Source organism: Dendrobium catenatum, unplaced genomic scaffold, assembly GCF_001605985.2.
Source record: "Dendrobium catenatum unplaced genomic scaffold, ASM160598v2 fragScaff_scaffold_1090, whole genome shotgun sequence".
NCBI classification, from domain to species: domain Eukaryota; kingdom Viridiplantae; phylum Streptophyta; class Magnoliopsida; order Asparagales; family Orchidaceae; genus Dendrobium; species Dendrobium catenatum.
The window spans coordinates 1,335,996-1,386,879 of record NW_021319552.1 but is presented as its reverse complement, the minus strand read 5'-3'; the positions used below and the strand labels follow the sequence as shown (position 1 = coordinate 1,386,879).

The following is a 50,884-nucleotide window of genomic DNA, read 5'->3' as shown; positions in this document are numbered from 1 at the left end:
ATTTTCTTTATTTTTTTTGGGTTTATGGCGCCTCCCCGTTTTAGGGATCCTAATTGTTTGGTTGGATCCTCCACTCTTTCGTTTAAGGATGCTCTTTCGGGTTCTTCGCCTTCTTCCATTATCTTTCTCGAACTTAAGGTTTCTTCGCATAGAGGTTTGCCTGCTATGTGGATTTCGGAGGCAGAAATCCAATCGATGGCTGCTTCGTTTGAATTTGCTAGGGTTGGAAAATTCCCTGGCCGAAGGCCATCCCTTGATGACATTAGGAATTTATTTTTCAAGCTTTTAAACAACTCTACTCTTTATCCGGCTAGGGTCAACTTTCGATTAGACTATCCGTTCAAGAAAAGAAGAAATAGGTAAGCTAAATGGCGATGTTTCTATCACGGTTCTTAACCAGTGTAATATGTTGATTAAGCTCTTTAACGATTTAGATTATTGTAGGGTCTTTGCTCATAGGTTGTATTTTGTGAGTAATTGTTATATGAAATTGATTAAATGGTCACCTATCTTGGATATTGAGATTGCCCCATGTATTCTTCATGGCTTAGGCTCGATTTTTGGCAAACCCTTAAAAACTGACAATGCTACCTCCACTGGTACACGTCCGTCTGTTGCGCGCTTTTTGGTTGAACTGGATGTGTCCAAATAGTACCCGGACCAAATTTAGATAGGCCTGGATAGCATTGATGGGGAGGCAGGTGAGGAGGTGTTGCTAGTTGACGTGTCTATTTTGGTTATCTTGAATGCTAATTTGCTTTCCCATTTAGTTAGGTGGCAATGTGATTGGTTGCATTATAACATGACGATTTCTAGTGGGGAGGATGATACCAATATCGAAACGGGCTCGCTTGATAAGTTTATTTCGCAATGTAAACGAAAATCCAAGAAGAGATGATTTTCTTCTTGTGTTCTTTTTCTGGTTTTCGTTGTTGTGTTTGATTCAGAATGGACGATGAGGAAGTAGTTCTACTGCAAGCGCTGTTGATGGCCAGAGTTAGTTGGCAACCTAGGTGGCTCGTTTTGCTGATTTGGCTGCTTTTCGTTTTGGAATTTGTTGTCCCCCTAGATAGTCCCACCCTGGCAACCCGGTGTTAGTTTGAGTCCGCACATTTATGATGTTCCTCATCCATTTATCAATTTAACTTGCTTCTTTTCTCTTACTTTATAATTTATTGATGTGGCCCAGGAGTGGTCTTTTATTGTGTTTTTTCTCTTTAATAGAATTTTATTTGTTTAAAAAAAATGATAGTCTATTTGGCAACTTTTTTTTTCTTTTTTTTTTTAATATGAATACAATATAGTTGAGTAGCATTTAAATATTTAAAATTTAAAAATAAATCAAATTATATTAAAAAATATTCAAATAAAATTTAGATGTTTTTATTATTTTCAAATATGAACTACAAATCACTTGAACTTATGCACCACATTACTCAGACGGCCCAACTTATCTTGCCACTACTTTCTTCCAAAAAATAAAATATGTAAGATATTCAATAAAAATAAACTATATTTAAGATAACATATTCATAAAGTTTTTTTTATAAATTATATATCCTAATTTTTAGTCTTTTAAAGTTTATCATGCATTGAACTTATGCACCACATTACTCAGACGGCCCAACTTATCTTGCCACTACTTTCTTCCAAAAAACAAAATATGTAAGATATTCAATAAAAATAAAAATAAACTATATTTAAGATAACATATTCATAAAGTTTTTTTATAAATTATATATCCTAATTTTTAGTCTTTTAAAGTTTATCAAGTAATTTGTTTGCCAATATTGATTATTTGTGTATAATTCATATCCAACTATAACTTATAAAAAATTTATTCTCCCTTAAATTTCTTCAATATACAAAAATAATCACTTTACCTTTTCAACATTTGTCCAAATGTTTGCGCATTCGTCCAAATATAAAACAGCATTTTTAGAACTCAAGCTTATCATTACATCATTGCGCATGCATGGTCCTCTACTAGACAGAAATTATTGTGTACGATGCGCGTACACACTGCTTATTTTGTTGCGTATTTTTTGAGACATAATTTTTTCGTGACAAATAATTAGCAAATAAATAATACTCAAAAAATACGAAAAAATACGTAGAAAACATAATGTATCAAAAAATATGCAGTGAAATAAGAAGTAAATACACAGCATCCGAACACAATTCTATGTTCGGATTGCGTACACAATACACACCCCTACTAGACAGCTTTTATTTTTGCATCACATGGTCCATAATAATATTGTAAGCTCGATCCTTAAATGGGATAAAGAGAATGCATGCAAGTTATAATGTTAATCATCCCATTAATATGTCAGAATGTAAATACGCCCCCACATTCTCATTTTTTCTTGAAGAGTGAAACCCTGCTTTGAAAAATTGAAATAAATTTGAACTCACTCGTAGAAGTAAAATTCAACCACTTTCAAACGGTAACAGGAAAAAGCCCTAAGAACGAATTACTTGATATTTGCTATAACTGCATTCATGTCCTGACTATCTGACCATTTTACCGTTACAACAGATAAAGGGAGCAAACAAATAAATCAAAGACTGAAATTATCAGACAACCATTTAGTGAAAGCAACAAGGCTATCTGAAATTACAATAATATTCACAACCCAAAATACATAAGGAAAAAAAAAATCATGATACTGATGAAATTACAGAGGCCTAGAAACCTATACAACCAAACAACAAAGTTATTATCAGATAAGGTCACACAAAAAGTTAGAATCTTTAGCTTCACTCCTATAATACTAGTATGCCATTAGTCAAAATGTCAGGTGCAGACCCATCTTCTCCCTTGATGTTTTCCTTACCAATCTCAATCTAAAGCAGAGATAATGGCATGTCTCGATCTAAAACCTAAGCAGGTAGGTAGTAGGAAAGGAATCATTGAAAAGAAGAGGACCTCGAGAAAATATTCCTCGTGGCATATCACATACTCTCATTGAAGGTTGCGCATCAATCCACTTCGAGGTACATTTCTGCAGGAATACACAGAAATACACCATCAAGTATATAAATAAATAAATGAAATGAAAGCAACAGTAGTACACCAAACTGTCAACATAAATACGAAATAAAAAGGATGGTTCTTCAATTCTGCTAAACAACCGGTGGTGGCGGGCGACCGCAAGCGGCAAGCGACAGGCGGTGGCAGCAGGCAATAGCGAATGGTGATGACAAGTGACTGCAAGCGCAAGCGGCAACCAAGGCAACAATGGTATACAAATTATAGCTTATTTTGCGTTACTATATAATTAAATGTTCTTCCATGCAAGTATAAGTATACTGCGAATGTGAAATAGGTGTCATGTGGACTTCAAATTAGTTGATATGATAATGGCACGGACAATTCCTAAAAGGCCTCATGCAAGGCCTTTTAATAGTTTAAAAGAAAAAATATAGGACCACATAAAATCATACAACGCATAGAAATAAATATTTATAAATTAGAAATTCTAAAAAGTATTGGTAAAAGTTCACTCTTCATTGATTTTATTTCAATATTTAATCATTAATTTTTTATATTCTTCTCTCTTTCAATCTCCCCGAGAGTTCATGCTCAACGCACTAACAAACAAATCTATTAATCTTGTTCCTAAAGTCATTCTAAAGGATTTGATTGTATACGGTATTGTCGATATCAATGGAATTTTATGCATTGTAGTGACAAAACTAGTTGTGATAATTCATGGATTACCTTATAAGAAATACATCAATTATGCATCTATCGACATTATAAATATCCAATGCCATTTTTTCCCCTAAACTGAACAAATTTGCTGAAAATTTAAAAAATGTGTGTTCTTAAAAAAATGCAAGACATGAGTGTTGAGCCAAGCATAATGACTGATATATCATAAAAAAACTATCTGGATCAAGCACGAATCTCAAGGAAAAAAAATCAACCTGGAAACTTCAAAAATTAAATTGGAACCATATGAACTCCGATTTCAACAAACTTACAGTCAAACTGAACGTCTCGGAAATACGAACCCAATGACACCAAATTCAACTCAATCCAAGCCCAACTGAATAAGGTTTGGTTTTGATACTTGTAAAAACTCAATCGACATATTGTAAGGTATTATCCGCATTGGCCCAACTCAAACCATTCTAAACAAAATTCTGCAATTTTATCCTTTAAGGGTGTAACTTCCCAAGGGATCACCCACTTTAATAATGCTCTAGCATGAGTACACTTCAAATTTCCCAACAAAACTTCAATTATACTGCTAAAATGTAAATCATATTTTGAGTTTAAACTTTTACTTAAATAACCCTATAACCTTTCATCCCTTTTAGATGTAGGATATATAGTTCATTTTCCAATCTTCCATCTTAGCAGCCTATTATGAGTCGCTCCTTATCTGAGCCTTTGCCCTAACAATCATTCCCCATATTCATTGGACCAACCTAATCGGATTTCGGAGATGACGACCACATCACTTATGCTGTGAACTATTGTTCCAAAGAAAATACTTTTTAAGGTAATAGAAGATCATAAAACAACACAAAAAATAATAATAATAAAATAATAAAAATAAATAAAAAAACAACACATTACAAATATAGATATAGATTAATACATGATCTTCAAAGAGAAATAACACAAAATAAATGGCACTCACTCAAGCAAGCTTTTCAACTTACATTAGATTTTGTATAACTACAAAATTTTCTCATGCTTAAGAGCGTTACATCATATAGTGGAAATACATTTTGTCACCAAAGCATTCAAACTAAATTTGTTGCACCCAATGCATCTAAATGGAGTGAAAACATTGTTAACAATAATTCTAGAGGAAAATATGCTACTACTACATCTGCTCTTCAATTCTGCTAAAGCTTATTATAAATAAGATCAAACAGGCCAATTTACGAGCACATGCCCTAAAGAAAATATTTGCAGATTAATGTTAAAGAGGAAGATGATGACAACAAAAACAACAACAACAAGCCTTTATACCACTATGTGGGGTCGGCTACATGAATCATTTTTCTTCATTGTGTCCTGTTAAAGGTCAAATTCTCATCTAAATCTAATAAATAAAGGTCATTCTTAATATTTTCTAACCATGTCTTTTTAGGTCTACCTCAACCTTTCTTAACAAAAGTCAAATCTAATACATCTACTTTCCTAACATCTAAGGGACTCTATCTAATCTTATCTTCCACTAGTGCTACTCCAACCTTTACACGTATATGCTCATTTTGTATCTTGTCTTTAAGAGCAAACCCACTCATCCACCTGAGCATCCTCATCTCTGCAACACTTAACTTAATATTATGCTTCTCTTTTAATAGCCAACATTCTACACCATAAAACATTGCAGGTCTCACTACCATCTTATAGAATTTTCCCTTGAGTTTGAGAGGGATTTTTCTATCACATAACAAGCCTGATGCATTCCTCCATTTCAACCATCCAACCTGAATTCTACTAATAATATCCCCATCTATTTCACCATCACTCTGAACGATGGACCCAAGATATCTAAAATGTGTACTCTTATTAATAACTTGATCGCCCAAAGTCACAATCCCCCCCCACTAGATCTATTATTACTAAAATTACACTTCATATATTCAGTTTTAGATCTACTCAAATGTTTGAATATATGCATTACATGCTTTCTAATTCTTGACTTAAAAGGAAACTATCTTTTTTTTTTTTTTTGTAATGTAATGCAATCATAATTTTAGCAAGTCATATAGGTATATGGGATGCAATAAATGAATGATATAAACTAGAATAATGAACTCTAAAGTGAAGCGTTGCATGCATCGTAAGCCCAAGCTTAAAGGGCCATAAGCCGAGTCCATAAATTCAACTGGGTTGTATAAGAAAGATAGCTCAGCTTTCCTTTCATTTTTTAGTGTGCATTAGAAATGCATGCTTTTCTTTTACATTTCTTCCATTGCTTTGCTTGGGGTGGCATGGAGATTAGTCATTATATGTGTTAAGATATTAGGAAGTTAATTTTTTACTATTAAAAATATAAGCAGTCCTAAAATCAACTAGAGTAAAATATTTTTTCAGATAAACTTGTATAGTTTATCCAAAAAAAGGCTAACTTTATCAAAATAAAAATGAAATGCAAAAAGTTATTTTGGATCTTAGTAAGAGATTTAATATTTTAACTAATTGTTTATCCATAACAGCGCTTATAAATCAGCATCAAACCCATATCTTTAATTTATGAATATCATATGCATAGTAATGTGAGTCGCATTTCTAAATAAAAGCTTTCACATTAATGACTAGATAATGAAAAATTATATAATGAGTTCACATGTGTATACCCTCATGATCAAAAATCTTAACCCAAGTGGTTAAGCTAAACGTCATCTTTCTTAAAATTAAAAATAGCCTAATCCATCTTACATATGCATTGAAATTAAAATTATATAGTTTTAAAACATTTAGGTGGATTTAGTTGGATTTCGTTGGCCATTCATTCCCGACAATATTATAAGACCAAAGGTTAGATTGACTTAACCTCAAGTGAGATTCCAATTGAGTTACAACCCATTAATGGTTCTCACATTAGTTCTATGGTATGAGATTAATGTTCTTCTCAATTACATCATAAGCTCTTACTTCTTAGGCATTTTCTTAATTGTGCATTATTAGAATATAAGCCCTAAATTTGTAAATGAAATAACCAACTCTAAAATAATTTTATTTTAAACTATAAAGCACAGCATAAGATAGTATTGTATAAATTCGAGTTTCTAATGATCAAATACTCCTATTCTTTTTTCCTTTAGCTTGTACTCATCAATTCTAAGTTTATCTAGTCACCTTTAAAATTCTAAAGATCAAAACTTTGAAATTAAAAACATTGAATTTAAATTAGCCAATATAAATGTAAACTACTATTTTAATAAAAAAAAATTCTCAAGAGGAACTTACCTTGGGATGTAATTAATCATAGGAGCTTACCATTATGAGTCTGCATTCCAGAATAAAATAAACCCATTCAATAAAATATAATGTAGGGAAAATTTTTGGGAGTCTACGGTGAAATATTATTTTTTCTTTAAGATACAAATATTATTTTTCTAAGTCGTGCTCAATTAAAAAATATTTCAAATTAGTTGACGATAGAAAAATTCACAATCAATAATGCAAAGGAACATGCTATATTATGATATCAAAGAAAAATGTCTCCATCCCTTTGTCCTACCCTAGCTCTGTGTAATGTGCTTCAGAGTGGAAATTATAAATCCGGGTGTGACACCCTAATTGTGTCTAGCAAGAAGATGAGAAGTCAATTCTCCAACCAACTTACCAAATCATTGATCATTATGGGAGTCCCCATGGAAAACTTACAACTTTAGATCAGTTCCCACAAACTAAATGGAAAGAACTTCTTTCAATGATCATACTCTGTTCAAATTATGATTCAGGGAAGCGGAAAGATCAGATACATAAAATGGTCAACCATTACTTTCCATCATAAGAAATAATAATGCATTAAAATATTTTGGTGAATCAATTCCATAGAAGAATAAACAGGATCCTTGTCATTAGTCTAAAACACCACACAAGCTATCTAGAAAAGTCAATAAAGAGCACTCATTTCTTGAAAATTTTGCTCAACTATGTGAGTTACGAAATCAAGCTCATGACCTAAAGCAAGGAAGTATGAATGTTGCAAAATACTTCACTATCCTCACAAAAATTTGAGAAAAATAAAATAATAAATTAAATGATTGATGAGGGGAGTGCAATTAAACGAACTTGTAAATAAAACAATAACATATAATTTCCTTGCATATATCAATAAAAGTCTAAATAAAGTACATTGATGAATCAAACAAATTTATTCACTTCCAAAAATTTAAAAAAGCACATGTCGTAATTCAAAGGGAAAATGGAAAATGGAGAATAAGGTTCAGAGATGCCAAAAACAATCTCATAACCAAAGAATGTACTCTTGCCATCAAAAATCTGAAGCAAAAGCCAATACATGACCCAAGGCTTAGAAAGAGAGGTAATCTTTGGTGCAATGTTTGTAAAAATACTAAATATATAACAGGAAATTATTTAAAACTTCATGACCAACCAATAAATCGGAACAATCATGAAAATCGCCATAAAGACATTCATAGTTATCAAAATAGAAGCAATGGATTATAAAAAGAAAGAAATAAAAACATTGGCAACATTTCCTTGAACAAGAAGCATTTAGATCTTCCATGCAAATTATTCACCTCTATAAAAGATGCCAGCTCCTCCCTTTTATCGCAAAAAAAATTTTTTTTTCTCTTATTTATAACTATAATAAGAGAGGCAACCTTACTAGATTATAGACTCGAGAGCAAGAGGTTGCATGACAAATTGTCCTCACCTATTCTCTTATACTCCATCGACTGGAAACCTCAAAGTCAAGCTTATTTATGGATCTCTATGTCATACGGTACGACAGAGACAATTAGAACTAACTAAGCTTTATCTTAATTTTATCTAGCATGTTCTAAACCTCTATGGTCAGTAAGCAAAATCGCAACTGTAAAATCATATTCTTATAAAAATCTAATGCTGTTCAAGTTCAGAAATCGAGGAAGATGATTGGCAATGTTTGTGAGGTTCGAAGTCTATGATGCTTTGATGAAAATTCCAAAGAAAGTAATTCTGCATTTGCCATAAATAAAGGCTTTTCTAGTGATGTAGGCAAGAAAATTTGCCTACAAATATAAAATTTGCAAGTCTTCCAAAATTGACCTATTTCAAATCAAATATACCGAAAAAACGACTAATAGAATGACTTAACGACAAAACTACAAATTATAGATGATATAATAACAAAGACACATTAAAAGACACTTAAACACCTAATACATTGATAATAAGATAAGTTGAATTTTAATATGTATTTTGTCTATTTTTGAGTATTTTTGTGTATTTTCTATATCCTAGGAAGTGTTTCTTTTGCTTGAAAAAATTAGGAGTTTTTTCTTATTTTTGCATGCATCAATTTGATATCAGAGCAAGGTTGGCAAGTGAGTCTTGGTGAGTCATAATAGTTGCTGTGAGAGCCTAGGATTGTATCTTCCTAGGTTGTTTGTCTTCTTTTTTAAGTGTTTAGAAAAATGGAAAAAGACAAAAAAATTGGGTTCCTCCTGAGGACAATCTTCCAACATCAAAATGGGTTCCTCCTCATGCATATTTTTCAGATCCTCTACAGATCGAGCTTCTCAAGATTCAAAATCAGCTTCGTTCAAGTGCCAATCAAAAGATTGCAAAAGTTACATAAAAAACCTAGGAAGGCTTGAGAATAAGAACACACCAAATATCACACTTAAACAAAACAGAACATGACATTACAAACTTATGAAATAAAATTCTAAACTTGCATTTCTTGGTTGCTTGAGAAGAAGGATACATATGGCGTCAAACTTGCGGAGAGAAGAAAGAGGTTAAAAGCCGAGATAAAGAGAGGACAAGCTCGCAAGCTTTCCTAGAAGGAGGAAGCACGGAATAAGCTCGCAAGCTTTTCCAAAGAAGTAAGAAAAATCCTCAGGTTTTTAGATCCAAAAATCAGCCATAACACACTCTCTAAAAACTCTCATGACACCAAGACTCACTTGACAACCCGCTCTAATATCAAATTGATGCAAGAAAAAATTAGAAAAAATTCTAATTTTTTCAAGCAAAAGAAACATTTCCTAGGCTATAAGAAAATACTCAAAATACTCAAACATAAATAAATACAACATTTAAGCAAAATACAACTTTTATAAGATAAGGCGATCTTTACAAACTTATAAAATAAAAATAACTTACAACTTTCGACAAACATGAAACACTTAAAGGAGCTCTTCTTTGCTTGAGACGAAAGATACAGATGACGTCGAACTTGCGGAGAGAAGAAAGAGGTTAGAAGACGAGACGAAAGAGAGAACAAGCTCGCAAGCTTTTCCAACAAAACCTGCAGATTTTCTTCCAAAAATCACTCACATAACCTCTCTCTGATACCAAATTTTGCTTGCAAAAATTAGAATTTTTTTCTAATTTTTATTGCATCAACTAGAGTCTCATAAAAGGGGATCAAGTTGTATCATCATATTATAAGTTCAGTTATCCTAATTTATCTCAGCATAAAACTAGTTTATTTTTTATTTAGAGACAAAAGTTGGAGAGAATTGGTCGGTACTTCATGCCCAAATTTATAAAATTCTAGGAGAGCTTTTAATAGGAAATATAAGGAAAAATAATTACAATAGCCTATTGATTGATGAGTTGGCAGAAAAATAATTATAATAGTAGATGGATTGATATTGTAGGGAGTAGGAACCTCACAAATCAATAAGGTAGCAACAAAAGAGGTAGAGTAAAGAGAAGAAATCTTGGAAAGTGTGAATCCAAGCTAATGAAGCTTATGCGTGCATTTCACACTCTCCATCAAGCAAATGAATGGATGCCATCCATGCCTAGCTTGCCTAATAATTTTTAAAAATAATAACACTTAGAATCCCTAAATAAATATAACCATAAGTTGTTCATCATAGGATGCTAAGTACAAGTACAACCTATTGTAGAAGCTTTTTCATGAGCTCCTATCAAGATTTTTTTTTCTTTTGTAATGAGCTAATTTTTTTCTTACCTTCAAGAACAAGAGTACCAATCATGACCACTTTAAATCTTTTCATTCAAGCTAAAATTGAACAGATATTTTAAAACTCTTACGATTGCATCCCTCAATTATAAGAGAACTCAGGATCAAGGGTACATGGGTGTTATTATTATTATAATTATATAATGATAAGTAAAATGCAATTATATTCATAAGGTAAAAAAAAAAAGAGAAAGAAATGCAGAATGCAATGATGAAAGTTGTAACAATGGTAACAATTTGAGGCAAATGCAGTGATGAAAGCTACAATTGTGAAAAATGGGGATAAATAAAGAGTGCAGCAATGAAGGTCATAGGATTGTGATAATACAATAATAAAGATTATTGAAATGCAAGGAAGAAAAGACCCAGGGATCTGATAACATGAAAATAATTGAGAAATTTTGTTCAATATTCATTCCAAAATCTGTGTCGTATATGTACAATCCTATTAGAGCTTCAAATAAAAATTTAAAAACATACAAAATCGGAGAATAATAATTATAACAATACATGAACTAATGAGCCGGCAAAATAATGATAATAATTATGATAGACCACGAACTAATGATATGCAATAGGAAACCCAGGGATCAATGAGATATCAGCAAAAGAGGAAGGTAAGAGGGCAAAAGTATTGGTGAGTGTAGATCCCATCTATCAAAAATTATGCAAGCTTTTCACAATTGGTAATAAAGGCATTTTACAATATAAATCTGTCAGCATGCCAAACACCTAAGAACTATCTTAAACTTAAGCCATATAAGGCCACCAAACCTTTTTCATTTGTGCATAATAACATCTAGGTTCATCCATATCTCAAAATCTTAACACTAATGAGGATTCATCACTTATATATATGATCAAACTAGCAATGTGTTGTTACACTTGTTAAAAGATAAATCTGATGCAAAATAAACTCGAAAAAACTTTCACAACATGTTTAAAGCTCAATATTGATGCAATAAAATAGATAGCAAAATACATACAAACTAGGTTTTCCTTTTAAAATACCACAAACTGACAAAAAAATAACATTTAAACATAAAACAACTTAACTTTTATATTATAAAGACAACACATACAAACTTATAACATAAAACACCTAAAAATGCTTTTATATCATTTGAGAATAAAGATGCATATGAGGTGGACACTTGCGGAGAGAAGAATGAGATAAGAAGCCCGAGATGAAATCGAAGAAGAAGGAGAAGAGAAAAGGAACAAGCTCGCAAGCTTTTCCAAGAAGAAACCCGTAGGTTTTTTTGCTCCAAAAATTATCACATAATCTCTCTTTTTTCTACACTAAAAACAACCCAATATATAAGTGAAAAGAGGCAGCCAAATAGCCCCAAACACCTCCAAACGAACCAATCAGGAAAGGGGAAACAAAAGGCCAGCAGGCGGCTCCATGAGCAGCTCCCGAAGGGGCCTCACGGGGACAGGAAAAGGCAACCACGGGGTACAGGACAAGCCAGCCACGGGACAGGAGCCAGCGGAGAAACCGAAAGGCCAACAGAGAGGGGGAAAGAACTAGGTCCACACCTCATAATGAGCTAAAAAGGAGGTGAACTATAAGTAATAATGAGTTGATAAAGCAGCAACAACTCAACATAGCAGCTCCGAACAAAACAGCAAAAACCGAGAAGCCAAGCCAAAACCGAGAAGCCAAGCCCAAACCGAGAAGCCAACATCAGCTCAAATTCTTCGCCAGTTGAAAGTGCTAATCTCCTGATGAGGATGCTTGAGTACGTTCCTGATGAGACAAAGGCGCCATATTCAAATATTGAATCAAAGCCGCATATTTCTTCATGATCATTTCTCTTTCTAGCTTGAATTGGGTCGGGAGATTTTGCTTTTTCTTTCCGTATTTTTCCGTACATAAGTGCATCTGATATTTAATTTGATACAACTCGTTCTGTAGGGAATTAGTAGAATTTCCTTATGTCAGAATCCATCGGCTCATACAAATATTTTAGTTGAGAACTTTTGGTTTACTATCTCCAACCTTGGGCTCAATTACACCATGTTTTTTCACTTTTTTTTAAATACTTTAAAAAAGGCACAAACAACCTAGGAATATACTAACCTAGGCTCTGATACCAAATTGATGCAATCAAAAAGATCGCAAAATACATACATACTAGGTCTTCCTTTTAAAATGCCACAAACAGACAAAAAAAACAACATTTAAACATAAAACAACTTAACTTTTATATTATAAAGACGACGCATACAAACTTATAACATAAAACACTTAAAAATCCTTTTATATCGCTTGAGAAGAAAGATACATATGAGATGGACACTTGCGGATAGAAGAATGAGATAAAAAGCCCGAGACGAAATCGAAGAAGAAGGAGAAGAGAAATGAAACAAGCTCGCAAGCTTTTCCAAGAAGAAACCAGCTGGTTTTTTGGCTCCAAAAATTATCACAAAATCTCTCTTTTTTCTACACTAAAAACAACCCAATATATAGGTGAAAAGATGCAGCCAAACAGCTCCAAACACCTCCAACCGAACCAATCAAGAAAGGGAAAACAGAAGGCCAGCAGGCGGCTCTAGGAGCAACACCCGAAGGGGGCCTCACAAGGACATGAAAAGGCAGCCACTGGATACAGGAAAAGCCAGCCACAGGACAGAAGCCAACGGAGGAACCGAAAGGCCAATAGAGAGGGGGAAAGAACCAGGTCCACACCTCATAATGAGCTAAAAAAGAGGTGAAATACAAGTAATAATGAGCTGATAAAGAAGCAGCAACTCAACATAGCAGCTCCCAACAAAACAACAAAAACCGAATAACCAAACCCAAACCGAGAAGCTAACATCAGCCCAAAAAACAAGGAACATCTAGGAGCAATCAAGAAAGGGAAAACAGAAGGCCAGCAGGCGGCTCTAGGAGCAACACCCGAAGGGGGCCTCACAAGGACATGAAAAGGCAGCCACTGGATACAGGAAAAGCCAGCCACAGGACAGAAGCCAACGGAGGAACCGAAAGGCCAATAGAGAGGGGGAAAGAACCAGGTCCACACCTCATAATGAGCTAAAAAAGAGGTGAAATACAAGTAATAATGAGCTGATAAAGAAGCAGCAACTCAACATAGCAGCTCCCCCCCCCCCCCCCTCTTTGCCTACATCAAATATTCTACTGAAATGTAAAAACTCCTCTAAAATAGAGATAATAATTATTTTGACATCTTGAAAAGTTGCTTGAACCAAAACAATATTATCCATCAAAACTCTTGTCCCATCACTCAACAAAATGTATAGTCGAGCAAAAACAAATATCCATCTCTTAACGGTGACAAGATCTATTATGTTCACCGCTAACACAACTAAATATAAATGAGGTGATGCCATCATTGCAAGCTACCTTATAAATTAGCTTCCTACAACTACCAAAACAAGAACAATATTATCAAAAAAAGCTCTTTCCCCAACACTTCCCAAGAAAATGGTACAATTGAGTAAAAAAATAGACATATCTTAAAATTAGCAGGATATATTATGTTCACCGCTAATGCACCTAAATATAATTAAGGTGATGACATCCTCATTGCAAGATACCTTATAAATTAGCTTCCTACCAATATCCTTCAATACAAAACTTTGATTGATGTGTTTTTCAACTCATTTTCTAATACTCATGCCGTTTGCAATCTTCTACTTAAAATTTTTGGATGCACTGCATTTGTCCACAATCAATAACATAAAAAAATTAAGCTTGATCTCAAAACCTTCAAGTGTATTTTTTTTTTAACACTGAGCAAAACAAAATTCAGTATAAGTATTAACTCCATTGATAAAAGAGATTTTTTTTAATATCCATGGATGCTATCTTCATTAAGAACAAACCTTTCTTTTAGAAAAGAGAGATACAAGAATAAGAAAATTTTAATATTGTTTCTTCTAAAATGCTCCAACCCACTAATAAAACCTTCATAGACCCCATGACATTAAGGATATCAAATATCCTATTTGTTCGACCCAACAATGTCCCGCTTGACTACATGTTCACTTTTGAAAGAAGAATCTACAAAAACGTAAAATCTTTATAACTCCTAAAAAATGTCAAAAATCCTACCAAAACTTGATAAATTACAAACTCCACCTTCTTTTGACAGTATTCCGCATTTTCTATCAACCATAGAAAGTATAAGACCATCTATCCTCCTTAAAAAAAAAGGTCTCTACCCTTTTAGATATTGAAATGCAGAAGAAGGTAGCAGCAGTCACTCAAAATACAAAATGGATAGAAGCAATTGAAGAGGACATGAAAGGGCTAGAATAAAAATGAAACACAAGAAGTTACTCAAAGACCAGGGATGCCTTTCATATGAGATGTAAACAAATCTTCATTGTGAATATATCTACGGGATCCATTAGGAAATATAAAGCATGACTAGTTGTAAAACAATTCACCCAAACTTATGAGATCGACTATTCTAAAACATTCAATCCTATGGCTAAACTTAACACTATTTGGATAAATTCTTTAAATAGCAGTCAACTTTGTCTGACAACTTAACCAGCTGGGTGTTTAAAATCCATTCTTGAATAATGAATTAAATAAGGAAGTCTACATGAATTCTCCTCTAAGGATTAGTGGCTCTGAAGACACTTAATTTACAAATTGAAAAAAAAAAATCTTTTTATAGGCTTAAAGAAATCACCTCAAGCATGGTTCAAAAAGTTCACAAAAGTTTATTCACAGGGTTCAAATAGGTTCACTCTAATCAAACCTTGTTTTCAAACACAAGAATGATAAGTCAACCATTCTAATTGTACATGTTGATAATATGATTGTTATAGGAGATAATGTGTTTTAGATAAGTATATTAAGTAAAAAACTGTTAAACCCGCAAAATGCTATTTTAGGCTTCGCACGCTTTTCAAAGCACCGCGACGAGATTTAAGTAAAATTTTCAAAGTTGTCGGATTGTAACGATGATAATTTTAGAAAATCCCTTGCGAAATTCTGATCGTTTTAGTATATAAAACTTGTACCCAATTTTGGAGTTATTATTTTTAGAAGTCTAAAAATACCGATTTTACCCCTTTTTTAAATAGAAGGCTGAATTATTTAAGCAAGGGCATATATGTCATTTGCAAAACTTCTATTTCCCTTAATAGCATGAACCGAAACTTCCCTATCCATTTCACGCGTGATTTGAGCGGACCGAACGGGAGAAAGGGCGATGGGCGGACGGTGGCTTCCGCGAGGGTGGCTCCGACGACGATCTTCCGGCGAAGATTTTAGGTCAAATCGAAGAGGACGGCGAGAGGGTTACTCCGGTATGATTATTTTCAAACGAATCCCTCTCGATCTCATGATTTTTGGAAAAGAAAATTTTAGGGTTTTATAGAATTTTGAAATTCTTTCCAAATTTCTTTAAGAAACCTTTAGGGAATGATTAGGGAAGCATGTTAACGGTAGAAACGATGTTTTTGGAAGGATTTTTGGAGATTTGTAAATTAGGGTTTTTCCTAATCTATGATTTTAAGAAAAATCTTTTTACAATTCTTGTTCTTTAAGGTATAAGAAATGTTTTAATGATAAAAATTTTGATATTTTAGATAAAAATTATTTTTCTTAACTTCCTAAATTATTTAATCCGAAAATTTAACATATAATTATTAATTATATGTTTAGGAATATTTTTAGAACATGACATTGATAAAATTTTGACTTATGACTTTCCAAAAATTAAGTAATTAATTAAATCCGAAAATTTATGTTATTTTAATCAAAAATCTATTAAGCATTTTAAGAAATAGTTAAATGGAAATAAACGGGTTTAACATTAGACTTAGAATTAGCCTTAATGAAATATGGAATTATGTGACATGTTTATTTTATTCCTAGGTTGTAATCATTAAGGGTGGAGTGGAAGACTTGTGTCGAAGCGACGTGCCGTATTTGATTTGAGGTAGGTGATTTGCATTTAAATTGAATTTATGAAATGTTAATTAAATAATTCTGCACTTTTAAAATTTTTGCAAATTTATATTTCTGATCTGAATTTATGAAATGTTAATTAAATAATTCTGCACTTTTAAAATTGTTGCAAATTTATATTCCTGATCTTCTTTATTATGACTGATAGTTCTTCAATCTTTGTTTAATTCATGTTACATTATTTTAAACTGTTCAAATTAAGCAAAGGATAAGAGATGCAAATTTTTCTTTTAACTCATAACTTAGAGAAAATCATATGAGACATTGATAAATTTTCAAACCCCCCTTTCATGAAAGTATTATATTAAAGTGCATGTGCATGTTGATCCAGAAGTGTCAAAAATGGTAAAGGTGGCTCGTAGAGCCAATGGTAAAGGAGGCTCGTAGAGCCTATGGTAAAGGAAATGGCCAAACAATTGACTGTGTACCTGATCAGTACAAAATCAGGCACTTCCGGGACGGGTGATTTATATTTTATGACTATGAAAATTATGTATTTAAGGAAATATGAAATGTTTATGGAAAAGAAAGTAAAGAATGATATGGAATAAAGAAAAAGTCTAAGGAATGATTATTGAAATTGTTTTATACATTCAAGTATCAATGTTTACACTGTTCTTTTATTATTTTCATGCTTAATGACATGTTTAAGGAAGATAAAAGAAAATATTTCATAAATTTGAAATAAATGTTTTTCACCTGCTGAGCGTTGTCTCATTCCTATTTTTGAAAATATTTTCAGGAGATAAGTGATGGCTGCTCGACGACCTTATACGTATCGTCGTAGGGGACCTCTAGTCGAAAGGTTCCATTTATGTTTTAAGTTTGAGTCTTTGAGTTTGTTTCTGTAGTTCGTGAGTTTGAAGTTTATGAAATGTTGAGAGCTTATGTAATGTAATTGATATTTAAAAAGTTTTTAACAGTTGTGTGACAGAAGAACAATTTGATCTTTCTTAGTGGCTCTTTCTTTTAATGTTGGATGATATTTTGTAAACTGAGTTTAAATTTATAATGAATTTGATTATATTTTATATGATCTTCCGTACGATCGCCTGTTCCCGCCCCGTTATCGACGGGCTAGCCGGGCCGGGTCGTGACAAAAACTAACCAAAAAGTTTCAAACAAAAATCTTTGGCATCTCTTTTTTTTTTTTGAAAATCTCTAAGAATAAATTTGGCATAACCATCTTTCAGAGAAATTATGATCTAGATCTTATAAAAGAAATTGACTTTACTTTAAACAAGCCTAATGACACTACGATTGATCCAAACAAAAAATTGAGTAATGTTCACACCAATTCTCTAGTTAATAGAGGTAGATGTCAAAGGTTGATGAGGAAATTCATTTATTTAGCTCATATCATACCTAACATAGCCTTTCATGCCAAATTGGTAAGTCATTTTAAGCATGCCAATTTCAAAGCACACATTTTTTTTTCACTTTCAAAGCACACATGCTATTAGGCTTCTTAAAAACTTAAAAAAGAAAGTCGTCAATGGGCTTTTCTTTAAGAAATGAGAATCCAAAATTATCTAAATTTATACAGGAGTTCATTAGGCTGGGTCTATAGTGGATAGAAGATCTACTTCAAAATATTTTAACTATGTGAGGGCCAATCATGTAACCAGGATGAGAAAACAAAAACGTTGCGACAAAGTAGTAGCACTGATATAGAACTCAAATCATTGGCCAGTGGATTGGCAAAATAATCCAACAAAAGCTACTCTTAGAAAAACTTCAAGGAACTATCAAAACTCCCATGATAGTATATTGTAACAATAAGGATGCCATTAGCATAGCACACAATCTTATCCATCATGATTGGAGCAAACATTTGATGATAGATCAAAAATTCATTAAACAAAGAAAAAATTTAAAGCAGAGATTTATGTGTGATAGAACTGCTAACGTCTTGACCAAAAATTAGCTGAAGGCCTATTTGAAAAATTAATTGACAGGCTCAATTTGTTGGACGTTTACAAAACAACAAAAAGGGAGTGTTGAATGTTGCAACAGCCTACCCCCTTACCCTCTTCCAATTATGACATGAAAGCTCATGGGCATCTTTGAAAGTTAGCAGACCAACGACAATAAGTATGCTTTTGTTAGCTTTCAAGAAGGAATGACGGTCCATATATTGCATATATTGCTTAGGTGGAGGATACAGTTCCTACTTTATTGGAAGGCAAGAATCCAAGAACCGTTGCAGTGGACATTGAGGTTTGTACTTAATATTAGAATATATTTATTTCTTCCCAACATTTTCTCATTGTAAACCTTTATATAAGGGGTCAATTTCTACCAATAAGGGACATGGAGAATTCCACTTTTTTTTTCTTTTTTCCTATTTCTCGTCTACATCATTCATACAATAGACAATGTTAAATTTCCTACATCTATATCTCACATCATAAGAATAATCAAGCTCAATATATTACATCTGCCACGTATAAAGAAAGTTCCATTACTATTCATAAGGATTATAAAGGAAAGTCAATTGATATAGCAATTGGTTTATAATTCATACAAAAGATAATTTAAAATATCATCAAATTAGTTATATTGTGTAAATGAATGTCCTAGTAGAAATTCATGTGTTGAGGTGAAAGAATTTGATAGAGGAGTGAAATTCACAAATTTGATAATGAAATAAGTGAGTTTGAAGATGCTTTAACGAGACTCTTTAATGTTATGTTATACTATCATCACAACTAATATTAAATCTCATTGGGAAAAAGTTATATTTCAAACTTATTTTAAACATGATGATAAACTATATAAGCTTATCATTTGTATCTTTATCTATTTTGAGTTTTCTTAAACATTACTAATATGAATTAGTTATAAATCATCATAAGAGTTTAATAACTTATCTAATGTACATGAAAACATTCACAAACATGGACTATCAATTATGTGCCTCGTTTGGTTCAATAAATTTTAAGATTATCCATCTCAACCTTCTGTGTCAATTAGATGTTGGATTTTTTCGAGTGCTTTGTAAGTGTAATAAGCACATTCCAAGGTAAATTTTCTTCTTATAGCAGAATGAATCTTAGATTTTTTTTATTAGTGAACTATTTCCATGATTCTTTACTTTTAAATATTTTGTTATTAGATTTATAGGCGTTTCTATTTTTAGTCAAACACATTACCACTAGGTTTCAATGAATGCAAAAAATTTGAATAGCCTTCTCATTTCTTACTGACTTCCTTGATTTTGTAAATCATTGCAGTATCAATTTTTGTGCGATTTCTCACAACTTAAGTTTACATCAAAAGAAAATAAGTCTTGGGCTGGTCCTTGAAATTATGAATTTTAAATCTATTATATCATCAAGTTTCCATTAGAAATCTTAGGCCCTTCAGCACCTTCCATCATAAGACCATGCAACTTATTGAGGATTTCAATGAAATATTCTTATAAATAGAGCTACTCATGCATGATAAAAATATATATGATTAAAGATGACTATCTTTTCAAGATATCTCATATATAAATTTCTGGGTCAGTTTTTAAGAGATATTCTTATACTTTAATTACATGTTGGTAGTATTGTAGGCCATTTTAGTCTAGAAAAAATAAAGTTGTGATTGAGAAAGTATATTATTTGTCATGTTAAAAAAAGGATGGAGCACAAATAATTTCATAATGTCGAATCTATTAAACAAGGAAAAAGAAGCAATATTGGGTTATGCTCGTTTTTGTCTGCTCTATATAAATATTGGAAGTATGTTTATATGAATTTTGCATTAAGATTGTCACAAAATTTTATGAGACGCAATTCTTATCTTGTCAATATATATCAAGTTTCTAAAATGACTCATTTTATTTCATATAATAAAATTGTTGTTGCTCCTCACATATAGCCAAGTTATACCTTAATGAAGTTCAACAAGTTATTGAACTGTATGGTTTACTTAAAATGAATGTATTCGATATATATGTGAAAATAATGAGTTATTAGTGAAAATCTCCATAAAAAAAAAAGGAAACTAAAATAAAATTTTCAACTACTTATACCCACAAACTATCAAACATATTGAAGTAATAAATACAAGTTTAGGTGATTTTATACAATATCTAACCAAAGTATGCATTTGTTTGAGTTGGGAGGAATTGATATTATCTATGGTTAAGCTTGCATAGAATTGATTAATTGATAGATCTATAGACATATGTCCAATTAAAATAGTCAGTCTTTCAAACTAGAAAACCTATCAGTCTAGTTGGACTTCCTATCTAGACTAAGTGAATTTAAACAATCATTTACGCATTACTTGCCTAAAGATATTCACAAAAAACAAGTAGTTAATATTTAAAGATATTCATAGAAAAGAAATTGTTAATAACAACAAATAAATTCATTCAAAACCGGATGATAGAGTAATGATTCATCTAAACACTTAAAAAGGCCTCTTATAAAAACCCTTACAAAATTAGGAGCTAAGAAATTAAGAACATAAAAATCATACAATGCATCATGATTAATGCTTATAAATTAAAAGTTCCAAAAGCATTTATAACATTAGAACAGTTGCAATGTATTTAGGACTTTCAATCGTGGTCCTACTTTGAACTCTTTATCTTTCTATCTAGTCTTTCATGCTTCACACAATCATAAAATTGTATCAAATGCGATATTAAATGACGGATATCGAAGTTACCTTGTGTACTAGCATGATATGCATGCATGTGATCATGGATTTACTCTATAGGAAGCACAAAAATTATCCCTACACCTACTTGAAGATTATTAGTCGAAAATTTTATCAAAACCAATTTTTTCCATGCCGAACAGAATTAACGCAAATTTTGATATTTATAATAATCAGAAATGAATGTTTCATGCGTTAAGAAGAATGAAAAATAGATTTTTATATTAGATCTTGGAAACTTCTGGCCAAAATTATTAACTTGAAGTTGAAACAATTGACTACAAGTGTTGGAACTATTGCTTTGCAGCTTAAATGGTTCAATAAGATGTATATCCTTTCCTTGAAGGGTTATTGCTATTTTATGCTTACAATTTAACTCTTATGATCGAGTTTTTGGATTTTTTTGTTTGGGATTAAATTTAGAGCCTTCTGCGATTGAATGGTTTAAGGTGGTGCATAAGGCCTTTTGTGGGACATAATCTTACGTGGTTATAAATGGCAACTTAAAATCAAGGCTACCAGATTTATTATAACTGAGCTATATGGATTTTGGGATTACAGGGATATCAATTTTTATGTTTGGATATTTTTAATGCAAGCAAAAAGGATTTATGATTATAAAAAAAGAATCTAAGGCATGAAAAGAACAACCAATTAATTTTAAAACAAATTCATAATTGAATATGTAATTCTAGCATACTTCTACAAGAAACGGAAAATTTTTAATATATATTATCTCCATATCCAAATGACCAGCTTAATTTGGTGACTTATATTCATTTTACTTCAAGTATATTCTATAAATTCTTATAATTGGCTATGCATGCATAATTAATATTTCATCATATTTGATCGAACCTAAAATTCTAAGATAACATGATTTTCAATTGATTTATGATTACAAATTTCTACAAATTATTCATTGTGAATGGCTGCTTAATTATCATTTACATTACTTTCTTTGTGTTTTCAGTTTTCATATTAGTAGCAAAAATTATCTAGATTAAGAGTTTGTGATCTATAAATTTATGTGTGTTTGCATGATTTTGTGAGCATTATAACAGATTTATATTAGCAAAACCTAGACCATGAAAATGCCCAACAGGTATAACTAAAAGGAATAATGCTCTCAGCAGCCAAATCAACATGCATAGAATATCCATTTATCAGTGTAACAAAACGGTCAAATGGATAAGAAATAACATTGGAATTACCTTCCAGGAAGGAGCTGCGAAGTGTTAGTTGGAACTTTAGAACTACCAAGACGTTTTGCCCTATTATCTTGCTCTTTATCTACTCGCATGGAAGCAACCTCCTTCTCCATGGCAGCCACCTCTCTTCTCATTTTCTTGGCCTCTACTTCCATTGCCTTTGTTAATGTATCTACTTTCTTTGCCAGCATCTGCAAGTAGAACTCCAAATTCAAAATGCCGTAGAATATACAATGAATATTAATCACTCTAGCTGCGATGTATTTACCTCAATGGCATCATCTTTGTCCTTCAGGCTTTGGTCTTTCTCATAGCATGCTTTTCTGAGAGTGATCACCTCCTTCTGTAGCATATCATACAACAATCCAGACACAGAGTCATCTGCATCTTCAGTGCGAAGCTCATCAGGTTTCTCCTCTAAACTATCCTTCCAATTGCTACGTGCATCACCATCCCTCGTCTCATCAGTAGATTTGTTGTGTGAATAATTAATCCCATTGGCAAGGACTTTATTGCGATCATATGACCTACTTCCGCCATCAAAGGACTTTGACGTTCCTTTTGCATGCTTCAACACCATGCTAGAACCACTTGAGAGGGAAGATCTAAACTGGAAGGATGAAGTCCTCCTAGTTAGAAGACCATTAGGGGAAGCCTTTGACATATTATCAGCACCTCCCAATGATTGTCTGCGTGAAGGGCCATTGCTTACGCTCCTGCCCTCCACACTGGTACGATTAACACCACTAGAAGACATTCTCAGACCCTCTTCAAGTACTTTCAGCCGCAACTGATATTTTTCCTAAGGAAATTAAAACATATATTTTTTTAAAATCATTTCTTTATTCATATATGTTTCCTTGAGCAACTACTAGCAAAAAGGTAAAAGTTTAAGAATGCACAGGAAGGGTAGAGAAAGAAAGAACACCTTCAGCTGAGATTCATATTTAGCAGTGCGTTCTGCTATAGAAAGCTTATCTCGTAGCTGTTGCATTTCTCCCTGGAAGAAAGTTGATAGATTATTACAATTACTCACCAAAAATCACACCAAAACAACCATAAGAAAGAAAGAAAATCCAAATTCAAAGATAAACTAAGTTTCATAGGATAATTGGAAAATAAGATCATGCAAACAAAGAGCTAGTAAAACACTTACTTGCATAAATCGCCGGTCCTCAAGCCACTGCTTAACAGGCATTACTTTGTCATTTGCATCTTTCCATTCATTTGCAACAACTACTGCAACCCTGTTAGCAGAAACCTTTGCACGTGACAGCTCTCTATCAAGAGTCTTCATCTCATCCTAGTAGAAGTAATTCATTATTTTTATAAAATGGAATGTGCGGGAAAAAAAAAACAAAATCATCTAAGATATTACAAAATAAATATAGGAATCAGTAGATTCCTGAACTACTGAAGTTAGTTTTAAAAAGTACATTCATCTCTTGAACTTTTCGCTGGTAATCTCTCACAGCATTTGCTGCAGCACCACCCGCAAGAACAGCTTCCTCTAGCTCCCGTACAGTCTGGCTAAGCTTTTCGACCTCCGCAACCTTTTGTCGATGCATTTTATCCAAGATCTTATTTTCTTCCTAAAAATATGGGACACATGGGAAACAACAACTCAAAAAGTAAAACATTTTATTCAGAAATTAAGCAATTAAAAAGCTGTTTGTTCATGTTACCTGGCAGATCTCAATCTGCTTAACTAATTCTTGATTTTTGTTCTGTAAATCATCTACCATAGAAGCCTTTGCCAATGCAATTTCAACAGTTCTTTCTGCTTCAAGCAGTGCAGCTTCCTTTGATTTGGTTAGGCGATCTAACGCCCTATTGTCATCTTGCAGCTTAGCGATCTACAGAAGGAAAGTAAAAAACCAAAGCCGTCATGCCGGTTGACTATTACCAATAAAATTAAGCAGAAAACGGCACTAACGGGTTCCTGACTATTAATCAACCAGTTAGCATCAATCCTTAAATTCTATATACTTAGATGGGGGACCAGCTCGGTAGCAGATAGAAGAAGACATTAACTTAAACCTACCAAAATAAAATAACCAACTACGACATCATCTTAAATTAATCAAAGAGAAAATATCCCCTCCCCCCCCCCCCCCCAACTACGACATCATCTTAAATCCAACTTTGCTTAACATGGGGGTTTCAAAAGAAATCCCTTGATTAACAATAAGAGTAGTCACTATTACGATCTCTCACACATACTCATCAATACGGCTAAGCGAAGAAACTTTCATCACTTTAAATGACGTCACGATCGAGGAGAAGTTAGAAGGAAAAAAGGGTCGGAAGATAGTTCACCTTCGTCAAGTTTCTAATCTTGATGTAGAACTCCATCAAGCTCCTGAACTTGTCCTCCAATGTTCTTCAGGATCCGGGTGACGTTCATCTGTGGTTTGCTTTGGAACAAACACTCCTTGTGTTGCAATGCTCGAGGAGTTTGAACGTAGTTGTTCAAGGGAGGAGGATCTACTTCTTCCTCCTTAGGTGAAATATCAAGCATAAGAGAAGAACTGGAGTGAGGTTGGTGGGGTTAAGTGGTAGGCCCAAAGAAGAGGGAAGGGGGAGGGAGTAATTCCGAATTTAGAGGTCAATTTAATATAGGTTCAGCAATTAGAAGATATCTGAATTAATTCTCTTGCCTAGGTGGCATGCGATTTAAATCAAGAATCAATTTGCATGGATTGAGGTTTAATGGCAGCATTAATTTAGGAGATTAATTGGAGAAATTTGAATTTGAATCTCCAAAAAAAGAGGGAAAGGAGGGAGAGGCACCTTGATGGGTGGCTTCATTGGGAACCCAAGTTGGAAAGGAAATAAGGGAGGAGAGAGAGGGTGGGGCCAACAGCTAAGCTTAGGGGAGTGGATTTAATGAGAGGATTTATGGGTTGCTAGATTCACAACTTTAAAATAGGAAGTGATATTTAAATCAACTCCTATTTAAAATTCAAATAAAACATGAATTGAGAGCTTTCCTAAAATAACTTTCCCTATTTTAGGAAATAAATTTCGAATTTAAAAGACTTCCAAATTTAAGAGGGAATTAATTTAAGAAAGTGCTTGAATGCTAAGTTTGAAAATTTGAATCCAACGAGAGGGAGAAAGATGGTCAGCAGCTAGGGGAGGGGAGGTGGCTAGCCGAGTGGTGAAAAGGGACTGGGTGATTTTCAGCCAAGAGAGAAAGAGGAGGTAGGGGCAGCAGTTAGGAGAAAGGAAGAGAAACCGGCGAAGGATTGGGGCCATCCATGACACTTCCTGTGGCAGGTGAATATTACGTTGCCCTCACCTAGGGACTTCAACTCTCACAAGAACTCTCAAGCTCTCAAACACAAAGTACAGAATTTTCTTTTCACAATAATCCTCATCCTCCAAAAAGGAGAACGGGGATATAAATAGCCAAAATACAATAACTTTAAAGACGAAAGTGGCCCCTGGGGTCACATCAAGTGAGAGTAAAAATGAAAAAAATGCATAAATAAATCAAATAAAAATAATAACTCAAAATAAAGTGGTCCAATCATGGCCGCAGATCTTCGACTTCTTCTCCGATAAAATTTTCACTATCGGATGTCCTCATCAGAATGGTTAAACGAACTATAAATTTTATATGCAAAACAAGAATTCCCTTCATGTTTACACCCATTGATTATTGCCAAATGCCAGCTCCATCACCAACTATTTGACCAGCTAATGACCATCCACAAAAAATTCTTTTCACAAGCAACTGAATCAAGACAATGGATCACCATGTGGTACTTCAATTTGATGGAAAAGAAATTCGAGATCAAAACTTTTTAAATCCATTTGCAAACTCGATAAGTGATAAAATCACAAGCCTATTGTAACAATAGGTTATTCTTAAGAAAGAGAATATTTTAATAGAAAAATCTTAAAGATCCATGGCCATTTTTTGCAAGATCTAAATTTGATTGCTGAGCATTCTAAGAAAATTGTAACTCACATAAACATCTTGTTCATAAACCATCAGTGGTGTTGATTTGTTGATGTCGAGATAAATAAATACATACCAAGTTTGTGCCCAATCATCATCGCTTTTGAAGATGAAAAGAATATAGCCTATACTCCAAGTATTGTTTCGGATAATTTGATCATTGAATTTCTAATATGTCAACTTCATTGCACTCATAGCATCAAACACTTTGAGATGATAACTTTCATTCATTGATTAGAGATATCACCATTCGCAGCCACATCCACTAGCCATTGCTTCAAGTGAATCACCTCATTGCTTGAATCATCCAGTCACTTTTCGATTAGCTAAAAGTGTGCTCTAGTACATACATTGTTGATAAGAACGGATGAATATTCTAGAATAATCTTGATGAAACCAAACTAATCCCCTCAAAATCCATAAATTGGCCACAATTCTACTTATATGTTCACATTCAAATTGAGAGAGCTTGTGCTTGGCAAAAAATTTAAAATGCTGACAAGTTATAGAGCCACTAGACCACCAACCAACGCTCATAGACATGTCAGCCAAGAGGTATGTTGACTGACATCACTCGACTTCTTTATCAACTAGCATTTGTCAACATACAACCCCCAACATTTATCATAATCCACGTTCAAATGTCTACTACCATCTATCTCCAACTAATGCTTTTCGATACACAACTCCCAAGTCCCAACATTCATCGTAATCCAACTTTAAATGCTATTGATGCTCATCTCCAACCATATACCAACATATATCTCCTAACATATGATGTATGTCAACATCTGCCAACCACCGACGTTCAGCATCCACAAGCCAAGTCACCCAATCCCACCTCTAAGGAGAATGGCAATACCTATTGCTTCCTGACGTCCACTATTCACCAATCTCCAATGAAAGATGTAACACAGCATTCCTTGTTGAATTTTAATGTATACCTACAAGGTCATCTGATCCACATTTCTGTAACAAGAAAGTTGACTTAACCACCTCCTAAAATCCAATGATTATAGCCTTAGACATCTACCATTAACAGATGTTAAAACCATCCACTGAGCACCAACATTCAATGTATGTCGGCTAAGCCAAACAGTCCACCTTCTAGTAAAACAAACAACCATGCTGGATATCTTTGGACATCATGACTATCACCTTTCACTTACATTGGATATTAGCAAACCAATGTAAACTAACAATCGCAATCAACCAACGTTCATCTACATCCAACTCTCAACGCCACTCGAAAGCATACACCTAACATCAGTGGCCAATGTCATCAAACATTCATTGACCCCCAATTCCAACCATCTACGGATATCCAATTCCCGAAGCCAATCTTACCCTTTATCAACGCCTGTTCTGACCCTTCATCAACTCCAATTAACCCACAATCCCAAACATTCAAATTCATTGACTAACCAACATCTCCCAACAATTAATTGTCAACATAGTCATGCTTTCACATAAAATATTTGTTGACTAACATCACCTGACTTTCTAGTCAAACAATGTTCAAAATTGCCCAACATTAAAGGTCGGCCATCACCCTTCATTGACACCACCGACTAACGTCAGTCATCCCTCATCAATGTTATTGCCTCCGACAACTGCCTAAGGATATAATCTCCAATTGAATTTTTTACATTGTATTCTCAGACTTCCTCAATTACGGCATACCTTTCAAATTTCAAACCAATGGTCGCCTATTGATAGATATATTCTAATTGAGTAAAGATCTAAGGCTTTTCTCTCTACTAATTTTCTATATGAAAAATCTTTGTTATTGCCTCCGACAACTACCTCAGGATCCAATTAAGTTTTTTACATTGTACTCTCAACTTCCTTGATTATGAAAAAGGGTAAACATTTCAAATTTCAAACCAATGGTCCAATATTGATGGATATATTTTAATTGACCAAAGATCTAAGGCTTTTCTCTCTCTTAATTTTCTATATGAAAAATCTCTACCATATGGACCTACGCAATTTTATCTTTCCTTGCCTTTGTGTAGGTGGAATCCTTATACAAGCTAAGTCCTAACCCTGAATCCATACGCTGCAAATTTTCTAGAACATAACATTTAAAGACGTGTTATTTGATAAACTTTCCTCATAGCCTCTGCATACATAGCGCACAGATAAAGAAACATAAAGAAAAAACAGGCATAAAAAAAGTTAGGTGAAAACCCATGATAAAAATTTAATTATATTGGCATTACATCCTTTAAAAAACTAAGAGAATTATATGCCTTGCATTAACTATGTAGATCATACCTCTTGGCGAGCCAGCTTAAGTTCTGCTTCAAGGGGTGCAAGGATAGCTTCAATGGGAGGCATATCATCATCTTTTTGAGCTGCATGAACCCGTCGAAGTGTAGCTTCTGCTGCAAATTGAGCAGCCATGGATGCCTTCTTCTCATCATTTATTCTCTTGATTTCAAGGTTCTGTGAAGGTAATTAGTATTAAGCACCCCTACAAGCTAAAAAGGAAAATATAAAAGAGAAAGTATACGGAATATTAATAGAGATTTCAATGAAAAACCTTAGACTCCAATAGAGACTCGGTTAACTTAAGCTTCTCATCCACCCTGGTCAACTCTTCTGTAAGCTGAATTAAGAAGATAAGGCATTAACTCACATAGCAAAAAATATAGCAGCACTAGGAAAACAAGTGACAGTAGCATTAAAAATTATGTCAAGGTCCAAGAAAACATGTAAAAAATAGAACCTAATCAAATAATCATGCGGGAATATAATACGCACATTCAAACTATGTTCATTCAAGGAAAAAAAATAGCAGAGCCGAATTTCCAGTAAATAAAATGTGCATTGATATTTGTTATGGAAATTGGAATACTGCCTACAAACAACATTAAACAGAAAAACTTTTTAAAAAAATTTCAGATAGACACCATTGAGATGTATGGATTGACATCATCGTAATAATCTCATCGCAACTATTTGGAGTCAACTTTATGAGTCATCATTCTCTATTTATTCCTGTGGAGTGTATGAGGTGTTTAATCTCTTCTATGCTAAAATCTTTTTACATAACTTCTATCCACAATAACTTCGGTCTGCCCCTTTTTTTCTTTATAATCTTTGCAAAAACTTTATCTAGCACATTGAATATGCATTTTCTACCCTTATTTTGACATGCTCAAACCGCCTATGTTTATTTTCTAATATTTTATCTTCAATAGATGCTACTTCCAACATTCATCCAATATGACCATCTCTTCAATCTATCCCACCTGATTTTTTCGACATATTCATCTTAACATTTGCATCTATATCATGCTCAATGTGGTTATAAAGGCTTTTTTACAGCCCAACACTTCGATTCATACATTATATATGACCTAATTGCAGTTTTAAAATATTTAACTTTGAAGTCTAAATAACATTCTCTTGTAGTACAATTTGAATCTTGATGACTCAAACCTAACAAATATCACATTATAATCCAATTATATTCATTAATAATTTGTAATTTCCCAGCCAATACAGTTATATATCATATACTCAATATTTATTCCCCTAACCCTAGTTCTTTTAGGGTCACAACATTTTCTCCATTTCTTTACTTTTCACCCAAACTCGCCAATTGAGACTATGCCATCTATGAGAAGCATAAGACTAAGGCACCTCACTTGAATGTCCTTCATAAGCATATTCACAATCAGTAAAACAAATTATGAATTTTATGCAAATCCTTAATGTAACCCTACTGTGATTGAAAACTCCTTAGACACACCACAATTACTTCTCATACTAGTCAGTGGTCCATCATACATATCGTTTAAAATTTTTCATACCTTTGACACACCATTTTTTCCTTAATATATGCCAAATAAGTTCTTTTGATACTCGATCAAAAGCCTTAAAAATTAATAAAAAAATCAAAAAAGATCCTTCATCTACTCTCTAAACTTATTTACAAATGCTTCCATGATGGTTCTTTTAATCATAAAATCAAATTGATTCTCTCAAATCAACATAAATTTTCTAAGTTTATGATCAATTATACTCCCCTATAATCTTGTTGCATGCTCATCAGTTATATTCTTTTATAGTTACCAACCACAATCTTGAATCCCTCAAGATATATCTTTCATTTACGAATTGACAGAAATAGAACTTGTATCTCCACAAATATTTATGCATGTATTTAGACTCTAAAACAGGAGATATATTAAAATTAAAAAAACAAAATGAAAATAAGAAGCCTGAAGATCTGCAAAAAAAAATGCAGATAACACTTTAATGTGATGAGATAAAAAAAGGAATTCATCACAATTTATTAGAAAAATAAACTAAGTCAAACCCACAAAACATTACGGCCTTAATTGAAGCGCTGCAACAAAAAGTTAAAACAAAGAATCTTCTACAACAGAATTCAAGAAACATCACAAAAGAAGCATTAGATTGAAAGCGCCAAACTAGGTAAAAGAGAAAGTGTGTAAGTTTCAAGATGACTAATACTTCAATTTTAGAATGTGAGGGGAGATCTTGATAAAGTTGAGTAACCAAAAATCATGTTGTATTAGTTTCTGACAAGTGAATGCATCACACCATTTTCTCAATCAAGTTGAACAAAAGATCCAATAGAACTAGATTCGAAGGCATTCTCTGGTAAATAACAAAAAATAATAAACAAAGAAGGCATGCTTTCAATCACAAAATGGAAGTCAACTGGTGTACATGAGGAATAACATCACTGAAGCCATTTTACAAAATCTTGATCCATAAAAGTGGGGAATATGATGAAAATTTAAGATCGCAGAAAACCTCTTCGACTGCTTTCTCTCTCGCACGCTCTGATAGTTTCAGCGCCTTTATTTCAGCGTGGGCCTCGCCTAATTCCCGGTCTTTATCTGAATAACCAAAAACATGAAAAAAGAAATTCAAAATGTACGTTGAAACGGCCACCACAAATTTTACTGAACTGAGAAAATTTAAAATATCACTAGCAGCCAGTGGATCAAACCGCATTCCCACCTCTAACTTCATTCTCCAGCCTATTGAGCTCTACTTTAATCGGATCAGATCCGTGCAGCAGATTTATGAACTCCTCCGCATCCAGGCTTGGCCTTATCGCGGGCTTCCGTCTCTCTTTCCCTGAAGACTTGCCATCCCCCTTAAACGATGCCGATGCAGCTAGCATGCCAGGGAATGCAAACGGAGGCGCCGGGGTTAACGCCGGAGAAGCTGCATTGCCTCCGATGCTGGCCTCAGGTCTGAATCCCTCCCCTCCCTCGCCACCACACAGATCCGCCATCCCAGATCTGATTATCTTACATCCAAGTGAACAAAAAAACAGCAAAACAAGAGCAAGCGGCAGGAACCAAAATGCCCAACTCCCGTTCCGCTCTAGACCTAGGTTTCCTCCCTTTGATCATTAAATTGCTTTCCTCCGAAGCTTTCAATTCGTAAACTAATAAAGAAGCAAGGTCTTGAACAAACCCTAGTTTCCTCCTGCCCTCACTCGATCTGCCTCCATCTATTATATTGTAACCCGAAATGCTTAATGGGTTTCAGTGGAATAGAAGGGCTGTTTTAAGTGAAAAAAAAAAAAGCGAAGAAGAAAATAATTATAATTTCAAGAACAGAGAGAGTAGATAGCCATGGCTGCATGGTAAAGCGGACTTTACCTCGAGCTGAAGTATGATTTAGCTGTCCCCACCATTCTCAGTAAGGTTACCTCCAATTTCCCAAGTCCAGGGTCCTTCAACTAGATGAAAGACTGTGAGCGGTCAGTGTACCGACGGTTTAAGCATGAGCATTATATCGGATGAGGGAACTAGAACAGCACGCAGATAGTTATGCCGATTTGAAAACCGGATCTGCCACGTGTCTCGTAGAGCGTTTTCGGATGCGGAGGCGATCAGGACCGTCAGACACTGTAACGTCAATTCATTGGCATTCGTTTTCCCGGATTTGCCTAAAGACGCGACGGTTTTTTTTTTTTTAAGTAAATATGATTAAATAACATAGCCTGGTAGGGGTATCAATTTTTGTCACGATCCGAAACACAATCCGAACCTGACCCAAAAAAATTCGGGTTCGGGTTCGGGTTGAACAAATCAACCCATTTTAAAAATTGGTCGGGTTCGGGTTGACCCAGCAACCCAAAATTGACCCAAAAGTGACACGAAAACTCATATTTGATCCAAAAACCTGAGATTGATCCGTTGTTTACCCGATTTTGACTTGAAAAACGAATATTGACCCGATTTTCGACCCGAAAATTAGCAATTTTAGGTCAACTTCGGGTCATTCGTATCGGGTCGGGTTCGTGTTGACCCAAATAGTGCCGAGTCAGTTCCGAATTCGACCCGAACCCGACCCGCTGACCCGAATTGGCACCCCTAGCCTGGGGGCAAAATACATCTTAATAGTCGAGCCTAACTACTATTATCTATAAAGTTGATCATGACAAGTAGGGACAATTTTTTAATATAAATTATTGATCAGCTAATCAACTATTTAATTATCAAGTTGATGACTTCTTCAAAGATTAACACACTAATTCATCCAATCAAATATCCCAAATCTAACTATACAATTATTGTATTTTCTCTTATTTCATATATAGTTGCGTATTGAGGTATACAACTAATATTGTAATACTCAAACCCTAACCTCAATCTATAAATAGGAGGTTAAAGGGGAGTTATTGACAGAATCTTCTCAATTTATCTCTAAGACTCCATTCTCTATCATTAAACCTGTTTTTATTGAAATCTCAAAATTTCTCACTCTAGAGTTCTTCTCTTTCTACTTTTTAAATGTGAGAGCTCGTTTCTTTGATTTCCTTCCAGGATCGTCCGGGCCGATTTTGGATCGTCCTGGGACGATCAGTGCATGGCAAAAGTCAATGAGCAAGGGTTTTTATCGTCCAAGAAAATTAATTATCGTCCTGAGATATCGTCCTGGACGATTGAATTTTATTCATATCGTCCTAGACGATGTGGCGATCGGCCGGGCCTATCAGGTTTGTTTTAAAAGAAAATCAACTCGATTTGATGAGAGAGAAAATCATTTTTTATAAAAAAAATATGAGGAGAGAGAAGGAGAAGGAAAGCAAAGGAAAAGCTGGATTTCAGAGGCCGCGGAGCGCTTTTCGTCCTACGCTGCTGTTTGGAGAAGTGTTTATCTCGCAGTAAGGACTCCGAATCCTATTTCTGTTTTTGAATATGTTAAGTTTTGATAATTTTGTGCTCAGATTTGTGTTTTTGTTATCGAAAAACGCACACCGTTTTGTATTGACGAAAGTTTCACCGAACAACTTTTGGTATGTTATTGGTATAGTATTTCTGCACGTTTTGATTATTTTCTGGAGAATTTCGACCGGTTAGTTTTGAATTCCGCGGTTGGTTTGTTGACTGTAAATTTATATTGATGTCGGAATTTGCTTGAGCCAGTAGAATTAAAAGTTCTTTATATTGTTGTTGTAGCAAGTTCTGTATTAATTGGTAATTTCAAATTTTAGGAATTTTTGTGTAAATTCCGTATACTGCCGTTATGCCGCTGATTTTTCGTACGATTTTTGATTTCTGAAATTGATGATTTGAATGCATACGATTGTGACTATCTGATTATTATTACTGAAAGACAAGTGAAGACTGGTTGAACCGTTGGTTGGAGATCGACTTGACCTGTACAGGATGGTGGGCTGACGGCTTTCCTTAAAAAGGGTTGGCGATATCCTCTATTGATCATTGATATAACGATTGGAGGCATAAGGAGATTCTTATCCGACGGCACAGATGACGACTCTTATTGACCAACGGATAGATATAATTATGGATGTCTACAACAGCACTATGGATTGAAAACGCCTTTATAGCCAGTTGATTGTACTTGTTCAGTAAGACTATTGTATTGAAATGCATGTGTACGATATTGACATGTTGTATCTCGTGATGAATTTATTGATTTTGAATGGATTTACGGACGGATTAACGGATTTATTCTACTGTACGATTTCATTGATAATTCGCATTGTGCCATGTTACATTGATTCATTGATTATTGATATTGATATTGATATGGATATCGATATTGCATTGACTTATTGATACTATGGACATGGATACTATTGATTCATTGTTACTATCGTTTCATTGATACACCGTATTGAACTGTGCATGTAATTCATTTGATGATAATGCGCCGGGCGCGGAAAAAAACCCCCCGCCCCCCACTTCCTCAGGTCACCTTTTCTTTTTTTTTCAAACCCCTTGAATGCCCCCTACAAAAATGCCGGCCCGCCGGCCTCATAAAAGGTTCGTCTGGCGGGCTCCCCCCCCCCCATGCCTCCTTTCGTTTTTGTATTCAAAATTTCCTTCCTCTAATTCAAAAAAAAAAAAAAACCCCCGGGGGCGGGGGCGGGGCGGCCACGTATTGATGTTTTTGCCCATAGAAGATTGAATGGTTTGATCGATTTATGATATTATCGAAGACGATGATTTTCTTTCTATTGATTTTGATTGGATTCTTGCGGAGAAGTATTCGTATTTACTGGTTTATTGAGCTTTATGGATTTCTTTCTACTGTTTATTGATTCTCCTATCGCTGACTATGGATTTTATCGATTGCGCATTGACTACTGATTTTCGTATCTACATAGATTCATTGATCATGTGCAATTGACTGTTATGGATTCGCTTGATTGACATGCATATTGTTTTCCAGTACCGTGCTTTGATTTCAGTTATAGGTATTAGGTGACCTGCTGGGATTTTTGAAGCTCCTTATATGTGGTTAATATTTTCAGGTCAGAGCATGGGAGCAGGAATGAAGATTGATCGAGACTGTCAGACGAATCCTTTCACTATGGATGCCTGAGGCGTCACATTAAATCTCTTTTTCGCTCAACTTTTTGCATAATTGGGTGTGTTTCATGAATAATTATAGATTCAACTTTATAAAATGTATAGTGAGGGTGGAGCATGTTAGTAACAAGAATATGAGTACAACATGAAATTGAATACTATCAAAGAAGAAGCGAAGAATCCAACAATATGAAAAATCATGAGTAAGTGACTATTTACAACTCGCTAAATTTGAGGAGATGATGACTTGAATGATTCATGAAGCACTGTAAAGAATTCTAAGAACCATTCTTAAAGTGAAATTGATTTTATACATCCTTTGATTATGTTGTAAGCAAGAAAATACTTTCCAAAGTTCGAGCGTTGACCCCTACCTAATTATTGATAAAAACTTACTACCAAAATAGTGACGGGTTGACTTCGACTCTTTGTTATGAAGAAAGGAGCTTTGAAAAGATGATGTTACCACTTGTTTGTGCCTTCTTTAGGAATATTTAAGGGTTCAAATCTCTAGCAAAATTCAAATTTCCCTTTATCTAAATTTCTACAAAGGAATGATAGATCCCACATACCACATGACATACTTTTATTCTACTATCTCTCTGCTAGATATCCACGATGCATTGAAATGCATACTATTCATTACTCTCTTTAAAAACTCAACTCTGAGGCAGTTCTTACTTCTACCACGGGGTGTCATTACTTCCTTTGTTAGTTAAAAATAATATTTTCTGATGCAATTTGTTAGTACGCAAAGGTTGTTGAAGAACTCTCAACCCTACTACAAATAAGGCAAGAGCCAAGTGAATCATTAAGGAGTTTCATCATTTAATTTCAAAAGAATATGCATTATGTGAATGATTTAGAGTCAGCTAACACCCAAGATCTAAGTGATCAACTTTTTCAGTATGCTCTCAACTTACAACAACTAAGTACTTTATCCAAATTGCTTAAACTCATTAATAGTCATAAAAAATGCTAAAGAATATAATATAATGATTAACACATCCACTATAATAAGCAGAATATAAATATACCATTAAGGAGGGAAATTTCAAAATTTTTATAGGGAACATAAAAGTTTCCATAGGATTCAATGCTTGAGAGGAGAAATTATCATGATTAGAGAAGTTTCACATATCATCCAAGAATTAGCCCATATGATGGATGAGTACAAAATGAAGAACGACACAATGATCACTATGGCAAGAGTCCGTTGTTGCCTCTTATTTGCTACTATTTGACTATGACTCTATTGTGAGTCTCTATAGTCAGGTTAGTTGAGACAATGCGGAATAAGGACTTCTTCAAAGGGCTAGTGCCCATGAGAATCACTCGTCACCTATGAGATGAATTGAAGTACTACACCTAACATTGCAACAATGGAAATAACGCTAAGGATTATTAGTGTACTTGTGGAGTTTGGTCAAGGAAATCATCAAAGAATGCAAATTTAAAGGTTTTTCTCTTACTCATGTAGTACAACGACCAAGAAAGACTCCAGTGGAGAAGACCTGCAACGAAATAGTCCAGACACAAGCAATCCACATCATTGGGGAGGATCCCACCAACCATGGAGAAGTTGATGAAGAGGCTTCTCTTTAAGCAAGCCTCAAATGACTTATGTCAAGAGAGGTAAACTCTCTGAGTGCATTGAGGGTACCTACTATTAAGGTTCACCCAATAATCTTCACTAAAATTGATCGACATGAAAATGGTAATCTATAAAACAATGCAATATTCATTCAAACACTCATAATTAATTATTAGATCGTCAACATCCTAGGGAGCTTGATGAATGTTTCTATTGAAAAGAATTTATAAAATGATGAATCTTAGTGATAAAGAATGGAAATTAATTTTGGGAGATAGAATGACAATTCACTATCATTGTCAACTTCATTATAGTCAAGGCACAAACTATGTATAATGCAATTTTTGAGTTTCTACTACTAAACACTTATCAAGTAGTCTCTTTATATATAATGTCTCCATGAAGTTCTCGGGGGTGGTTAAGAAGTGATAATCAAGGGAAACTTGGTGCAAACATGGACTTGCTATTTCAAAGTAGAGGGAAATGTTCAAGGAGAAATCCTCCAGCTTGCAAGAAGCTACCTTGTGCTTGAGAACAACTAATTGGACATTGAAGTTGACAACTTAGATTGTTGTGTAGTGGGAAACTTCTGAGGAGTATTCGACTTATCAAGTGGATTGGCTCTGTAGTGAGAGTCAATCACCTCTTCATTCTCAGACTGAGACTTAATAATTTCAATATTTGAATATTCTTCTTTATCCTCCAACTCGATGTGCAAGAAGCTACCTTGTGCTTGAGAAAAACTAATTGGACACTGAAGTTGGCAACTTAGATTGTTGTGTAGTGGGAAACTTATGAGCATTTGACTTATCAAGTGGATTGGCTTTGTAGTGAGAGTCAGTCACCTCTTCATCCTCAGAATGAGACTTAATAATTTCAATATTTTAGTATATATATAACATAAAGAAAATACTTAAGGAACTCATCCTAAATTACTCTCCCAAGAGTATACATTTTATAGAATTCAGCTTATTAAAAAAAAAAACTTTAAAGTAAATATGAGGAACTTACTGGTGAGAAGTTGCTCCAGCAAGCCATATTCAATATATATCACTACCTTTAGAGTATTCTTTCTTGCCCAGTAGGGGAATCTAGTGTAATATCAATTGCTATAGAAATACTAGAAATCCCTTAACATTTCTATGTTAATTATTAATTAGAAAATTTCAAATTTTAAATAAGGATCAAAGTCTATAGTTGCATGGAATTTTTAGTGCCAAGAAGGCTATGAGAGCACGTCGACACTTAAGGTAGCATTGGGGCGCTAAGCTCCCTATTTGAGAGAAAAATTTAAGTGAGAGAAGCGATGCTGAGGGTCGTCACCGTGGAATTAAGTCCTATGTTTGGAGGAATCAGGGAGAATCCAGAATATTTTGGTGTGGAGTTGTGGTACAGCACGTCAAAGCTCCATGACACTATCCACTGAAATATATTTTTATATAATAAATATCCAAATATATTTCATCATCTCCCCCCCTTTCCATTCCATGAACTTCCTAGAGAAGGAGAGGGGAAGAGAAGGATAGATCAAGAGAGAGAGAGAGAGAGAGCGGATGCAAGGGCCGACATGCAGGATTCGTTACCGGTGTTGTTCAAGGAATTTTTATGTTCAAGGTAGGCTTCAAAAACTCTATTTTTATAGCAATTCTAATTTTTCTATAAAATAATATGAGTTAAAAATATCATTCAAATAAGCTTTACTGACTTTCCACCGTGTAATTTTTAATATATTGTAAACTATTTTATTTTAATCATATTGATAATAAGAAGTTGAAGTTTTATTAGTCAGCTTAACCAACATGATTTTTTATATCAAGTATATTAAATATGATATTTCTGGCATTTTTTATAATTCAATAAGAGTCTTAAAATGATATTTTAAAATAAGGAAGGCATAATTGAAAATGGAGATATAATCAGGCATTCGGATATGGGCATCACAAAGTAAATAAGTCAAATTTACACATTAAACCTTATGCTAAATTATTATGTTTACGACAAGAAGATAGGCATATTCAAATAGTATCCTACATTTTGTACACTTCATGTTTCTGATATTAATAGAAGTTTGAAATGTGTGTGTGTGTGTGTGTGTTAGTATTTATATATTCATATTTAACTCATTCAATGTAAAGTCATATGAATGCTTATTTTGTAATCATTATGAAATTCTAGGAAAATGAAATGGTTCAACACAGTAGAGTTGATAAGGACAAATTTGTGAAAGGATAATTCTATCAAGGCACTTTTCTGAAAGTTTAGTTTCTTTTTGTTTTGATATATAAAACTTTGATTTGTATTAAAAGATTATATTTTAGATTATTATTTTTGGAATGGAAATTTCTGGATAAATGTTATCATTCTATATTATGCAATATTATTGGATGTTAGTAGTGACTATGGTAAGTTTTAGGTGAACAAATGAATAGGATTGAGATTTTATTCTTCCATTAGGTTAGGGGGCATGACATTTAGGATCTCAACCCAAGGAATTATAATGACTTGATAAAAATTAGCTAGTTGTTGTTTTTAACTTCATAAAGCAAAACTTGTTCTTCCATTTTTTTATTTTATTATCTAGACTAAGCATGAGAAACCCAAAGAAAAAAGGAATCAATGAATATTTAAATAATAAACAAGGATCTTTCTTTTATAGGATAAGTGTCATCTGATGTGGACAAAAGGATGATGTCAAAAGTCAACCTCAAATTGATTGACTGATATTCAATATCATTAAAAATATTTATTAAGAGTTAATGATAAATCAATGAAAAATATTATTTATATTCTTTTATTCTTTTTACAGTAAATATCTAAAGATATAAGGGAATCATTGAACTAAATGTTCATCCAAATATCCAAAAAATTTGATTCAAGTTAAGGCAATCCAGTCTAAGATAAATCAAACTGGTTCAACTCAAATTAGCTTGATCTATTAAGTTTCATATTCGCTGCTTTAACAGAGAACTCATCTTAAATAGGCGACTGTGATTAAGGAACTCATCCCAATGAATAAATGAAGCCTAATAGTCAACCTTAGTGACTATTATTTATGAAGGCGACTCTGCAAACTACTCAAGGTAAACTTTTGATAAGCTACTTGACTATTTGATCATCAAGTTGATGCTTCTTTAAAGGTTGTAATATAACTTTATCCAATCAAACATTTTCATCATACTACATAATTATTACATTTACTCGTATTTTGTGTTTAGTCTTGTATATATCTAATTCTATTATGCTAAAGCCCAAAATAAAATATGTAAATAGGGGAGGTTGAGGGAAGAGCTTAGTTGATGTAATTTTACTCAATTTGTCTAAGACCTCCTTCTTTGTACTCAATTTTATTTTACTCAAAACACATAGCCCTTAATTCTTTTTTTTTTTTTTTCGCTCTCTACTTTACTACTCTATTTTTACTCAGTATTCTCATTATATTTGAGTATAATTCATGGACATTTTTTGGATTCAACAACTTTATTTAATAATGTAGATTGTCAATTTACAAATATTTGATTGTCACATATGACATATTCAATGGTAGTAGTTCATATAGTTTGTTATGCCAACTTAAATTCCATAATTTACAATGTTCATGCGGTGGGATTGGAACGATAACAGACCCTCCAACATTTGTGATCTGCTTCATTTTTAGTTGGAAAATTAGGATGGCTCTTGTCCCCCTTCCGTTAATTCTCATCCTTTGTACTTCATATGTATGTTGGTGGTTACATGATGATATTTGTATATAACCAAGTTGTTTTGAGTTCACCTTCATAGATGGCTCACTTTTAACTTGTATGCATGCTAGTTGATCTCTCTCTGCTAATTTCGTCAAGAGACTTAAATGTTGACAAGATGAATCCAACAAGCCTAATATTTTTCAAACATTAATGACTTACTTGTATATTAACTTAATGACCAAATGCTCTTCAAATCTTACATTCTTATAGTCAAATTGAGCAGTTTGACAAGATGAATCCAACAAGCCTAATATTTTTCAGTTCTAAGTTCATCAAGAGACTTAAATGTTGAATAATCAATTTATGATAAAATGATTAATATGAGCCATCTTATTAAACGTTTTGAAATTTGCATAGATTTACTAAGATACTACCCCAAAATACTATAAAAAACATCCACTATTCATAAGAAGGAGATCAAGACTTAACTTTATAGAAATCTTAGAGAAGAGCTCTATCTAACATTCGACGTCAACAATCACTGCTTGCCGCCATCGTCGTCCAACTATCATTGTCGAATCATTGTCTGTCAATCAACATCCCTCGACCGATGCAGTCTGACCACAATTGTTTAATTGTTATCAATCAAATGATGTCCTCATCCCTATAACAATTCTTCTATAATCTCTATTGTAGTTACAACAGACTAAAAAAGTGCTCTCAACTTTATAATCTTATCTTCTTTAATTGTGGAGAAGAATATACTTTTATAACTTTAATTATATAGTGATGTATTTCAATTGGCCTAGTCACTATATATATATATTTTTTTCTTATTGGATTTTCCATATAAAAAATCTAGTGTTTTCTTCATTCTTCTGTTTCAACTTTGTATAATCAATTATCATAAAAAAATTAAGACGCAAAACTCTCTTTCTATTATCATAAATTTTTTAACACGCAAAAGTTCATCATTGTCTGTGGAAAAAGATACCCACACTTGTGTAGCTATTCAAGTTCTTATTTTGCAAAATCTTCAATACTTATGATTTTACTCAAATTATACTTCTTTTCTTATAAAATTTTGATTAAATAGATGGTTACTTTTAGAAGGAAGATTGTCTACCTAATCCCATATATATTATATGAATTCTTAAATATATTTATTATTATCAAAATATGATAGATTGTTGACCCCATAAGCACATTTGTGCTATATATTTGGATGGTTATAAATAGATCAAAAGTTTGAAGTGATGGGTTCTTTTGAGTTTATTGAAGAAATATACTCATCATTAGGACACTCCAAGCATATGAAGACAATGCCATTAGTAACTTTTGTTATGTCTAAGTAAGCAAATTATTAAAGTTGGAAGGCAAGCAAGTAAATAAACAAGTCTTTCTTTTTAAAATGTCAAAAAATGAAGTATATTATCATATACATGTTTTGAAATAATTGTCAAGGCTTCTTTGTCTATTGAAATAATGGCTTCATTTAGTGCATGTTTGCAAGAAATCCTATGTAATATCGTGCACCTGTTCATGAATAATGGCTTCATTTTGTGCCTTCTTCTTCTTATTTGAGTGTACCATTTGTAGCGTTTTTATTGTGTTTTGGCTGCCTCGGATTTGTGTCTTGTTGGCCTATGATGTATCTTTTGTGTTATTTTGGAATAAAATTAAAAAAAAATAAAAAATAAAAAAAAGGCTATAGCCAAACTAAATAAAGTTTGGAGTGCATTTTTTTTATTCTTTGAAAAGTCGGTGCGTGCTTATTTGGTCGAAAAATCATGATTATTTCTTTAGCATTTTATTTGTTCTAAAATCATCAAATCTTCATTGTAATAAGCTTTTTATGAAAAATCTACAAAAAAAAGTTTTAGAAGTCTAATTCACCTCCTAGTTTGGGCACATGTAAAGGCGTAAAATAGTGACAACCATAATTTTTTTTAAGAGGGGGCCCAACTTCAACCTTGCTTCAGCTAATTTTTATATTCATATTCCATTAACTACTTTACTGATGAATTGTGGGATCAGGGAACTGTCGTCCCAAACGAAGCCTAAGTCGAATAAAGCACTGCAACGCTCATATTTATGGTGCTGCGGCAAAGTAGTTATAACTTCTAGGAGCCGCACCAACTTGAATAAAAAACACACCAATTTGGGCCATAATTGTGCCATGTTAATCAGAACCGCAGCTGAAGCAACATTGCAGTGTAGAGGCGCTGGTTCTTTTTTTACCACAGCAGCTCCACTTTGTCTAGTGTCGTGCACTTGAGTCTGATTATGTATTTATTATAAATAGATGTCAGTTCTATTGTTTGTAGAGCTCAGTCTTATGAGTAAAAATTTAGTACTTTTCAGTATATTTTTCTAGTGCCTATAAAACTTACCGTTGAAATTAATGCATTAGACAAAGTGTATTTATTCATTATGAGCAGAGAATGATTAACTCAAATAGCAATCCAATTTCTAAGTCAAGCTGAACTAAAAAAATTTCAGTACCCTAACCACGGTCTACATAATAATTAAGATTTTGTTTGAGATGATTTTCTTATTATTTCTTAAAATAATTTTTAGTACAAAAATTAAAATATTTGTGCTAGAAAACAACTTTAAAAAATAGTAAGAATGCTGTCTCAAACGAAACCTAACTCAAATAGCAATTCATTCTTTGTAAAATTTTGGAGCGGGGTGAGATTGTGTCATCTATAGGGGTGTCAATATTTGACACGACCTGAAAACCCGACTCGAACTCTACCCGAAAATTTCGAGTTATGGTCAATCAGAACCCGAAACGGGTCGGGTTCGGGTACAACATTTTGACCAGTTTCAAAAATCGGGTCGGATTCAGGTTAACCCTTTGACCCTAGATTGAACCGTTTTTTACCTAAAAAAGAGGAGGTATGCCCATTTTTTACCCGAAAAGAGGAGATAGACCCATTTTTGACCCTAAAACTAGCAATTTTTTATTGGAAACGGATCATTTGGGTCATGTCGGGTTGACCCAGACCCGAAGCGGGTCGGGTTCGGGTCAGGAAAATTGACCCATTTTAAAAAATGTGTCGGATTCGGGTTGACCCGAATAGTGCTCGGCCAATTTCGGGTTCGATCCGAACCTGACCCGTGACCCGAAATTGAGACTCCTAGTCATCTACATTTGACGTGATGAGATGTCCATGACGAGGCGATTCTCACATGGCCCACCAACTTATACGTCACATTCAGAGCTTAAAAACTGTATTGGACAAAAGAAGACGTGCTAATAACTTAGTTAATTCGGAGTTTCTATGCCAAAAGAAAAAAAAAAGCCCAATCAATACAGCGCTATACAGCAACCACACAGAGGAGAGCTGTATAGAATGCTTCAAAAATTGCGACGGTAGATAAGATTACAGAAAAATAAACAAACAATTAATTTGAATTACTCTCACAGCTCATTTTATAGAAAACATAATTTAAAAAGATTGTGATTTTTACAAGGTTGACATGTAGCAAGAAACTAAAATAAATTTTAAATTCTATAAAATCATTAAAATAAATAAAATAAAACGAGCAAAAGAAAACTTCTTATATATATATATATATATATATATATATATATATATATAATATATTATATATATATATACTACTATATAAAAGTGGCTTGGGACTTCACCATAGTAAATCTTGATCGTTCCATTTATAAATTTAAATTTTAACATACAACGTTTATATATTTATTTATTCATTTATTACTATTATTATTTTAAATAAATCTAATCGTTGGCCACAAATTTATACCATTATTTAGGAATTTAAACGTTACTGTCTTCTTTTAACGTTACATGCTTATTTAACATTATTATAATTATTTACTATTATTATTATAAAATAAATTAAATTTACTAGCAACAAATGAACGATCGAAATTAACTTAAGTTCCTCCGTCGAAATTAATTTACTCTATTTCTTATTTCTGTCTTCGTAAGTATTACTGTATTAGTTTCTTAAGTTCTTTTATGACGCCGTTAAGTTTGGTAGCATGCATTATATACCTATTTCTTATTTTTTACCTAATTATCGCCTCTTTCTATTTATCCCATTCCCTGCGAAATAAGAGAAGTCGGGGCTCTCCTCTTCCCCTATTTCTTCTTCTCATTCTTGGCTCTTCGTTTCTTCGCGCGAAAGGTGAGGCGTCGAGGCTCCTCCTCTTCCCCATTCTTCTTCTTCCTTAAAACTCCACGGCGTTACCTTTCGGCTCTTCATTTCTTCGTGCCAAAGATGAGGCGTCTGGCTCCTCTTTTTCTCCTAATGTTCTCTACTTCTCAGATGAACGAGAGAGAGAAGTGACAGAGATGAACGGAGGATGATCTTCCTGGGTTTGGCAACGATATCATTGCTTCTTTGTTTTGGGATCGTCAGAATCATGTTTGATGCTTCAAATCATGGTTATAAGCCCAAAGAGACGGTTCCTCTTTACGGTAACAAGGTCAGGGACCTTCCATAAACTACCCTAGGTATGATCTTGAATAGATTTCATTTTTATTGTCACTTTTGATTAAGTGGAGCTAAACTTACTGTGAAATCCAAAGCTGCTTCTCCTTGGTCTGAAGGATTCTTAGGATTTTAATAAACTAAAGAATAAATTTCGATTGAATCTAGCAAAGAAGCTTGAGGCAGTTAGGCCCATTTGCACTGAATTTGCATGGAAACAAACACTATTAGGTATTTGACCCCAAATAGCTGAGATTATGTTATTAATGTAGATTTAATTTATTACTTTTGTTTGTTCACAGGAGTTTTCTCTTCGTTCGGCAGATGTTGGAGTTATTTTATAGGAATGAGCAAAGTGGTGCTCTTATTGGATTAACATGTGTTAGAGATTGCAGTAGGTAAACTTTGTTGTTGAGTTGATGGTTGTTCTTTATCGAAGCACTTTTAGAACATTTATCTACCATCTTGATGTGAAGAAATGCTTTTGTTGTCTGTAGGATGATGCTCACATATTCTGCAGAGAGAGTAAGGTGAAATTTCACTTGTTTTTTGAGAATTCTTGTAGAAGGAAGAGACTTTAGCACTTGTGGATAAAGATTGATCATATATTTTACCTCTCAATTAGTTTTGAAATTTGATATTTTCTGTGACAAAATATTGTTTTTATAACTAGCTTTTATTAATAAGAAATTTAGAAAAATTTCTGTTCAGCCAAATAAGCTAGATAGTGGATTTATGATTGATATATAGAGATTTACGTTGAGTTTGAAAAGACGTAGTGATTTCATTGATTGACCAAACTGGGCGAACTTAGAAAAATAAAGAGAAGCTCTTTTTATCATTGATGGGTTTTTTTTAACGTGAAGATGTGCTGTAGAAGATGGATTCAGGTTTAGAAATCTGATTATGTTGACTTAAAACCTTGCAACTATAGGATCAGGAAAAGGAATAGTTTAATTAAAAGAAAAATATTCCACCATGGCTTGTGTAGTTGAAATGGAGCTTTTTTTTTCTTTTGTAACTTGAAAAGATTCGCTCTTTATGGTTTGTAAGTTGTTCTTCAAGCTGGGAGATAAATGTGATGTTGTTGTTGTTTTTTTAAATAATGCTTCTGTTATATTGATTAATGTGATTTGTTGTGTCTCTAATTTTAAGTCAATCAATTCTCTTTTGCACTTTATGAGTTTTCTTTATTATTATGGCTATAAAATTTGCAATTTCTTTATAAATTTGTTCTATGATTGATGCTTCAGTTAGCATTATATTTTTTTTTTCTCATGATGGTTGCTTTCTGATTTTGCTTTTTCAAATTGTCTGACTACCAATGCATGTTTCATAACATAACCAAGTTTTGTTCTCATGAAAAATAATTCCCAAATCCCTCCAATTAGTCGTAGAAATGTGAAATTATGAATTAAATGTCATCTCTCTCATGATCACCAACTTGAATTATTCGGCAATCGAAAGTGGTTTTTTTTCTTTACAAAACCAAGTTAGACAGATTAACTATGATTTATACTTGTTATGTGTTGATTGTTGAATGGATGAGTGATCCCTTGGAGCTTATTGAAGCTTAAAGATAAGATTCTTTTAATTCCTTCAAAAACAAATTTATAGTCTCATTTTGGATACATTTTTCTGTTTTAAGTGAAAGAATTATTTCATTTTCATTTCAACTCAAGGGGATCCATTGCTTGGCCTTTTGATTCATCAAATTAGAATTTTCAATAGACGTCTTTTTCTGATTATAGAACTTGTGATTCTTTAAGATGCTTAAACAAATATGCCTTTTCCCCTTGTTAGTTTCTTATTGCTGCATCCCAAGTAAATTTTGCAGTATCTGATCATTATTTTCATTTTATATTTGTATTTTTGAAATTTTAATGTAGCTACACTTTACGGTTTTTTTTTTTTTTTTTTTTTTTTGTTTTTAAGAATGATAATATTGTCATCAACTTTTCGTAATTTTGGTTATGGTAAACTTATCATTTGTTTATTTGATGGCATCTTTTTCTCAATCAATTGGATCACTTTTGGCTTTTTATGATGTTCTATTCTTAATTGTTATCTAGCCCATTGCACATTAATGTGAAGATATACGTTTTCTTCTAAGCCTTTTTTAACTATCTCCTTGTATGTTTAATGTACCCTTTCATTAATTTGTTTTAACAAAAAACTTCATAAATCAACTTATAAATGATTTTAATTATAAATTAATAATTTTTTAATTCCTAAATGTCCTCTGCAAGATCAAAAGTTATTAAACACACACAGAAACTTCTGCACCCCGTATTTCTATTCTATTACACAAATCCTTTGTATACAAACCAATAGCTAACACTCCCAACGGTCCTGACTCTCACCGGTAAGTCTTCACTAACAAGTTATGAGGAATTTGCTTAATTGGGAACGGTTATTTGTATTTCAAATAGAGATACAGTTTTTGTGGGAGAGAAATTCATTATATTTAATCATGCGCACTGACCATTTGTTATAGTTTAAATCAGGCGCATTGAAGATTGGCAGTTTCAACTTTGATCAACACAACACATAATAAGTGTCAACATATGGATAGAGTTTTAACTTGTTTATGTTTCTTCGTTATATAAAATTTATTTAACTTTCATATAACATAATAAAAAAAAGAATAAACCAGCCTTGGATGTGGATGGAATTTTGATGTTAAATGGTGTGGGTTGTAGAATTTTACTATCAACATGTGTTATGTACTTATGTTGGATTTCCTTTCTAAAACTTTGGATCCTGGGTCTCTTCTTTTACATGTCAAAATAGACAATGTCATGACATAATATTATTATGTGATATAATAAAAATTTCATTGGTTTTTACATAGTTTTATTCATTTTATTCTTAATTTTTCCTCGGTTGTAGTTGATGGCATGCACTTTCGATATAATTGCTTAATGTTAATGGAGGCTGATTGCACTTTTTGGTATATTCAGATTTAGATTCCTCACTTAAGACCAACTGAGTACAATAGAAGTAGATTAGCAAGGAATCCCACGACAGTTCATCGTGCTTATGGTGATGTTCTATTTGGTGGAATCCGTCCGAAAAAGGTTGGCTTTGTTATAATAGAGTTCTCTTTATCTCATTAGATTGATTGATATGCTACTACATTTTGTTGATAGGATATTCAAACATTTTTGGTAGAGTAGAAGATTATGAAGAAGGTTTTGAAAATCCAAAAAGCTAAAGAAAACAGGTTGCAAAGAGTTACTCAACTAGCATTACATTATGAGCAAGGGCCAAAGCAAAATATTGTTTAAGTGTCTTTTACATGATGCAAATTTTGAATTCAACGATATTTTTTTTTTCTTTTGAATTAATGCATTCTGAATGTACTCTATCATAAAGCTTATTTTGATTATGTTGACGCTTTCTATTTAATTATCGCCTTGTTTAGTTGGCTATCGTTATATCTTTCAATTAAATTTATATCTCTCCAAGCTTTGCTTGGTTGTTCCATATATTTAGTTCCTGTAAATCTGAAAGTAGGTCAGTTTGCTTACGTGATTCGTAAGAGAACCAAATGAAGGCCATTTTTTATATTTGTTGATAATTTGCTTCCACCAACATATTTTTGGTAGTTTTGTCTTCCTCTACCAAAAATATGAAGTTTGCTTTAGCATAAAGTTATCAATGTCATTCTATTTTTTTTTTTTTGTGTGTGACTTGTTCATGTTTGTAATTTCAAAATATATGAAGAAAATAAAGATGAAGATGAATTTCTTTGTCACATACAACAAAGAGAATAATATTTGGTCTCCTCGCTTCCAACCTTCTTTAGATAAATTTCAATAAAACTTCAAAATTCATTTATGCATATTTCTTGTTTTGCCACAATTAATAAGTTGTATATTTTGATTTTTGTAAATAATTTAATTGGATCACTTGTTTGGATGTTGATAAAGTTGTGTTTGAGTTTCACAAAATGGTTTCATTTTTTTTTTATTGTAGATAATATCATTAATATAGCATGTCGCAACTTAATTTTAAATTTTATTATAATGTTTTTTTTATTTTTAAAATTTTTATTTACGTGCACTAGGTGCACGTGCATTTATACTAGCCTAGGACTAAAATTAATAGGGATTTTTACATACATAAACACTTCAAACTATTATAATATATATTCAACATCTAAACTTTTATATTTAATAATATACCACCTAAAATTCAATCTTCATCTATTCTAACACTCAGTTACTATTCTCGTTAAAAATCCCTACCAGCCTCGCGTCTTCCCTTCGACCCGCCTTCTCGATCGCTTCAGTTGGCGATGTTGGAGAACGACGAGTGCATTTCTTGATCTGACCGAGAATGATGTTGAGAACGACGATGAGAATGGTTTGGATTGGATGTCATGCTTTCACTAGGGAAGACGCTTCGAGTCCCTGGTGTTCGATTGTTGTACGCTAACTCACCTTATCATCTCCTCAAAGGAGAAATCATTTCAGGGCCTCTGTCGAATCAGCCTTTATGGCTTCCAAATCCCTGGCATGCATAACCAGTTTTTTGATATCTCGCTCCGAAGTACCTGTACTCATTTTACAGAGTCTGCGCCAAACCATATTATCAGAGAAAAAATGTAAACATCACCAATTTTGACTTTCAACATCAAGCTACATAGAGCATAGAAAATTCTATTCAAGAAATCTATGATTCAAGAAAAAAAAAAACTACTCTTGAATCCCAAGTACGCCACGATCTCTAAAGTACTATCTCACAATCAATTAAATTTTAATCAAAATATTTATTTTTTTATGCAAATTGTAAATACAACTTATTTTTCTCTCTAAAATTTAAACGCGAAAAAAATGAAATAATTATCAAATTTTTTTCTTGAAGGGCTATAAATAATAAAATTTATTGATTATAATAATTGTTGGAATATTCATTGGTGCATAGTTATACTTGCTTCTCCATTTAAAAAGAAAACTAAAATTTATAAATTCTTTTATTATATTTTTTTAAATTTAAATATAAATCGTTGGGGTAAAAGATAAAATTTTTCAAAACTTATCTCATATAAAGAGAGTAAAGTATCATATTGATTACAATCATGATTAAAAAAATAATAGACGAATTTTACTGTTATCAAATATATTATATTACCAACTTTCTCATTCGTAATTTGATTTTAAAACTATTGTGGCAATCAATTTATAAAATAAAATTATTATTTTAAAAAATAGAATGAATAAAAAGTAAATTTCTCTCAAATTATTATATAAATTTTTTTTTATTATTAATGTTTACAATTTTAGTAACATACAATTAAAAAAGAACTTATACTTTCAAGAAAATTTGACTTAAAAAATAAAGAGTATATTTATTAACAAATAAAAATAATTTAATATCAAAATAAGTCATGAATAAAAGAAAAAATCCAAATCATATTAAAATTATTTTATCTAATTAATAAAACTTATCATAATGATTATAATTATTTATAATAATACATTTCTTTCATTTTAATAATGATAATATAATTAAAATATTTATTAATATATTATATTTTTTAATTTTTAATCACGTGCATTTAATGCACGGACATTTTACTAGTATTTCAAATGAGGCCTTACATCAATTAAAGGAGAAATTATTCTGTGCGAAGAAATCGGATGCAGAACGTCGTCCAAAAGCTAAATAGATTGCACCACGTCAGTGATATCGAGCTGTACCAAGTCGCGGTACCGAGCGCAGAGGTGACATGACGCATTCTGATTGGTCTTCGAACGACGTTCAGCATCCGCACAGAATAATTAATCCAATTAAAGAGCCTTAACTCACAAATATGTTAGTTT

The 50,884-nt window shown here is 33.0% G+C and overlaps 1 protein-coding gene across 1 annotated transcript; it reads right to left on the bottom strand.

Annotated features, from left to right (window-relative positions):
* Window positions 1-2,543: 2,543 nt before the first annotated feature.
* LOC110111240 (microtubule-associated protein 70-2) lies at window positions 2,544-32,076 on the bottom strand. The gene is made up of 11 exons (XM_020843008.2): window positions 31,459-32,076; window positions 31,249-31,334; window positions 29,000-29,065; window positions 28,732-28,902; window positions 24,167-24,337; window positions 23,918-24,073; window positions 23,638-23,784; window positions 23,410-23,481; window positions 22,750-23,283; window positions 22,485-22,672; window positions 2,544-3,008 (listed from the first exon to the last, which is right to left on the bottom strand). The coding sequence occupies exons 1-11, from the start codon at window positions 31,736-31,738 to the stop codon at window positions 2,969-2,971; spliced, it is 1,911 nt and encodes a 636-aa protein (XP_020698667.1). The 5' UTR covers window positions 31,739-32,076; the 3' UTR covers window positions 2,544-2,968.
* Window positions 32,077-50,884: the final 18,808 nt, after the last annotated feature.

What these genes read in the sequence shown, in the direction of transcription:
- LOC110111240 (XM_020843008.2), bottom strand. Translation starts at nt 31,738, where the DNA reads ATGGCGGATCTGTGTGGTGGCGAGGGAGGGGAGGGATTCAGACCTGAG. An exon ending in GAGAGAAAGCAGTCGAAGAG is followed by an intron (nt 29,066 to 31,248) that starts GTTTTCTGCGAT and finishes TTCTTAATTCAG; the next exon opens with CTTACAGAAGAGTTGACCAG. An exon ending in GAAAAGTTCAAGAGATGAAT is followed by an intron (nt 23,785 to 23,917) that starts GTACTTTTTAAA and finishes TACTTCTACTAG; the next exon opens with GATGAGATGAAGACTCTTGA.